General features: G+C 45.2%; 2 protein-coding genes across 4 annotated transcripts; both read right to left on the bottom strand.

The window, feature by feature from the left end:
- Positions 1-22,008: 22,008 nt before the first annotated feature.
- IL1R2 (interleukin 1 receptor type 2) lies at positions 22,009-57,760 on the bottom strand. Of its 3 annotated transcripts, none has more exons than XM_010386229.2 (9): positions 57,598-57,760; positions 41,824-41,951; positions 40,213-40,474; positions 34,105-34,285; positions 30,204-30,378; positions 27,841-27,903; positions 25,769-25,904; positions 24,188-24,330; positions 22,009-22,206 (listed from the first exon to the last, which is right to left on the bottom strand). In XM_010386229.2, exons 2-9 carry the CDS (start codon positions 41,888-41,890, stop codon positions 22,040-22,042), a joined length of 1,194 nt encoding a protein of 397 aa, XP_010384531.1. In that variant the 5' UTR covers positions 41,891-41,951; positions 57,598-57,760; the 3' UTR covers positions 22,009-22,039. The 3 variants fall into 3 exon arrangements, with proteins under 3 accessions (XP_010384531.1, XP_010384533.1, XP_030777529.1); XM_010386231.2 differs by having other exon boundaries at positions 57,613-57,746; XM_030921669.1 differs by having other exon boundaries at positions 57,576-57,652.
- A 1,925-nt stretch (positions 57,761-59,685) lies between these two features.
- Positions 59,686-61,828, bottom strand: LOC115894168. The gene is made up of 3 exons (XM_030920516.1): positions 61,679-61,828; positions 60,763-60,942; positions 59,686-59,744 (listed from the first exon to the last, which is right to left on the bottom strand). The coding sequence occupies exons 1-3, from the start codon at positions 61,806-61,808 to the stop codon at positions 59,686-59,688; spliced, it is 369 nt and encodes a 122-aa protein (XP_030776376.1). The 5' UTR covers positions 61,809-61,828.
- Between the last annotated feature and the right edge of the window lie 9,928 nt (positions 61,829-71,756).

The following is a 71,756-nucleotide window of genomic DNA, read 5'->3' as shown; positions in this document are numbered from 1 at the left end:
ATAATTAACAAATGGGCACTTTGGAATGAGAATGGTTTGAATGAGCCGACCCTTGGGAGTCTGAACATCTTTGATCACCAACAAAATTGCATTTCTGGCCTCAGTCCGATAAGACCCCAGTGGTTTCACTCACACTTGGCCTAAGTGAGGTATTTCCTGAGACACCATTAGGCCCTCCAGCATGTGTTGCCTCCCTCTTCCTGGGGCTCTTCAAACCACAGTCCTGGGATGACCTCACTTCCCAAGACTTCCACTAAGTTTTGACTTAGTGAGCCCATTGCAGCCATGGTATTGCAAAGTCCTTCCAGAACTAACCTCATTTTATCTGTTGGCCTCAACTGAATGTTAACAATAACCTCTATTTTTTTTTTTTTCTTTTTGAGACAAGGTCTCGCTCTTGTCACCTAGGCTGGCATGCAATGGCACGATCTTGGCTCACTGCAACCTCCTCCTCCTGGGTTCAAGCAATTCTCCTACCTTAGCCTCCCAAGTAGCTGGGATTACAGGTGCCTGCCACCATGCCTGGCTAATTTTTCTATTTTTCGTAGAGATGGGGTTTCACCACGTTGGCCAGGCTGGTCTTGAACTCCTGACCTCAGGTGATCCGCCCGCCTCAGCCTCCCAAAGTGTTGGGATTATAGGCATGAGCCACTGTGGCTGGCCAACAATAACCTCTAGCACATTAAATTCCTCCACTGAGAGAAGAAATCACAATCTATTTATTTAAGCTCCTTGGCTTTGGTAAAACATGAATATTTCCATCCTGGAAGTGTTTCCTGAAGGATACCAGCCAACTAGCCATCAACAGCAGCTTTCAAAGCACCGGCTGGTGTCAATGTCCAACAAGAGGACGGCTTCTGAAAACAAGGCCATTTGACAAGACATTTGGGAAGTGTTCGTGCATCCTGATCCAACAGGCTGCTGGCTTCCTTCGCTGTTGGCCCGTGTCCCAGTTTTGGGCTTGACTTAAAAAGATTGAAATAGTCCTACTCATCCACACACACCGAGGAAGACCTGTTGCAGCTGTTGGATCTACTGGAAGTGATGTACTGTCTCCCCTCCCCCATGTTAAGAGTCAGGGAGGGATGTATGAGTGATCTTTGACATCTGCGGGCTTGCTGCTGTCAAGATAGACCATCATCTTAGCTCTCAGTGGAACAGGCATTAGGGTCTGAAATGCCCTATGTAGGGGTCATAACCAACTTAACTATCTTAGATGGAAAATGGTTTTTAGATACAAAAACTTCCTGGAGTATTTCAGTCTTAAAATGAATCCTTATGAAGAGCTAGAACAGAAATTTTAAAGGCTCTAACTCAACTGCTTTGTTTTGCAAACCAGAAACAGGAAATTCAGCAATGTTAAGTGATGTACGTCTAAGATCACACAGTGATCTTTAATATAGCTAGAGAAACCCAGTCTAGTTACCTAAACAGAAAATGAACATATGCATTTGGTAAAACAAATTCAATGAAAAGTAGTACCATGCCTATCCCAGAACCCTTGTTCTCCTCCCCAGAGAGAGGCATACTTAGCATTCTTTTATGTGTCCTTTCAGAAATATTCAAGACTGATGTAGTTTCGGTGAATAAAGTATAAACTTCTCTTCCACAAATCACCCAGGACATGCGATCATTGTGGTTCTAGCCCCAGATCATCTCCACTTATAAAAGTTGACCCAAACACAAGCAGCTCTGTTTGTATCAGTCAGACTCTGCTGGGGCCCACACCCATTCTGCACATTTATTCATCCACCAGGTCTTTCATGGGTACTAGACACTCTCCCCAGTCATGCCTGTCTGCAGAACAAGGGTTCCAGCTGGCAGTACACATGCTGCCCATGTAAAATTGGCCTCAATGGGCTTACACAATAAAACCCTGAGTCCCAGCAGTCATGAAGGGCATTTAGTGATGTTGCCAGTCAGGGTGTGTCCTGGCATTCGATATTTCACCGAATTAGAGAAGATCCTTTTTTGCTTGGACACAATTCAGGAAATAATTTCCCCTGCCAAAAGGCATTGAAAATATCTCTCCCTTGATTGCAGCAAGCCCTCAAAAGCAAGATCCAGTGTCCTGGCACCGGGGAGAGTGCAGAGTCTGCAGCCACCGCCAGAAGACCTTGCTGGGTTCAGAGAGCAGCAGCCAGAGTTCCGCAGAGCTGGACAAGACACCATCCTCAGCCACTCACTGACAAACGCCGCACTAGCAACTGCCACCTCACCATTTAACTGGCTCCCAGACGATGAATGCAAACTGAGCTGTCTTAAGTTAAACTCGCCTCTTTCCATGGCCCGATGTGGGTGGGAGCTCTGCTCCTGGAAACTCACTTCATGCAATTAAAAAAATGCCAGCACTGATAACTCAAATAAATAACAACATGCATCCATGCCTTTACTACTATTTAACTCAAACCCAGCTTTTTCTTTTATTGTAACTTTTATTTTATCAAACCCAATTTAAAAGCAACCTAATAAATGTTTCTTTGGCAGGACTTTTCTGCCCAGGTTGGACATACTGAGGTTATCTTTTAAATCCAGTGACTTCTGTACTAAAGCCACATGCTTCATCTTTTTAAATATTTTCCTGTAGGAAACATATTCGTTTTCATTAATTTAAGAACCCTGACTATGAGATCACATTCAAAATTTAGGTCAGCTGCCTCAAAAATTTTCGCTGCTATTTGAAGTTACCAAAAAACAACAACAAGAACAACTTTTAATAATGAATGGGGGCAGGGCCATTTCCATGGCAACATCTGCTTTCCCTTGACCCGTCCCTTGATTTGTCCTTGCAGTTCATCACCTAAGGTGCCCTGCAGAACAGGGCCAATAAATGGTCATGTGACCTGAGGGTCCCAGGGAAATTCCCCCAAATCTACTTCAAGACCCTGCCATGCTGTCTAAAATTCCAACAGGAAGGAATTTCTCCTTTGAAGGCACCTGCATTAAGGTATTGCTCTCTACAATGGCAATCCTTGAACTTGATCCGCCAATAAAACAAAAAAAACTAGGCAAGAGTCAGAGCCCCCCGTTGTGGGATCTTACTCCCCAGGACTATTCAGATCTCAATTTAATGGGTGCAGTAAGCAATGCCACACCTTTTCCACAGGCTGTTGCCAGGATTAATAAGTTTAGTATTAACTACATGAAAGTGTGAGTTCATTTTTTTTTTTCCAGACTCTATAGGAAAGAAGAGAAGACCAAGAACTAGGAGGCCAGTGTTTCCAGAAGAGAGGATGCTCAACGACAAGGTGAAGTGGCCAGGAGGAAGCTTCGGATCCCTGTTTTGACTGCAATGGCTCAGAGAAGAGGCTGTGAGTCACTCAGTGGTGAGCATTTTCTCCAAGGTCACCCTCGGAAGGTTCAGGACGTTCCCAGGGACTTCTGAGCACAGGCTGCTATGATGCTTTCTCTCTGACTTCTCCTAGATCTCTGGCAAGACCTGCTCTTCCGTTTGTGCCACCTCTGAGGACAGTATGGTCCACAAGGTCACTCCCTGTTCTGAGTGTCAAGCCTCCCTGTCATATCTTTCACCTATCACCGGATGTGCCCTGCTTTTCCTGCTCCAGAAACTGCTGGGGCACACTGCATGTGCCACGGTGGTTTGCTGCACCTATCCATCCTCATCTAGATTTTAAGCCCCATATGCATTAGGTATTTGTCCTAATGTTCTCCCTCCCCTTCGCCCGCAACTCACCACCAACAGGCCCCAGTGTGTGATGTTCCCCTCCCTGTGTCCATGTGTTCTCATTGTTCAACTCCAACTTATGAGTGAGAACATGTGGTGTTTGCTTTTCTGTTCCTGTGTTAGTTTGCTGAGAGTGGTGGCTTCTAGTTTCATCCATGTCCTGGCAAAGGACATGAACTTATTCTTTTTCATGGCTGCATAGTATTCCATGGTGTGTATGTGCCACATTTTCTTTATCCAGCCTATCATTGATGGGCATTTGGGTTGGTTCCAAGTCTTTGCTATTGTAAATAGTGCTGCAATAAACATATGTGTGCATGTGTCTTTATCACAGAATGATTTCTATTCCCTTCAGTATACACCCAGTAATGGGATGGATGGATCAAATGGTATTTCTGGTTCTAGATACTTGAGGAATCACCATTCTGTCTTCCACAGTGGTTGAACTAATTGACACTTCCACCAACTGTGTAAAAGCGCTTCTACTTCTCCATGTTTACCCAATTTTCAAGTACCCAATACATTGTTATTAACTACAGTTGCCATGCTGTACAATAGATCTCCAGAACTTAATCCTCCTGTCTAACTGAAAAGTTGTATCTTTGGACCAAAGTCTTTCAACCCTCCCCAACCCCTGGTAATGACCATTCTGCCCTCTGCTGCTATGAATTCAACTTGGTTAGATTCCACGTGCAAGTGAGATCATGCAGTATTTGTCCTTGTGTACCTGGTTTATCTCATTTACCATAGTGTCCTCCAGATTCATTCATGTTGTCACAAAGAACAAAATTTATATAGCTGAATGGTACTCCATTGTGTACAATGCACCACATCTTCTTCACCCATTCATTCACTGTTGGACACTTAGGTTGGTTCTATATCTTGGCTATTATGAATAGTGTGGCAATAAACGGGGGGCGGGGTGCAGATATCTCTTCCACATACTCATTTTATTTCCTTTGAATATATACCCGGTAGTATGCTGGATTGTATGATAATTCTATCTATTTTTAATTTTTTTAATAAAAGTGACACCCCTAATTCCCTGAAGTGATTCCTTACTTATTAATCACGCATTGATTGACTCAGAGCTCACTTAAACCTTTGGGTGATTTAGTCTGCACCACCCCTTTGTGACTGACTTCCACACACTTCCTTAATGATATTTAAACAGCCATTTCACTTTCTTTGTCCCTGCCAACATCAAGGGATACCCTCCTTGTTCTAGTATGCTAAGTAAGTCTGATTTGAGTGCCCTCATGATTTTATATTCTTATCATGCCCACTCCTAACTTGCTGGAGGAAAAATCCCAGGTTTGGAGAAACCACCCTTGTCAAGAAGCCATCACCTCCCCTGAATTCAGGTCCTACTTCAAACATGCCCCAAGTCTAACCTGATGACTTCAAAATGTAGCCACGAGACGAGCAGACATTTAGCAGGTCTAGACAGGAAACCCGGAGACCAAAACCAACCATCAGGATAAATGACTACTTCTCCATGGCCTAAAATGAGGGAGCATGCAGGGAAACCTCGCCCTTGCAGGCGACTTGCAAGTCTTCCACGCAGTAAAATGGCAAGCTAGTAAAATGTTTAAAAGGTCTGACAAAGTAGTGGAGAGTAGGCAGGAATGATAGTTGTACTTCTCTGGAAGTATTCTGAGATTACAGTTTTCCCTTAAAATGACTTCCAGAAAGTCACCTTTACTATTTTGCGAGATAAAGATCTCCAATCTATCCATGACAGCCCTGAAAAGAAACCCAGGGGTCACTGTGACCATTTCCTGGCAGCATCCCTCCTGCATTGTCCCACCCTAGTGAAAGGGCAGCGCAGCCAGCTACTGTCAAGCCCGCATCCTGTGTTTACACAAAACCCAGCTTCAGTCACATTTGGAAAACTGCATAAACTTTGGGTTACCACATCTAAAAACAACACACCATTCAGCTAAAGGAAGTTCTCAGAAGCACAGTGATTTACTGGGAGATGTGTGCATGGTGTGGGATAAACACCAGACTGGAAGAGCTCCGGGAGAAGCCTGGCAAGGCCACTGGCCAGGCACCATGCGGTGGCCCTGGGGAGCCCTTTGCCTTCTCAACCTCTGTTTTCTCCAGGGTCAAAAGGACTTGATTAGGTGATGTTGGTAAAAGGACTTTTCATGACAGCTGGGATGTAGTGAGAGCTCAGAGAAGCCTCTGCTTCTTCTTAATGGGAGGCGTGCTATGGGAAAGTGGTCTAAAATGTTGAGGATTCCTCAGCCAGAAAAGATCAAGCTGCCGGGGGTATTAACATCATCAAAAACCCTAGGGAACTGGGAGAATGAGCCCATTCTCCCCAGCACCCTTGAGAAACCAGCCCAAACCCTCCTTCCCCCACCTCCAGACAGCAGTCCTGGCTTGGAGCAGCAAGCACACCCTGCGGCTATTCAGGACAAGACAGAGAGGCCACACCGCCAGAAGGGAGAGGACAGAAGCCTGGTCAGAGGCAGCCAACAGGGGGTCTTTGACAGCTTTCTCTTCCCCCCACCCGCAGCACCAACCAAAGCAGAAGTGTGAGCCCGGGGGAGACAAAGGGGGTGTGAAGTGGCCAACCTCCCACATCCACAAGCACACAGTAGTGAATCAAAAGAAAGAACTAAATCATGAGATTAAAACTTTAAGTGAACAAGAGCAAGTCTTATGGGAACACATGGACACAGGGAGGGGAGCATCACACACGGGGGTCTGTCAGGGGAGTGAGGAGTAAGGCGAAGGAAAGCATTAGGACAAATACCTAATGCATGCGGGGCTTAAAACCTAGATGAGGGTTGATAGGTGCAGTAAACCACCATGGCACATGTATACCTGTGTAACAAACCTGCATGTTCTGCCCATGTATCTCAGAACTTAAAATTTTGTTTAAAGTAAAATTTTAAAAAAATCAGAACTAGAACGCTCTAATAACCCAACCATTTTGAAAAGTTGTAAAAATAGACCAAAGACTTGGTAGAGTGGTCCCCCCATGCACCCAGTGGATAAGGGGCATATCCCTAGGAGACAGCTGACTGTGGTTACATGAAAAACAAAATCACAGCAAGGCTTTGTTCCCAAAGATGCCTCCTTTAGTGACAAAAAACTTTTTTGCCCAACACTACATATATGACTACACAAACTTATAGCTGAGGTCACAGGGAACTATCATAAGGGTGCCTGCAAGGCAAGTAAGCCGTGATCTTATCCTTGACATCTTTGTGACATGGACACCAATGCCTCCTTCTGAAACCCTCCTCCATCCTTGAGGTGAGCTCTGCAAACCATTCCCTTGCTTTCCAAGTCCACCTCTTTATTATTTTTTTATTTCAATAGTTTTGGGGGAACAGGTGGTTTTGGTTACATGGATAAGTTCTTTAGCAGTGATTTCTGAGATTTTGGTGCACCTGTCACCCGAGCAGTGTACACAGTACCCAATGTGTAGTCTTTTATCCCTCACCACCCTCCCACTCTTCCCCCTGATTCCCCAAAGTCTATTACATCATTCTTACGCCTTTCAAGCCTGCCTCTTTAACTGTGGCCATTCCCCCAAGATTTTGTTCTACTTTCTGCTATACTTTGTCTGAGAAAGCATACCCATGATTATTGCTTTACTTACCAACCCCATATGGAGAGCTCCTCACCGTAGGTGTGGCTTCTACTGCTTTGTATGCTTATGTTTATAGATGAATTCATAAGACTTGTGTCTGCAGCTTAAAATTCAATGACAAGAAGGGAGCATGCTTTTACCTATGTGGGCAGATTCTTCAGATGTATGATTCAAAATTCCAGGCATGGCTAACAAACAGAGAAAAAGAGCGAGTTTCCCAAACTTCTAATGATTGCTAAATGTGTCTATAACAGAACTTAGTCCAAACAGCTGAACTTCAATCTGACATTTCGGCCTACATTGAAGATGCTACATAGCCCTCTAAGAAGAGTAATACTGACATAGAAATAGAGAAAATAGAAATAGAAATAGAGGAAATAGAAAGTGGTGGGAATGTTCCAGTCCTCCATTCCTGGGCAACTAGCCCAGAACTTAGAGGTTTAGCATAAAAATATGTTATTTTACCTCACAATTTCGTAGGTCAGGAATTTGGACACGGCTCAGCTGAGTGGTTCATCCGTCCCATGTGGCATCAACAGAGCTGACTTGGTGGCACTGGGCTAAAAGATGGTCTGGTCTGGAGGGGCTCTCATACATCTGGCACCTTGGCAAGGATAGCTGGAAGGCTGGGTTCAGCTGAGACCCTCAACTGGAGCACTCAGCTGGGACCTCTCCAGCATGGCAGCCTCAGAGTAGTTGGATTCCTTCAGTGGTCCCTCAGAACTCCAAGAGCAAGTGTTCCATTCAAGAGTTCCAGTTGCAAGCTACAGGGATTCTCAGAAGTCTCAGAAAGTCACTTCTGTCTCATTCTATTGGTCAATCAAGTCACTAAGACCACCCCAGATTTAGGGAAAGAGGATTTAAACTCCATGTTTTAATGAAAGAGGTAGCAAAGAATTCATGGGCATCTTTAATCTACCACAGACTCTATTTTTATCCCTTTCACAATGTTACGCTTGGATTAAGTACTCACAGGGCCAGTTGGTTTGCTTTGTAGATCATGTCACATCATCTCTTCACTGCCCTCCAGTGACGTAATAAATCTTAGTACTGTAGCAGAATCAGAGGTTCAACATCACCTTTAGGGCTGGAAGAATTAATGAATGTTAGAAAAAATAGCACAGCAATATTGATATTAATATCCATTAGAATCATTATATTCTTGACAATTATGTTTTAATACATAGGGAAGAGGACAGCAAATTATGATGGCAAGAGTATGAACTTCGCAATCACAACCCACCTCAGTTCAAGTCCCTGCTCTGTCATTTACCAGCCGTGTAAATTTAACCAAAGGACTGAAATGTTCTGATCCTTGGCTTTAAAATGAGTACAATACCTGTAGTAGGTGCCTCAGGAACCCCTCACTCTTGAGCTATGCCCATTCCTTCATGAAAAAATTTGTGGGAGAACTTGTATGTACTTTTGAGAAAGTCCTGGTGGACATAAACTCCATTGACCATGACAGGTGACCTCCATAAGTCACCCTTAGCATGGTGTTTCCTTAATTGGAAACACCAATTAAGACTGGGAAGAGACTGGGCCAGTCTCCCTGCCCCCTCATCCTTGCTTCCTGGAATCACTTCCCCCATGAATTGACTGCATCCAAGTCTTTATCTCAGGATCTACCTCTGGGAGAACCAAAACCAATGGAATTCTTACCTTACAGAATTGTTCTCAGTGTAATATAAATTCTAAGCATAGAAAATGCCAGGCACAGAGCCTGGTACCTCATTGTCTCTCATTCATTCCCTGCCATTTTCATGGGTCCAGACCACTCACCTTTCCCCATACCTGGCCAGCCCTTTCCCCATACCTGGCCAGCCCTGCTCACTACCCAATCTGTTTCTCCTAAAAGGATCTCTCACCCTCCCCTGAGGTGTTGAAATCTCACCCACCCTTAAACATCCTTCTCTGACCTCCCTGGGTGGGGGAAATCCCCTGGTTATATCCACTTATAGTAAACACAGCTCTCTCCTTCCCTACACTTTCCACAGGTTTACATTTTATCAGGGTCATTATATTATCTTTGTCTGTCATCTTCATGAGACTTAAGCTCCCACAGGACAGGGGACATGTCGTTTTTCCTAGCCAAGAAAGGAAAAATTACTATTTGTTGAATGAATGAATGAACAAGATGTTCTTTCTCCTGTGATTTTGCACTGACCTTGTCCTCTTTCCTATTTGCCCTCCACCACTGACACACGTGGCCACCCTGAACATCACTTCTCCCCTCCTGTGTTCCCACAGCATATTGTGGTAACTCGCATTGACCACATTCTCCTCTGTGATTCAGTTTAGATTTTTTTGCTTATTTGGTTGTTTTTCTCTTTTTCTTTTGTTCTTTCTTCCTTCCTTCCTCCCTCTCTCTCCTTTCTTTCTTGCTCTCTTTTCTCCTTCCTTCTTCCTTTTTCCTTCCTTTCTTCCTCCCTCTCTGCTCTCATCTTTCTTTTTCTTTCTTTCTTTTTCTCCCTCTCTCTTTCTTTGTCCTCTCTCCCTCTCTCCTCTCTTCTCCTTCTTTCTTCCTTCCTTTCTTTCTGAGAGTCTCAGCATAAAAGCATAAATCATGTGCTCAACAGGAACTCAGGTATGTAAGTGTCAACCCACCCTGAGTCTTGTCTGAGCACTCCAGGACTGCTGTACTGCATGTAGAGCTGACATTTTGCCTTACCCCAGATTCACCTTCTTTCCAAAATCAGGGAGCACTGACTGCCCCTTAACCTTTAAAACAATATCCCTACTGGGAGAAGAAGTTGCCCCAAGATAAGGAAAGGCAGGTCTGGGAACCAGATCATGGATCCTTGTTGCAGAGCAGAGGTACACATCTGAAGGCTCATGTAGCATGGCCACCCTGCTGTCTTCGAAGCCAGCCCACAGAAGCATTTTGCTAGGTTCCTAGGAAACTGGGACTGTAATTGATGAAAACAGAAACCCTTTTAAAAAGTCTGCACTAATGTATAGTAGAAAATTGAGTGCTTAACACTGGGATGGCTCCCTTGGGGACAGAGAAGCCCATATGGCAATTCCAGTTGATGAAACATAAGCACAAGCCTTCAGGCGGCCCAGGGAAGGGCTTCCAGATACAGGTAAAAATGTGGCTGATGTTTCACTTTCCCTTCTGCCTGCCAGGAATATAGACACTATGTCTGACATTCCAACAATCATCTTGTGACCATGAGGAAAAGGCCAAACCAAAACAGGCACTGACCCTGACATCGTTGAGCTGCAGTCCTGTGATTATGTCATGCCCACTCATTCCACAAGAAAGAAAGGGAGGGAGAAAGAAAGAAAGGAGGGAAGAAGGGAAGAAAGGAAGAAAGGAAGAAAGAAAGAGAGAGAGAGAGACAGAGAGAGAGAGAGAGAGAGAGAGAGAGAGAAAGAAAGAAAGAAAGAAAGAAAGAAAGAAAGAAAGAAAGAAAGAAAGAAAGAAAGAAAAAAAGAAATCAGCGATGACACAAACAAATGAAAAAACATTCTATGCTCATGGATAAGAAGAATCAATATCGTTAAAATGCCCAAACTGCCCATGTAATTTATAGATTTAATGCTATGCCTATTAAACTGCCATTGACATTATTCACAGAACCAGAAAACACTATTTTAAAATTCATATGGAACCCAAAACAAAGCCTGAATAGCCAAAACAATCCTAAGCAAAAAGAACAAAGCTGGAGGCATCACACTTCCCAACTTCAAACTATACTACAGTGCTACAACAATCAAAACAGTATGGTACTGGTACAAAAACAGACACATAGACCAACTGAATAGAATAGAGCACCCAGAAATAAGACCTTACACCTACAACTATCTGATCTTTGACAAACCTGACAAAAACAAGCAATAGAGAAAGGACTCCCTATTCAATAAATGATGATGGAATAATGGCTAGCCATATGCAAATTAAAACTGGACTCCTTCCTTACACCATATACAAAAATTAACTCAAAATGGTTTAAAGAGTTAAATGTAAACCCCAAAACTATAAAAACACTGGAAGACAACCTAGGCAATACCATTCAGGATATAGACACGGGAAAACATTTTATGACAAAGATGCTAAAAGCAATTGCAACAAAAGCAAAAATTGACAAATTGCATCTAATTTAACTAAAGAGGTTCTGCACAGCAAAAGAAGCTATCAACAGAGTAAACACACAATCTATAGAATGGGGGAAAATTTTTGAAAACTATGCCTCTGACAGAGGTCTAATATCCAGCATCTATAAGGAACTTAAACAAATTTACAAGAAAAAAACCCATAAAAAGTGGACAAAGGACAAGAAAAGACACTTTTCTAAAGGAGATACACATGTAGTCACCAATCATATGAAAAAAGCTCAACATCACTGATTATTAGAGAAATGCAAACCAAAACCACAATGAGATACCATCTCACACAAGTCAGAATGGCTATTATTAAAAAGCAAAAAAACAAACAAACAAAAACAAACAGATCAGATGCTGGCGAGGTTGTGGAGAAAAAGGAATACTTATACACAGTTGGTGGGAGTGTAAATTAGTCCAACCATTGTGGAAGACTGTGTGGCAATTCCTCAAAGACCTAAGACAGAAATACCATTCAACCCAGTAACCCCATTACTGGGTACATTCGCAGAGGAATATAAATCATCCTATTATAAAGATACATGCACCCATTATGTTCATTGCAACACTATTCACAACAGCAAAGATAGGGAACCAACCTAAATATCCATCAATGATAGACTGAAGAAACTGTGGTACATTTACACCATGGAAAGCTATGCAACCATAAAAAAAGAACAAGATTATGTCCTTTGCAGGAACATGGATGGAGCTGGAGGCCGTTATCCTTAGCAAACTAATACAGGAACAAAAAACCAAATACTGCATGTTCTCACTTATAAGTGGGAGCTCAATGATGAGAACACATGAACACATAGAGGCGAACAACACACAACGGGGCCTATCAAACGATGGAGGATGGGAGGAGGAAGAGGATGAGGAAAAATAACTAATGGATACCAGCCTTAATACCTGGGTGATGAAATAATCTGTACAACAAACCCCCATGACCACAAGTTTACTCATGTAACAAACTTGCACATGTACCCCTGAATTTAAAATAAAAGTTTAAAAATCTGCTTTTAAGCAGGAAGAAATTGAGAAAATGCTGGGCTATTGGAGAAAAATTGTGATTTAGTTAAAAGTTTTGGTGTAGGTGTTGTCAGTTGGCATGAGAAAGTCAAGAAACTCATGCTCCCCCTAAGCCATCCCACCCTACCACCAGATTGTCTGTATTTTGGGGACTGGGGGGCAGAGAAAAGGGAAGCTGAAGGTAACCCCTTCATAAATTTTCTCCCTTGAAAGATTGACATTTCAAGTATGTTACAGGAAATTTTTAATTAAAGGGTTAAACGAAGGAGAGGAGAAATATATATACAAAATGTGCTGGCCAGACCATTAGAAGTCTTATCGGGATCCTTTGTTTCCAGGAGGTGTCTCAAATCAACCCAGCCTTTTGACTTTGAAGATACGTCTCCTGAGTTTCCCCAGGATGGACATTGCTGAGGATAAGCTGACTCAGAAAACCAAGACAGATCCAAGTGTTTGTCAAGAAAAATGCACTCAGCACTCTACATAATTCCCAAAGGACTTTCTTCTAAAAATATTTTTATTAGAGTCTGAAATAATTTAATCACAGGCTTGTATTTAGTCAGAGCTCACTAAGTACTCTGTACCCAACAGCGATATTCTTTCAGGCTTTTAAACAGGAAATTCTGAATCCAGAGAACAGAAAACACAGAACCGTGCCCATGATGACTTGGAAAAGTTACTCTCTGCTTACACCAAACTCCCAAGTGTCCCCTACTTCATTGGGAATACGTTAAGGTTGAAACTAAAGGGGAGAACTTGAGGGTCTTTTCCCAATGAGATAAAGGAGCTCAAGGCTGGAGTGCCATTGGCAGCAGGCAATCTTAAAGAGAAAGAAGACTAATATCTGAGCAGGAGGGAATGATTCCTGGGCTACTACTCAAATCTTCTCCTTAGATTACAGGGAAGACTTTCCTTGTTAGCTGTGAGAACATCCCACCCCCGACAGATACCAAGCACCACCATATCTCATCCATTCATTTATTTGACATGTCTTCGACATTGGGAAACCTATAGACCTTGGTTTTCCAAACAGCATCGATCAGGCTGGATTCCTCTGAGGGATCCAGGGGCACACACGGATAGTTAAACAGACCACTGGGGGAAAACACTGGGACATGAACATGCCAGGAAAAAGTACTGAACTACCTAGATGAACATGGAGGTGCGGGACAGGGACTTTGTCTTGCTTGTCTTTAAAATCAGAAACACAGGGTGTTTTGGTAAGTCGAAATTTACTGATTTTAAAGCTCCCACAAGGAAGACCCACATGAGACAAAAATTTAGAGGAGTATGCTAGGATAGAGCAATAAGTGAATGAATGAATTTCTGATACAAAATGCAAAGGGTCCAGAGTACCAGACCACAGGTGTTAGAAACAAAAGAAGTCAAACTGGGGGTTCCAGCCCATGCCACTCATTAGAAACACCCAGGACCCCAGTCACTTACAGCAGAGCCCCCGGGCATGGGTCCAGATACCAGTGGCCTTGTTGTTCCACCTCTCTAGATGATCCCAGTCTGCCGCTGAGGACCCACACTTAAGTCGTACACATTCACTTGAGGCATATCTCTCCACTTCCAAAAAATATCTATGCAACAGAAACACTGTACAGCATCTTGAACATTCAAAAGCCAAGGAAAAGAACTGCATACTGAGGAGGACACGGCAAGAAGGTCAACCTCACCCAGGGGTGGAAGCGCTGTGAGTGATCTGCCGAGGGTTATTTTGCACCTGGAGTGGGGCTGGGGAAGAGCCCGCTTCACAGAAAAGGTGCAGAGGCCTAGAAAGTTCCCTACCAGGAGGTCATGGTCCTTGTCGGCTTAAGGACAATGGAGTGGGGAAGCTCTGTCACTAAGACAGAAGCCAAATCATCATGAGATCATGGGCTCATGGGAAAAGCACAGTGAGAAGTTCCGAATGTGCTAGATGGGGAAGAAAGGCTCCAAAAAAGGCCTGGAGCCTGGGAGACCGGGAGCTACCTGTGAAGATTATTCAAGAAAGCCCAAATGCTGAGATAAGATGCACGGTGAAGTTCCACAGATGTGATAAAGATGGTACTGTCACTAACTCAAGCTGGAATAATTGGCCAAAGAGAGCTTACATTCCCAAGTCATGGGTTCTAGACTTAACCACAGAAATCGAGGTGCTCCCACTGACAGCAGGAGTAAGAATGTCCAGGAGGGCTTGTAGAACTAGGATACTAGGACACCCTGTGGCTCTAATCAGCAGAGGGATGCTGATGATACTGGACTGAGGTCCCCTTGCATCCCCCATTCTTCCCCCTGATATCTCCGAGCTGCTGCTGTGGTCACTGTCAGTACTTGGTATGGATTCCTGGGAGCAACATTTGTCCAGAAAACCTGCTCCAGGGACCAGAGAAAGGCTTGTCTTAAAATTCATTGCAGGTGGGGTCAAGGCTGTGCTGATCTTGTATAAATGCCTGGGACACATTAAAAGGGGACATGTGAGGTCAATGCAATGCCCTAAGGAGCCACACCCTTCCCCACAGAAGCCGTAAGACAGCCTTGACTGCAGTCCCCTCTCCTGGGTGGAGCAGCCTCTTTGCTGGGATAGAGCAAGAATGAATTGTGAAGAAACTCAGGCTTTAATTATAAAAATTTTGAGGCTTAGTATACATCCTTTTTGGATATTGCCAAGGCTACAAATACAAGACTACATTTCTATGCAGCACTAAGTTTTTGCTGCTAATGCTTGTAAGGTTTTATGGCAGTTGTTTTACCATGCTTCATAAAGGATATTTGGTATTCTTGACAAAATAAAATAAAATTGGGAGCATATTTATTTTGTTGGCTCTTTACTGTTGGCCACTTAATTTCCATGCAGAACTTCTGATGAGCTGTATGACAAGGCAGTATGTAACTGTGTTGTAGGACTTTGTCCTTAGTTCAGCTAACACCCAGGTTCTTGTCACATGGCCATGAGAGATTAGGCTTGCAGACACTTTGAAGGGTGAGAAAAATGGAATTTATTGTGCAAAAAGAGGGGGAAAAGAGAAACAGGGATCCTCTGCAAAGCCAGAGCGCTGCTACTGTCCCTCCCGCCTCACAGATGGAATCCCCGGTTCCACCCAGGAAGAGGAGGAGCCAGGTTCCTCCCCGCTGCAAATGGCTTGAACTTCCCAAGACTCCATCCCAGCGCTCAGGCCTGTTGGAGTTTTTCTGGCAACCCCTTTGCACTTGGCTGTCCCAATTGTATTAACCATGTGTTTCTGATGCTTTGATACGTGGGACCTTGTTTTGATACCTGGGCCCTTCCCAGGTTTAGCCAATTCCTAGAGATAGTAAACAACTTGCCTGCTTCTGCAGCGTGTTTTTCAAATGCAAATCAACCAATCCAGAGCCACACTCCAACCACCTCTTTTAAGGAACTCTCACCCTCAGGGTCACTACCCACGCCCAGTGAGGGACAGCCCATGCACCCCAGAGCCCGAGGAAACCATTCAAACCAGCCAATCCTAAGCCTGCCTACCCTGCCTCACCCACTCCTTCCCACAGAAACCATCAGAAAGGCTCTGCCCACAGCTTCCCCTCCCTCTCTCAGCCTCCTGACCGGCCCTAGTGCTTCCCCGGACACCCTCCCAACCGCCATGGTGTGGTGTGCCCCTCCTGCTGGGATCTGGGGGATACCACTGTCTTTTCAATGGTTGTTGTCTCCTGATCTGTTGGCCTCACCAAACGTGAATAATAAAGCCTATATTTGAAAACAGCAGTTTGGGGTGGGAAATATAACAAGGTGAACAGTCAGCCTGAGGTATATATAGCATGGCTTTGAGACTAATTTCATTCACAGACTGTTCTTAGCTGTTTCTGTGCTTTCTGGGGGCTAAATCCACATTGCCCCTGCAGTGGGCTCAGAAGGATCCAGGGACACACACACTTATTTCCTGGGAGAGCAGCCTCAGACCCAGCGGGCAGGACTGAACGCTGGACGCCTCACCTCCATCCAGTGGGACAGTGACGCTTTGATTGGTCACAGGCCATAGGCTAAGAGAGCAAAAAACCGGGAAATACTGTAGGAGAGAGGCACACTCAATTCCTACTTCTGATTCTTCCTTCCCTGTGAAGGAATCCTTATTACTGTCTCCCTGGTCCCCCAGATTCTAGATGTACCTTCTGCCAGTTTCAGGAGAGGAACTCTTCCTGGTAACTAGTCTGCCCCCAGGAAAGCAAATATTTGCTCTGCTCCTGACTGCAACCTTGACTCAGACCAGCCCCTGCTTGGCCAGTTGTTTTTCAGCTGTTGAATCCTGGGATTCAGTATTAAGAAGCCCATTGCTGCTGCACATCTAAACCACACTCTCTAGAACGTAATGTTTAAATTAGGCGAGCTTCAGTTTCCTTACCTCTAAAATGTGAATCATAATCTTTGCCTGGTGGATTTTTGTTTGTTTGTTTGTTTTTTGAGGATTCAATTGAGCAAAACATGTCAAATCTTGCACATTGTAGACATTTAAATGTTGGTTTCCCCTCCTTCATTCTTGCTTTATCTCTCCCACTTTTTTTTATCTAAAGCTTTCTCTCCCCTTGTCCTGGAAGCTGGCTGAGTAGCAGTTCCTGGCCCCTGAAGCTCAACCTCCACCAGGAGTCTGATAGCTGTAGTCTGGGCAGTTTCTGAAAAACCACTGGGCAGTGGGTTCTGGGAGTTCCTTTGTAGGAGGCTTTGTTTTGCTTTGCTTTTCTGAAGAAGAATGAGGAAGTGGGTTTTGCAGGCATGCCAGGGAGGAGGAGAATGTGCTGGTGCCTGAGCCCTGTGGGAGGGGGCTTCTAGCCCACCACCCCTGCTTAGAAAACTGGCTGAATCTATGAGCCAAGAAAGAAGGAGCTTCCAGGAGTGCACAAGCTGGCTCCAGCACCAAAGCTGGCAGAGGCTACAGCCCAGGTGGCGTCTCGATGGCTTCTCCACTGGTGGCAATGCCTTCTTGGAACCCAGTAGCAGTAACCAGTAGCCCTGAAGGGTGGCATGGGCAGAGATGCCAATGGGTGAGGACCGCAAGAACAGGAAAATAAACACAAAACACGAAGCACCTTTGTGTGTCCAAGTGAACTATTGGCAGGACGTCATGGAAAAAACCAATGAGAGTTGAGTGTAGAGACAGGAGCAGAGAAACTTAGCTGAGTCCTGCTGATTGGACCCATTTGCTCACACAGGCTGGAAAAGTCCAAGTAACACACACTGTATCCATTCTGCAGACACTTCTTAAATGCCTGTGCTGCAGCAAGACACACAGTGTCCGGTGCTGGGCTGCATCAAGGAACGAGAAGGCTCCTGCCTTGAGGAACTTACAAGAAACACACATCCCACCCTTTCTGTGGAAGAGTCCCTATATATTCCCATAGCATTGGAAATACTAGACAGATCACATTTATTTTTTAGTTCATAAATTATTCTTGGCTTCTGTTGTTGATGTCTGCTCTCATCCTTAGTTCTTGCAGAAGTGGCATTTATTACATAAGACGTGTGTTTTTCCTGTGGGCAGTGCATGGAAGTGTGAGGTTTCCAGACACTATTTACCATCCCCTCTCCCCAGCTTTTGTAGGGTTGGGAGTGAAAAAATTCACCTTCAGAATTTTTTCAGAAAGTTAAAACAGTAGAATCAACTTAAGATAGAGGAGATCGGCCACTTTAAGAAAAGAAACCACATTGTTTCATTTGCCCATCTGTGTGTTCAAAGTGGACTCAGGGACACAGAATTAGGTTAGTCATAATCCTTGGTTCAAGACACAGATTCTATATTGGTCCCTGAAGAGCTTGTTTTTTATCTGTTTGTTTAATAATAAAGTAAACAATCACAATCTACTACCTAACATGAGATCTAGAACTTAATGAAGCTTACGTTTGTCCTAACCCATCCCAACCCTGATGTAATCACTGTCCAAACACACACACACACATTTATATTTAAGAGCATTTATATGACAAAAACTACATTTTAACCGTGTGTGTGAATATATATGAAGATGCTTTCACATATTTGAGAGACAGCATATTAACTTTAGTTGTTTTCACTTTATATAAAAGGACATCATTCTAAAAAATGTTTCTGGAACCTATTCAATAATATATATCTAAGATACATCCATATTGTTCCATGTTGCTTTTTACTGCAGTGCATTTTATTACTTGTAAGAGCCACTCATTCTCTTGTCTAGCAGGTATTGAGTTGTTTCTACATTGTATTTTACTCTTTATTATGGAAGTTTTCAAACATATAGAAAAGTAGAGGGAATGATATAAGGAAGCAGGGTGCAGTCACCACCAGGGTCAGCAGTTAGCAACATTCGGCTAATCTTATTTCATGTATTCTCCAATCCACCACTGGATAATTTTGAAGCAAATCTCAGACATCACCCATAAAAAAATTAGCTTGCCTCTTAGATAATAACCTTTTTTTAATGTAGCAATACAAATGTCACACTTACTCCTTAATATTAGCATAAATCCACTACTCAAAATTTCCCCATTGTCTCGCATCTTTTCTACCTGCATGACCCTACACTTCTGAAATCGTGGAGGGGAGGAAATGCGTAACCTGTGAGGTCAAGGCAGAGTCTGAAAGCCGGTGGTGGTTCTCCTCCGGCTGCAGTCAGCTCCTTTTCTGGGTCATTGCTGAAGCAGCCAGAATCTAAAGCGGGGGACTCCAGAGAGCACTGGAGAAGTTGGAGGAAGGAAGAGAGATGCAAGCCATGTGGCCCCAAGCCTGAAGATAAAGAAAAGGCAGAAGCAGCCGAAGAACCCTGTGCAACACCCTCACCGAATCCTCCTTCTCAAACCTCACTCTTCTCTCCTTTCACAGTTAAAATCTAATAAGGTGTTCAAAGACCTTTGCCGGCCCCTCTGTACTTCTCCCTCCCTGAATGCTTAGAAAACAGAAGAAGAGAAGAGGACATGATAACAGGAAAATAGAAAAGTGAGGGTCAAAAACTGCTCAAAACCTCCTTCACCCAAACCAGGCATTGGCAAACTTTTCCTGTAAAGGACAAAATAGTAAATATTCTAGGTTTTGCCGTCTCAACTACTCAACTCTATCTTCAAAGAGCAAAAGTGGCCAAAGACAATCTGCAAACAAACAGGCAAGGCTGTTTCCTAATACCCTGAATCCACAGAAACAGAGAGCAGGCTACATTTGGCCCACAGGCTGTAGTTTGTCAGCACATAGTCTAAGTACAACAATTTTTATTTCTGTCTATTCCTCCTACATTTTTTATTATTAAACAGTTACTATAGTTGAAATAGAAAAATAGGAAAAATGGAAATATAAAATATAGCTAAGTAGCTAATTAATGTGATTATCCCCATTTTTCAGATAAGAAAATTGACGTACTGTGAGATTAAAGGATTTGCCCAGGATCACAGAGACACCACGTGGCAGTGCTTGAACTTGAACTCCCAAAGTCTATCTTCAAAGTCCAAGTTTTTAAGTTTTCTCCTTGTCTAGATGCAAAAAAATGTCAATATTGTAACCATAAAAATTGTACAAAACAATTTATAATGTTTGCTTAACACTGTAAATATTTGTCTCACAATTTTGATAATCTGTTCATTATAATATTAATCATTATAATTGATAGTTGCTGCATAATTTTTCATCGTCGGGGTAATAAGTTTCATTACATTATTTTATATCTCTAATGATTTTATTTTATTAAATTATTTCCTAAGCTGAATTCCCAGGAGTAGCATCATTGGGCATCTCTCAAACCTTGTTGTGATATGCTGGGGAAGAGAGTGCTAATTTGTGACAACTGCCAATTTCTGTGGTGTAAAGACTCCACAAAGGCCACCAATTTTAAGCTACCAACATGACATCACTGAACAGAGCCAAAAAGTGATGCACATCCTGGGCTCTTGCAAGAAGATGCAAGCTGGTCCAGCACCCAACTGACTTGGCTCATGTTGCCTTTCTTCTTCCCAGCACCAAATTATAAATTGAATTACGGGTGTGAGAGTGTTTCATAAAAACCTTTAAACACTTGATACTGTGTGAGTGCACCAGTATCTCAAATTTGCTCTGATTTACATCCCCTGGTTCTTACTGAAAGTGTCATTTTTCCATGAGTTCCTTTATGTGTGTCTCTTCTGCAATCCCCTACTCACGTTTTTTCATCTGTTAGGGTGACGATGCTACTATAGCCTGAATGTTTGTGTCCTCCCAAAATTCACATGCTGAAATCCTAACCTCCAATATAATGGTCTTAGGGGTTGTGGCTCTTGGGAGGTGATTCAGTGATGAGGGCTGCCATCCATCAGCCAGGAAGTGGGCCCTCACCAGACACCAAATCTGCTGGCATCTTGATCTTGGATTTCTCAACCTCCAAAACTGTGAGAAATAAATTTCTGTTGTTTACAAGCCACCCTAGTTATGGTATTTGGTTGTAGCAGCCCAAACAGACTAAGACACATTCCCTTTCTATGACTTTGAATAACTCTATACATGATAGTTATTCATTCCTTAAGCTTGTCTGACACAATTTCGTCTAAACCTTGCTTTTGTGATTTTATTGTGCAGAAATCATAATGTAATTAAGCCTCCTCTCCTTTACTCTTGCAAGTCTATTGGTAATGAACAAGAGAGAGTTCGTCCCATCTTCATTTCTTCTACAAATATTCATTAAATGCCTGCTTTGAGGCACTGGAAATACAGCTGGGATCAAAATAATCTCTCTGCCCTCATGGGTCTTCTATTTGGGTGGGAAACACAAATTGAATATCAACAAGCAAATCTATACTGGAAGGTCTGGTGGTGATAAAAGCTACCATGGTACAAAACAGGGTGAGGGGACGGAGAGGAAGGAAGGAGGCGCTGCTTTAGAAAGGCCTCCGGGAAGGTCACATTTGAACAGAGACCTGAAAGGTGGAGTCGCCAGCTGTGCTGAGTTTTGTTTTGTTTTACTTTTTAATTGAACTCATTTATCTATCTGGATTTTATTTTTGGTATATGATATGAAAGAGGGTCTGGTTACATTTTTTTCCATTTGTCTACAATTATCTCAATGCCCTTCCTTCTATTTTCAGACATGTTGTTACAAAGTTGGATCTAATGCTCGGTTCACTAATACTTTCCAATGTGTGTATTGTAAATTGCTGTTTTTTGGATAGCCCTTTCAAAAAAGTTCACCAATTCTTGCTGATTCTTCTGATTTTATCCTTTTTGGTCTCAAAATGAACAACTAGCTTCCTGAAAGGCAAACCATGTCTTAACCATCAGTGTATCTACAACACCTCCCATAGAGTCTAGTCAAAATAGACGCATAATATGTTTTTGTTGAATGAATGTCAAAACTCATGCAGATGTTTTCCACTCTCATGCAGGCCTCAGAGCACTTCATTCTGTTAAATAGGTCACAAGCAGCAGACAGCTACTCACACCCACTCAGAGGCACATCTACTCCTGTCACTGATTTTTAGAAAAAAACAAAACAAAAAACAGAATATAAGACTTCAGTCCTTTACTACAAAGCCACTATAAATATGGAGCCTTTGGTAAACAACTGAGGCAAAGAACAGAGACCCTCAAAAAGACACGGCCACTTCCATAAGAGAGGACATATGGAGTTTGTGTTTGAATTATTTCATTCTGTTTATTTTACTTGGGATAGGATTGAAAATCTTGATGACGAGGCCGTAGCACGGTCAGACCATCGGCTTTTCCAGTTCTGTGTTTGCACCGTCTGTGCATCCATATTCCCCCCAAAACCAAGAAGGCCAGTGCAAGTGGAGCCAGCACAATGCCCCAGGAGAACGTGGAGGAGGCTGTGGGAAGAACAGAGTCACATCAGGAGCTGAACAGTCTCTCACTGTACAAGAAGACAGGGCAATGCAGGTGTACAGGACAAGAACGAAATTGGAGTGTGTTTTTCTTGATAAATGTGCATTGATTTTCAGAAAGCACATCCCTCACAACAACATGGAGGATATTTGAGAATGATGTCTGTGGATTAGAGAAACAAGTGAGATAGGGCAAAATCTGTTAGAAACGTCATAGGGTAAGTGGGCAAGTGCTGAGGGTTAACTTTGTTCCGACAGTGGGACACTGTACGTTTAAGATGCTGCCTGTTTATGTCTCATTTGCCCAACTGTGACAGAGCCAGGAACAATCTGCCCTTTTCCAATGAGTATGGGTGTCATGAGGATCAAAGGAAGTAGCAAAGGAAAATAAATTTTGAATAATGGAGCTGTAGGGGCCAACATGATTGCTTGGGTCCAGATATTTTATGTTCTGCTCCTTGGCGTCTCTGTGTTATGAAAATACAGGAAGAGACTCTGAACAAAAAGTTAAAAAGCAAATATGAAAACAGAGTGTTATCAGACACACTGTTGATGAGACTGGAATCCTGCATTTTTAAGCTATTATTTACCACAATCTGTTTAGTCATCCAGGAATCGACATGACCTCAGCCTGTTGCTCCAGAGAATTCTCACATCTTAAAACCCCACAAAGATTAGAAGTAAGTTCCACTGTAATTTTCTGGGCAGCTGTTTGAATACACCTCTCAGTCCTGGTGAAAGACTTTCAGCCTGTGTTCCCTGGATCAGTCACGGCCAGCCACATGCAGTGACAAGGCTCATGTTATGGAAAATTTTAAAGGTTCCCAGCATGAGGGCCAGACAAACCACAGGTTCCTTTGGCTCACTAATCTGACCCCGAGAGGGAACATTCTGATTTTTGTGGGTAAATGTGTACAACCACCATCTCTCTCCCAGCCTGCTCATCTGGAAATGATCTGAAACGCCACCCTTCCCATGTGTGCCCTCATTCTCAAACTTCACTGTGAAAAGAGCTTGTTGAGTCACAGGCTGCAGCCTCTCCCTAGGAGAATTTGACAGGGTGGATCTGGAGTAAGTCCAGAGATCTGTGTTTGTAACCAGTGGCTCAGGTGAGCGTAAGGCTGGTGGTGCACAGCGCACAGTTGAAGGAAAGTTGCGTTGGGTGCCATTCTCTGCCCTGAGGCTGGAACGCATCATTAGCTTTCCGGTTTACACTGTGTCTGTCGCTGCCTCCCCAGCAAAACATGGAGACCTGGAGCAATTTGTATTTATGTTATTGCTGTATGATTGTCCAAGAGGCATCACTGAGATTTCAGATGGGAATCACTTTGGCTTGCCTGCCGTTAGTTTCAGGCTGTCAACAGAGACTACATTAAAGGCACCTCCCCTTCCTGTTCAACAATTAAACACTGATATGAAATCAGTTTAATCAAAAATGATAATGTGGGTTTTCCTCTTCTTCTTTTTGAATGTCCTTAAATGAACGCTGGGTTGATTTGGCTGTAACCTTGTACCTATTTCTGGTCATACAATGACTTTGACCCTAAAGCTGCCCTGAACCCTGGGTAGCTCCCAATTCTCAGCTCTTGGAGGATGAAATTTCTCATCTTCAGGATAAAGAACAATCCAGCCTCCTCTAGAGGCCATGCAAAGACAGGCGATCAGTGACCCAAGGCAGAGCCACATGCAGACAGAGTGTTTCGAAGTTTACTGTAGAACCATTTCATCTGCTTTTCAAACATCAGCTTGCTATTTAAATTTTTCATTTGAGTATAATCTCCCGAAGTTCATCCTCCACGCTACCAAAAATCTTTAAAAATTGGAGGTTTCTTTTCAGCTCTCCACTAGCAGCCAATGCGAGGGAATCTCTATGGAATCATTTGGAGAACAAGTAGCTTTGTCTAGTATTCATGGAACATTCAACATGTTATATTCTCCTGTAGTGCTCCCCAAAATACATACATACCTTCCTTGACTGTGGTGCGTAGTGTCTGAAAACCCAGGGTATTACGGACAACACATTTAAAATCCATGTTCAAATCCTCTCTTGTGACAGGATCAAAAATCAATGGCACTTCAATGTAGTTCTCATTATTTTCTGAATATTCCCTGAGTTAGAAAACATTCACTTAAATATGTTGTATCAAAGGCAAGCTTGTCTTTCACAATGTAGGCATCTAAACACTCTCCATTAGAAGCACCCATTGCGCTTTTATTGTTTTCAAGTTGCATAAATTAGGAGCTCTTGCCACCATACTTGTTACTCATTTGGGACAGTTTCTAAGCCTGTTCCTGAAGGCCTGAGCATCACTGAAGTTGGTGGTCACTGGTATCAAGCAGTTGTTACACTACAGGGTTAGATAATGGGGAAGTTCATCTTCTAAGTCCCTGAATGAACAACAACAAAAAACACAGTCGTGGGAACAGAAACGTCTACTTTGAGGAAACTTGAGTCCCTCACCATTAAATCACTTGCATACTGAAGGGCAGGGAGTTTCCAGGACTCCAGCCCTCAATGGTGCCATCTCTTCTCATCTCTACTGCTGACTCTCACTCTGGAAACCTGCAGACAGCCCAGGGGAATGGCTCAGGCCAGGAGAGCTGCCATTTATAGTGTTAGAGAAATTTGTAGACACCTCACTACTATCTGTTAGTATGAATAAAAACATGGATGAGTGGATCTACTGGGAATATTTTTCTTTTATTTGTAGGGGGAATATAGGTTCCTTTAAGTAAATGGATCGTATGAGTAAGCTGAGATGGGCATTTAGTTGTGGCCAGGTCTTTCGCAATGAGAACTTGCAAGCACATGATTGTGCTAACCACACATAGCTTTTATCCACTAAATTACATCCAGAAAGATCTTTTGTGATAAGTCTTTTTCAAAAAACACAACCATTTGGCAAGCAAAAGCTCAGGCTAATTCAAAGTATCAAAACTGTGATTTTAAAAATACCTTACAATTTGGAACGTTGAATGGTCTCCCTCATAGGCAACGAGTTCCCATTTACAAAAGGTCTGATTGTTCTAGTGTCAGAGTGAGAAAACATTTTCTAGAGATGACTGCTCGTGAGAACTGAATTCTTTCTTCCTTTTATTATCAACCTTCCTTAGAGAGTGTGGCAGCCCACAGCTCCCTGAGAAACAGAAGAGGCACTACAGATCCTGTGGCTGCGTCTTGGGGTCTTTTTAAGGGTTTATGAAAATGTTTGACAGTCAGGTTGCAGAGTGGAAAATGGAAAGGTATTAACTCCAAAATACTTTTTTAACTTGTAAAAATAAAAGGATCAATGTTTAATTAAACAGCTCCAAAATGCAACATCAATACCAGCATGTCAACTGCAACTCGACTTTTAAGTATTTACAGAGAAGGTTTGATTCTCAAGATGATTTTTAGCAAAACTCAATTTTTTAAATTCTAAACATCCAACAGTTTGGAATCACAAAAAGTTACTTTTAAAGTGGTATGTGGGTCATAGTGATAACTGTCTCCAAAAGGAAGAGTGAAACCCACAGAGGTCTCCACAGAAGACCCTGGCCCACTTACTGGCGCAGCCCCTCGGTCACGCGGCCTCCCGGGTAGGCGCTCTCAATGTGGGTGTCATTGGCCGTCCACCACAGCATGGTGGTTAAGGGCGTGCCGGTTCCCAGAAACACCTTACAGGGGATTGTCAGTCTTGACCCTGTGGACAGCAAGGCACAGCATGTCAACAGCAGAACCAGCACGTCTCATCCATCAGTAAATCTGAGCCCTGAGTCTCTCCTCGGCTTCTCAAACACCCCTCACCAGCCAATTCTTTCCTTAGTGGAAAATTTAGTTTTCTCAAATGATTCTGTTCACACAGAGCTTCACTGTTTACAAAGTGCCTCTGGTTCCTACAACTGGTCTTCATGGCAGGCGAAAACCAAGAGGCACCTGAAGTTAAATGGCTTCGCCAGGGCCCCTGCGCTCCCAGGGGGCATGCTAAATTCAAGCCAACTTCCTCCGCCACTCACTTCAGTTACCTCAGACAATCCAGATCAATGTGTGGATTCTTTCTCTTTGCCCGAGGCTGGTCTTGGCTCTAATGTTTCTCCTGGGAACCCTCCATTCCCAGATGACTCTGACTGGGGATCAACCCTTCTTAAAAACACTCTATTTTCTATAGATGGCGCCCTCTGCAGTTGTGCAGGGTGATGTAGTAGGCCCCCCTGCCTCAATCATAGGAAATTATTTTTCTTTTTCATTCACCAAAGAAGAGTAGAAGGAAAAGAAGAAGAAATCCTTCTCACTTGTTTTTTCCTCGTGGGTGATATGCCTCCCTGTGGTGTGTCTTTTAATGCACCTGGCCCCACCATGGCTTGAGAATGCCAGCCCTTCTCCATCCTATGCCACTCCTATGACCTTAAAAGATCTTCCTCAGCCATAACAACCTACTAATCAGTGTCACGTGGCCCCACCACCCATTCCAGTGCGTTCAAAGCAACTGATTGGGAACTGGGCCTGAGAACTTGGCTGGGAAGCCCCAGGGAGCCAGAACACTGGGGCTCCAGTAGGTATCACCCAGTGTGCCCACTGCCCCAGATTTCCAGGTGGTTGTTCCTAGAGCTGCAGCCATGGGGACTGCTCTGTGGCAGCGGCAACCCAAGTGCCAGCCAGCAGTCCCAGCAACTGCACAAAAGCCCGCCTCCTCTATGGCCTCCAATTCAAATTTAAAATTTAAACCAACACTAAACAAAAGGAAAAAGCAAATAAATTGTTTTTTAAAAGACTCTGCAGCCAGGGTTTCATAAATGAGTATCAGACCTACAAAAACATTACCCAGAAACAAACTCATAAAAGGGTGCAGGCTTTATAGGTACACAGACGTGAATCTGAACTCCTGCCTGACTCTGAGGGTGGCCCTTTGGCCTCCACTGAGCCACTGTGATGCCCTGGGTGGCTTTTTCCTTTTGGAAAATTGAGGAAATAAAACCTACAGGATCTATGTTGAGATTGAATGGGATCCCACTGAACATAGTAGATGCTCAATAAACATCAATTCCTCCCCACCACTAGCATCAGTAGGTTGTTAGTACAGTACACTTACGTACCCTCACTGGCCACTAGTGTGGACCTGTGCTGGCCAGGATGGACTGCACACATGGGGTGAAAAGCAGAAAGCCCCACTGGTCATTTTCATAGCACCATTCAAGCAGCCTACCAGCTCTTCTGGCAACAAGAAACTGACCACAGCTGAACCCACTTTACAAATGGAGTCTTAGAGAGAGGCAGAGCGCCAGCCAAGTTTTGGTGATGTGAATTATTTTAAATACACTGAGGGTGCTGGCTCTGCCTGGGGTTCGTGCTGTTCATCTTCTCATGCAGTTGATAACTGCTGCCAGAACATTCAGATTTTCACATTCATATTTTTACAGGTGGGCTTTGCATGAAGCAAAGTATACCTGTTTTCAGATTATGCCATTTCTAATGAAACTGGCCAAAGGGAAATATTCCCTCACATTTGTTATTCCAGCCTCACATACTGGAGTTCTAAGGTCTCCACCCAGGCACACTGCACCCAGATATGGTCAGCAGACACGAGGGTTCCAAGCCCCCTGCACCCCACAGGTGCATGGAATGGTCCTCGCGGGCCTTACCCAGAGAAGCCGATATGGTCTTGAGGGGGGAAATGATCACAGGAATGGTCTCCTCTTTTTTTTCTGAGAAAGATGTAAGGAAAAGAGATTCCATTAGGAAAGGCTTCATTTGATGCTGTGGTTCAAGTCATTGTTTGGCTAATCAACTAAGTTACCCTTTCCAGTACGGTCAGTCATTATGAGAGTCAGCCTTTGTCTGGCAAAGGAAACAGGCTCTCTACAAAATCGAGCATCCCTGGCCAATGACTTCCCAGCAGAGAGATTACTGGAAGAGGCCACAGCTAAACACACATTCCGCTGACAGGAGGTCTTTGGTCCTTGCTCTATGATAAACAATTAACCATTTCCCTCCCAGACTTCCTGAACACAATCTTAAGAGTCATGTTTACAAGGTCCACGAGATAGGATTTCCCCGAAACTCGATCTGACCTAAAATATCTTCTCCACCTCTCCAAAGTGCCTGCCACAAAATACTCAAGATTCAGTTTTCTAGAAAAGGCACAGGGCTCAAGAACCACCTATTTGGATGACTAGTGTGTAACCTGACCTCGGCCACAGAAGTCTTGCTAATTGAAGAGATAAACTCCTTAGCGAGGCAGAAGTGGATCTCCAAGGGATTAGAGCCAATGTAAAGAAACCAGGCAGCCGGGCGCGGAGGCTCACGCCTGTAATCCTAGCACTTTGGGAGGCCGAGGAGGGTGGATCACGAGGTCAGGAGTTCGAGACCAGCCTGACCAACATGGTGAAACCTCGTCTCTACTAAAAATACGAAAATTAGCCGGGCGTGGTGGCACACGCCTGTCATCCCAGCTACTCAGGAGGCTGAGGCAGAAGAATCGCTTGAACCTGGGAGGTAGAGGTTGAAGTGAGCCGAGATCATGCCACTGTACTCCAGCCTGAGTGACAGAGCGAAACTCCGCCTCAAAAATAAGCAAAACGGACACCTGGGGGGTGAGGGCTGTGAGCTGTCTCCACGACGGGTCTCATCATCCTCACTTTCACTAAACAGCATTTGAAATCCTGACATGAGTACACATTAGACAGCATGGCAGGACAGCCCGAGGGGCAGACGGCTTCTCGACCACGGCCAGACGCCTTTTCCTCCCCTCAGAGTCTCACGCTGCCCTGTGGAGCTGGGGCATCCAGGGAGAGAAAGAAGCCTCCAGGATCTCAGTGCTTCTTAGACTTGAGGGTCCCCAGCATCACCTGGGGGCTTGTGAGACACAGATGGTAGCCCCCAGACTCCAGTTTCAATCAGTAGGTCTGCACGGAACCCGAGATTTGCATGTCTGTTGAGTACCCAGGTGGTGCGGCCCTGCTGGCCACCCCTTGAGAGCCACTGAGGATCACAACACAGAAAGCATGTAGGGCGGCTGCCCCCTAGTGTTCCTGCGCAGTATCGCAGAGACGGGACCGTACCGGTCCAAGGAAACGCTGGGGAGGCCTCAGTCACTGGCTTGTCCAGGAACAAGGAGCTGATAGGAACGAATCCTTACAGGACGTTAAACAAACACAACCAGGACACTTCAGTCCGTGGAAGAACGCGGTGAAACTGAATCTCTGGATTCTCTGTGAGAAAGATATCTTTTCCCCTCACAGACCAATTATTTAAACTTGGTGTATCTCCAAAGCTCTCTGAAATCCCCTCAAAAGACCCCAGTTGTGTTCATTATTCAGTATAAAAAACAAAGAATTGTGGCCCACTCTCCAAGGCAAAGTCCAAGATTTACACATGGTTACACCTGGCTCCATGTCCAGCACACAGTTGGTACGGTGTAAATGTTGAACAAATGTGAAATAATAGCCAATACTGCTCAAAACACCATTTTCAAATGAAACTCATTTTAATCAATGGCAGCTCTGACTATTTGAAATATCACTATTAAGGGCAGCTAGATCCACCTTAGGGAAGACAAATAAAAAGCGATTTCCACTGGATATTCAAGGCATGGCCCTCTGGTTAGAATACCCAATAAAATCTAAGTATCCTAAAATTATACATAAAGTTATGGCATGTGGTGACCTCTAGCCCTATAGGTGCCAAGATTCACAGGACACTTTCCAAGGAGACCTTCCAAGGAAGCCACTGCTTGACTCTCTTGAGTGGTGTGTTTTAGCCTCCATCTTGCAACCCTGTGAACTGCCCAATTCATTCACCTTTCCTCAGATCAACACCCTGATTTATACCTTTCAAAGTATCACACACGTCTTATTAATCTGATGCTTCAGGAGACTTGATGGATCTGTTTTCCCTTATCCTTCATTTCAAAGACCTGCAAGGAATTGTACGTGCACCCTCATTTGTTCTCTGCATGCTTGTTATTGAACCAGGATAGATGGATGCCTCAATGGCAAGTACTTACTCTTGATGCGTAGCTCAATACTCCTAGTGATGTTGTATTGCTGGCCTTCATGGGCAAACGTCAGGACACAGCGGTAATAGCCCGCATCTTCCAGGGCCACATCATGTACCAGTAAATGAGTGGTCCCCCTCACACTTAGAAATTTCTCATTGTCTTTATCCAAAAGAAGAGAATCCTTAAGGGAAAATGTTTTTTTAAGTTGACATTATACCAATATACATCTCAAAGGCTATGAATTGCATCATCATTATCAACCAATGTTGGATTTGCAATCCAAGAATTGCCCTGGTATTTACTTTGCCAATTTGGTACTTTGGGCCTCCTTTTGACTTTATTATTAGGGGAGGGAATTTGCTAACATATAAAACCAATAAAATTGCTAGATTTGGTTAACTACAATAGTTAGAGCGTATCTGTCTAGGCCCAATGGGAGAAAAAAGAGACTAACTCTTCTTTGACAAAGTAAGTCATCTAAAATACAAATATGTTTATGTCCTGACTGCTACCTTCAGGCCTTAGGAAGTATCTCAGAAGAGCACTAAAAATAGTCACGATAAGCTGACCAACAATGCTCAGAAGAGATGACGTTGCAGTAATTACTTTAAAAAGCATTTCAATTTTGTGAGTCAGCAACAGAAAAAATTCTGTTATAAGAAAAACTAAATAGGGGAAACGAATCCACACTTTTTATATGGACACAAGGTTCTCTGGGGTCTCTGTAGAACAAAATCCTCAAGATCAAGGCCTCCAGGAAACAGAAAGAGCTGAACGGAATTTCTAAAAACACCCTAATGAGCACACAATGTTCTCGGGGACATCGCTTTCAAAATCTTGCTTAGTCAAAGTTTGCAACAGTCAAATATAACCTTGTGTCACTTCAGAGTCCTACTCTGAATGAGAACACAGATAAAATGGAAATTGTCACATGGCTCGTGGAGTACGACTTTAAAACATATTTAATTAAAAGGAGATATTTCATTGATCTAAGTATGAGTAGTCCAATATGAAAAATGCCAAATAGGACCCAGCACCACAGTCGTTCCAGTGGTGTATGGGAATTGGCCTCCTGGGTTTGAGTTTTGACTTCACCATCTACTACTGGCTGTATGATCTTGGGAACATCCTTATGGGTCCTTATCTGTAAAAAAGGGGGATATTTACAGTTCCTAATTCACTGGGTTGCATGTAAGGGAGTTTAGAACAGGCTTGGATATAATACATGCTCAGTAATATGTAGATTATTATGAAGTGAAAAAAGATTACTAAGCATCACCATAACATCTTTGTCCATGCACATTTATTGAGCACCATTTATATGTCAAGCACTGCACTGGGTGCTTCATACACATTATTCCATTTAATCTTTGAAACAATCCCAGGTGGTGAAAGTTATTAATTGCCACTTTACAGAGGAAACAGGTACGAGAGGTGGAGTCACTCTGCCAAAGCTGCACAACAGATCAGAAAAGGAACAGAGTTTCAAACCCAGACCCATTGACGCCAGAGCCTATGCTCTTTCCTCTCCCGGTTAAACCTTTCATTTGTCCTCTTTATGCTTTTTCCAAACCAAAAGAGAATGCATTCTAGGCTGGGCTTGATGGCTCGCACCTATAATCTCAGCACTTTGGGAAGCCGAGGTGGGAGGACTACTTGAACCCAGGAGTTCGAGACCAGCCTAGCCAACATGGTGAGACCCTATCTCTATTAAAAAGAGAGAGAATGCATTCTAGAGCTCAGCCAGCTTATTCATAGGTGCTGGCTACTTTTCTCTACTTTGAGAAAATCATTTCAAAGTTTCTAATATTAAATCAATATCCTATATAGAGATCCTGTAGTTACAATACCAGTCAACCACTTAACCTGTTGTCGATTAAAGAGTTAATTCCCATTAATGGTTAAGCCAAAAACTGTACTTTTCAGTATCAATCTAGGGTCTCTATCAGGAGTTGACCAACGTTTTCAGGAAAGGGCCAGATAGGAAGTATTTTGGACCTTGGAGTCTGCAGGGTCTCCATCACAGCTAAGCCGTAATTCCCATTAATGGTTAAGCCAATAACTGTACTTATCAGTATCAATCTAGGGTCTCTATCAGGAGTTGACCAGCATTTTCAGGAAAGGGCCAGATGGGAAGTATTTTGGACCTTGGAGTCTGCAGGGTCTCCATCACAGCTAAGCCGTGCAAAAGTAGCTACAGACAGTACCTAGATAAGAGGATGTGGCTGTGTCCAGTGAGACTTAATTTAATGACCCTGAAATTTAAATTTTATGTGGTTTTCACGTCATAAAATATCCTTCTTTTCCTTTTTTTCCAACATTTAAAAAAGCGATAACTATCCTTGGCTTGTGAGCCATTCAAATCCAGGAGACAACTTGATTCCAGGGCCTAGCCATAGTTTTCCAACCCCTGGTCTACATAAGCAATAGCTGATGGCAAGATCTGATGTTCTCACTAGGAGCAATGAGCACATCAAATAACATCTATTCAACCAGACAAGGGAGCAAATTGTGTCCATATTTACTCCCTTAACAAAAAAGTTTGTTATCATGTGCTTTTTTTTTTTTTTGAGTTGGAATCTCGCTCTGTGTCCCAGGCTGGAGTGCAATGGCACAATCTTGGCTCACTGCAACCTCCACCTCCAGGGTTCAAGCGATTCTCCTGCCTCAGCCTCCCAAGTTGCCAGGATTACTGGCACCCACCACCACGCCCGGCTAATTTTTGTATTTTTAGTAGAGATGGGGTTTCAACATGTTGGCCAGCCTGGTCTCGAACTCCTGACCTCAGGTGATCTACCTGCCTCAGCCTGCCAAAATGCTGGGATTACAGGTGTGAGCCACCGTGCCCAGCCGTCATGTGCTTTTTAAAAAAACTCCTTTAATATGTCTACAAAATTATTATGTAACCTTTTTTCTACATTTTTATAGACAAATTACAGTAAAAAGTTATTTCCTTCAGCTGTTATGTACTCTGTCTTCACAAATCACTATTTCAAGCACCTTTACCCAACCCATATAAGGACTAATAAAACATATTAATTATGGCCCTTTTAAATTCTTTACAATACAGTCATCCTTCAGTTTCTTTGGGGGATCAATTTCAGGAAACATCCCCCACAGGTGCCAAAACGCAGATGCTTAAGTGGTTTATATAAAATGGTGTCATCTGTGCATATAACCTACAGACATCCTCCCATACTTTAAGTCATCTCTAGATTACTAGTAGATTACTAATACAATATAAATGCCATATATAAATACAGTCATGTGTCGCTTAACAATGGGGATAATTCTGAGAAACAAGTTAAGTGATTTCTTTGTTGTGTGAACGTCATAGGGAGTACTCGCACAGGCCTAGAGGGTAGAGCCTCCTACACACCTAGGTGACAAGATTCAGCCTGTTGCTCCTGGGTGACAAACCTGCACAGCATGTTACTGTCCTGAATATTGTAGGCAATTGGAGCACAGTGGTCAGTTTTTGTATATATAAACATGCCTAAACATAGAAAGGGCCATGTTTTGCACTATGATGTTGAGATAGCTATGACGTCACTAGGCAATAGAAATTTTTCAGCTCCATTGTAATCTTACAAGACCACCATTGTACATGCAGCCCATTGTTGACTGAAACATTGTCATGCAGCACGTGACTGTAGTTGATGCACTGTATTGGTTTCTTATTTGTATTATTTGTATTGTATTGTTATTTTATTTGTTGATTTGTTTATACTTTCAATCCGAGGTTGGTTGACTCCCAGGATGTGGAACTCACAGATATGAATGGCAAACCATATGTGTGTTTGTGTGTGTGCACTGTCTTCAGAAAATCGATATTTTATGTCTTTCCTATATGGTTAATAAAAAAAGAAAACACATTTTAGTAAAATGGTATTTTTTAAAGCTGTACCTTGTACCATTGAATCTTCACGTCAGTTTTGTCACGGGTGAATTCACTCAGGTCAGGGCACACTAATACCCCAGAGGTTGACAAGGTTAAAATTTGTGGGTATGAGATGAACGGCAGGGAAGCATCTGTATTCTCAAAAACTCTGAGCTCAATGGACACTTTGTCACAGTAAGAGGCATTTCTGATTTAAAAGGAGAAAAAGAGATAAATAGGAAGGCAAAATAAAAGTAAACTAAATGAAATTAGGCATCATTTCCCCAATTCTATTAAAACCTGCATCTGCATTTTCCAGATTAGTACAGATTGTTTCCTGATGTAAGATGGTTCAACTTAGGATTTTTTGACTTTACAATGCTGCAACACATTAAGCATTCAATAGAAACCCTATTTCAGTACAGTATTCAATAAATCACATGAGATATTCAACACTTTATTACAAAATAGGTTTTGTGTTAGATGACTTTGCCCAGCAGTAGGCTAATATAAGCGTTCTCAGCCCATTTAAGGAAGGCTAGGCTAAGTTGTGATGCTTGGTAAGTTAAGTGCATCAAGTACATTTCTGACAACACTATTTCCAACTTACAATGGGTTTATTGATATTTACGCCATTGTAAGTCGAGGAAAATCTATATTGCAATACTTCCGTCCTTGATCTTTTTGAACCCTTGGGGGGCAAAAAGTGTCATAACATAATTGTACAGAAAAAACATGTTCTGTGTTTTTCACAAAGGTCTGTCTACAAGCCCAATTCTAATGCCACCAAGGTTCATCAAGAAATCCCCAAGTCCCCTTCAAAAGGGCTTATGCCTTCCAGGTTCTGGAGCTCCTTGAGCCCAGTCCCCGCATACTCCAACTTCATGATCCAGGAAACCATATCCACATGGAGAAATTGTTTCCCAAGAACTGCTGTTTCCGTAAAAAGGAATATTTCTTTTGCTCCTTGGGGGAATGATTTATCAACTGAAGTCTAGTTTTAGAAAACTGCTGGAAACTTAGTATAAGACCCATAAAAGATTTTTGTAATACTGCATGGGGAAATTAACTTGGTAAGTTTGCTTTATTATTCTTATCATTATTATTATTTTACTAGCCTAATCATTATTTTAATGCCATAATTCTATCAAGACCTTAGAGCTGGAAAATGGGGAGAGGAAAAACCTTTCTGGAAACTTGGGGAAAATGGATAGAGGACAGAAAACAGTAATTAAAACTACTTTTTAAGTAGAAAAATATACAAATATAATTATCTCAGCTAAATTTCTGGCTACCTGAGACACATGAGACTTTGACATAGAAAATGAGGATGTCTTACATATAGGGGTAAAAATTAGTTGCACAGCAAAATCTAAACCATCCATATCCGAACAAGTAACAAAATGTAAAAAAAAAAACAAAAAGTGAAAGAAATGTGTTAAAAGCTTACCACTTGAAAGTAAAAAGAATTAATTTAAATATATGAGGCCAATATGTGTATTATATTTAGCTTAAAAAAGGAAAATAGATGAACAAATATTATATTTTATGCATAAAGAAATACAGAATGTTAACTCTCACCTTGAAAAATGCATAATCTCACTGCATGTTGAATAAAGGCAGCTGAGGACAAATCTAAAGACCAGGGCCTACTTGAATAACAGTCACACAGCAGGTAGCCTACAGGGAGTAGATGTAGGCCAGGCCCTGTGCTGTGAACTTTGCACATGTTATTTCATTTATAGTCCAGCCCCCATGAAGTAGGAATTACTATTACATCATTTTTATATGAAAAAACTAGGTGTACAGAAATTAAGTGGGCTATACAGCCACAAAGAGGTCAAACCAAAATGGGAAGCCCAGCAAGGCTCTGGGAAAACCCATAAATCAGAGCACTATCTTCAGAAACCAAGCTTAGTAGACATATTGAAAGTCACAACGCTGTTCACATTATTGATCTGGTAATTCCCCTTGAGCAAGAAACTTCATGAAAATAACTCAAAAGAAAGAGAAGGGTGGGGGGCAATTTGATCACCACTTGCACTCCCCATGTAGTGTGGCACCCCCATGGCAAAAGTATGACAGTCATTAGTAGTGTTGCTCACCAAAGAGACCCAGTTCTCCCCATTCTGAGCACATGGGGTACCACATGTCCTCATCCCCACTATAGGTGGGTGCAGTTATATGGCTCTTCCCAGCTCACGAGTTGTATGTGTGACCCTTCTACATGAAAGTTGTAACGGCCATGAGAGACCCTCCAAAGCAGGCTTCCTTCTGCTCTAGCAACCAAACAACAACATTTGAAATAGTAACTGTGACTGCTCCTTCAGCCTGAGTCCCTGAGTGTGTGCAAACCCACAGTAGACCTGTTAAATAAGCCGTTGTTATTTTAAGCCACTGAGATTTGGGAGCTGTTGGTTACAACAGCATACTGTAAAAGAGTCTGCCTACTCTTTCTTTTTCTTTTCCTTCTCTTTCTTCCTTCCTTCCTTTCTTCCTTCCTTCCTTTCTTCCTTCCTTTTTTTTTTTTTTTTTTTGCTGTGATACAAAGTAAGGTGTTTATTTGCAGAACACCAAGCAAGGAGGCCCAGGCAGCAACTGCTCAAATCCTGACCTCTCTGATGGCTTGCATTCTTGCCTACTCTGACTCACCATGTGGGTTCTAGTTCACAAGATCTTAAACAATCATGGAAACAGGGCAGTCTCTTGCCTCGTGACTATCAATGCTAAAGAGTATTATGGCAACTGCTGGTGATTCTCACTCGATTAGAACCCCAGTCTTACAGTTGACAAAGAGTATTAGAGGTCAGCCAGGTAAACCTTCCCATGATGCAAAGAAAGTTTGACACATACTGGGATTTCCCCTGACCCCTCAATCTCTGCTCTTTTTTTTCCTACAAAAATTGATCGTAAAAACAAACTTTAGGACAAACACGACTCAGCTCACATCTCCCTGATTTTTGCACAGTCTCACTTTCAGTAGTCATGAGGATTGCCTTTTGGGAAGGACAGGGAATTCTTATGTATATATTGACCACCTTCCATGGCACGTCCCACACTACCTCCTTCACATGCTGTGATCTCATATAACCCTCTCAACAAACTTCTTTACAGGGGAGAAAACTAACACCCATAAAAGTCAAGTGATAAGCCCAAGGTCCCACCAGATAGGAAGTGAGAGAGCTAAGATTCCCATCTGTCTTTCTGACTTCAGGTTTCATGTTTTCTTACTACACTGTGAAGTTTTCCTAGTAGTGCTCATTAGAGAAAATTAGAATTTTTACTGTGAAAAAGAAAGAAGAAACATGCATTTATAACTATTGCAAAACCAGACATCCACATTTTCCTAGCATAAGAATAGGAGATGATTTGCCTGTTTTTTAGGCAAGGTTCAATTGCTTATAGTTGGGGCTAAGCATATGGATGGTAGTGTCAAGCTGGGTTTGATTTGAAAAGATTCTCAATTTCACACACACACGCACATGCGCACACACACACATAGAGGGCACCCTCCACCTCATATCTCCTCCCACAGCCCACATCCCCTGCCACACACACACCCAGCCTAGGACTGAGGCTGATGTGACCTGAAATTTTTTCCATTCACCAGTAATTCCTTTGTGCTAAGAACGTCACTTCTCTGGTTCTTTTTCTAAATATACATATTCCTGGATACAGTTCTTCTTAAGTCAAATGAGTTCATGAAATCTGGAGACTCTGAAGCCAGCTGGTGGAAGGAGCAAGCAGAGCCTCTGGAGGAACAGAAGCAGCAGCTGAAGAGAGAGGCCAAAACACTAGTTCCCAATCAAGCCGAGGGTTGTCTTAGTTCAGAAGAACGAAGCCAAGAAACTTTTTAAGATCACCAACACTAGGCCTAAAACTTCAACCATCAAGAAGCAGTAGGACATGTCAAGACCATTCAATGGGGAAAGGACAGTCTTTTCAGCAAATAGTACTGGAGAAACTGGATATCCACATGCAAAACAATGAAACTGGACCCTTACCTAACACCATATACAAAAATTAACTCAAAATGGATCAAAAAACAAAACACGGCCAGGCGTGGTGGCTCGCGCCTGTAATCCCAGCACTTTGGGAGGTCAAGGCGGGCGGATCACGAGGTCAGGAGATCGAGACCATCCTGGCTAACACGGTGAAACTCTATCTCTACTAAAAATACAAAAAATTAGCCAGGCATGGTGGTGGGCACCTGTAGTCCCAGCTATGCGGGAGGCTGAGGCAGAACGGCGTGAACCCAGGAGACAGAGCTTGCAGTGAGCCAAGATCACGCCACTGCACTCCAGCCTGGGTGACAGAGCGAGAATCCGTCTCAAAAAAACAACAACAACTGACAAACAAAAAAAAAACCTTAAGATCTAAAACTATAAAATTATTAGAAGAAAACAAAGGAGAAAATCTTCATGACATTGGATTGGGCAATGATTTCTTAACACTAAAAGAACAGGCAATAAAAGAAAAAAAAATAGATAAACTGAACTTGATCAAAATTAAAACCTTTTGTGTAACAAATGACACTATGAACAGAGTGAACATGCAACCTAGACAACAGGAGAAAATATTTCTAAATATATGTCTTATAAGGCAAGGGGTTAATAACCAGGAAATGTAAAGAACTCCTACAACTCAACAACAACAGCAAAATTCAGTTTTTAAAGTGGGCAAAGGACTTGAGTAGACATCTCCAGAGAAGATGCACAGATGGTTAATAAGCACATAAAAAGATGCTCAGCATCACTAATCATTAGGAAGATGGAAATCAAAGCCACAATGAGAGACCCCTTCATATCCATTAGGATGATTATTATCAAAAATAACAGAAAATAACAGGTGTTGGTGAGTACGTAGAGAAATTGAGTTTGGGCACTGTTGGTGGGAATGAAAAATGGTACAGCCACTATGGAAAACAGTATGGTAGTTCCTCAAAATTAAATATAGAATTAACAGATGATCCAGTAGTTCCTCTTTGGGGTCTATACCCAGAAGAACTGAAAGCAGAGATTCGAACAGATATCTTCACATCCATGTTCTTGTTGGATTCACAATAGCTGAAAGGAGGAAGCAAGCCAAGTGTCCCTGGATGGATAAATAGATAACAAAATGTGGTACATACATAAAACGGAATAATAATATTCCACCTCATAAAGGAAGGAAACTCTGACTCATGCTACAATATGAACGAACCTTGAAAACATTATGCTAAGTGAAACAATTCAGTCACAGAAAGACTGATTCCACTTAAAGGATTTAAACGAGGTACCTAGAGTAGTCAAAATTACAGAGTCAGAGAGCAGAATGGTGGTTGCCTGAGGCTGGAGCGACAGGGAAAGGGGAGTTATTGTTTAATGGGTTCAGAGTTTCAGTTTGTGAGGATGAAAAAGTCCTAGAGATGGATAGTGGTGATGGTCCCCTGATCTGTACACTAAAAAATGTTTAAGATGATAAATTTTTTGTTATGTGTATTTTTCTACAGTTAAAGGGGAAGAAAGCAACTGGGCAAAGAGGGAGGAGGACTGGACCCAGGGTCAGGAGACTTGGGCTCCAGAGTCAGCTCTACCACATACCACCTGGGGAACTTTCCAAGCCAGCTTGGTTCCCTCATCCTTACAACGAGCAGTTGGACTAATTTAATCCTAAGGTCTTACCCAGCTCTAAAATCCTATTCAGAGTAAAATCCTATTCTATGTCTATTTCTTGGTTCCTTACCATGAGCTTCAACAGTGAACAACATAGACCAAGTCCCTGCCCTCACAGAGTTTGCATTCTAATGGGGTAGATGAACATTAAATACGGTAACACACACAAATGTGTCAGATGGGAGAATTCTATCCCAAGGAAACTACAGCAGGGTAAGGAGAGAGTGACAGAGGGAAGGGTCAGCTAAAATGGCTAGGGACGTTGTCTCCAAAGAGGTGGCATTTGAGCAAAGACTAAACGGAGAGAGAATGAGCCTGTAGGGTTGTGGAGGTATGTCAGGAACAGCAAGGGGGATGCAATGTGGATTCACTGGATTTGTATTTTGTACACTGGATTCTGAGATCCAGATCATGACTGAAGACCCTCACAAGCCTCCATCCTGCCAGGATCCCCTCCCCAGCACTGCACAGAGAGGCTTACCTAGTAGTGCAGACGTAGGTGCCAGAGTCCTCCTGCAATGCTGGCAGAAGCCACAGAACACCATCCTGGGCCCACATCCGTGTCTCTTCTCCTGGGACCATCCTAGCAGAGTCATTTTTATGCCATGTCAGGTTGATGTGGGGGCTGACAGAGGCCCACAACCGGTAGGGCACCTGGGGGCACCTCAGGGCCACAGGCTCCCCTTCCAGCCTGAACTCCCGCTTGTAATGCCTCCCACGAAACCGGCAGCTTCTGGCAGCCCCTGAAGGACAGAGAGCCCATGGTCAGGCTTTGGGTCCAAAACTTGCTCAGACCGTAAAACCTCTCTGGACCCAGGACAGATCCTGATTCTGGCAGGGAGACCTGGAGCACATTAGAGGAAAATGTCATTTGTCCCTAACAAAATGACCTACACCCTGGGGTACTATCAAACTCCCTCCCTACCCCATTATTATGCTTTCAAAATTTCCAAATAACAAGTTCAGTGCTACTATCCGTTCCAACTTACATTTGTGAAGAAAGTTAAATCAGGTTTCTATGGTGACAAAAAATTAAAGATTAAAAACTATGGCCATATTTTTCACTTGCTGACTTCTCATCATTAAAAGTAGATCTGAGCTGAGTTCAGACGGTAAAAGCTTAGTTCTGGCGTATTGTGTGGTTAAACTCCAAAGGCAACTTTGTTAAGGGCAAACACTTCACTTCTTCAGTTTGCTCTTTGACAAGCACATTCGCACTGTGCTTTTCTTTTTTCTTTTTTTTTTAATTTTTCCTTTTTTATTTTATTTATTATTATTATTGTTTGAGACAGGGTCTCACTCTGTTGCCCTGCTGGAGTGGAGTGATGCAGTCTCCACTCACTGCAGCCTCAACCTCCCTGGGCTCAAGCACTCCTGTCGCCTCAGCCTCTGGAGTAGCCGGGACTACAGGAACTCACCACCACGCCCAAGTAATTTTCTTTTTTTTTTTCTTTTCTTTCTTTTTTTTTTTTTTTTTTGAGACGGCGTCTCGCTCTGTCGCCCAGGCTGGAGTGCAATGGCGCGATCTCCGCTCACTGCAAGCTCTGCCGCTTCCCGGGTTCACGCCATTCTCCTCCCTCAGCCCCCCGAGAAGCTGGGACGCCCGGCTAATTTTCTTGTATTTTTTACTAGAGACGAGGTTTCACCGTGTTTACGAGGATGGTCTCGATATCCTGAGCTCGCGACCCGCCTGCCTCGGCCTCCCAAAGTGCTGGGATTACAGGCGTGAGCCACCGTACCCCGCCTGTTTTTTTTTTTGTTTTGTTTTTTTAATGTGGAGACGTGGGTCTCTCTGTATTGCCCAGACTGGTCTCAAACTCCTGGGCTCAAGCAATCCACCCGCCTAGGGCTCTCAAGGACTAAGATTACAGCCGGGCGCCACCGAGCTCGGCCCACACTTTGCTTTCTGACAAAAAAAACTTCGCTAGATAACAGCTTTCCCCAGAGAAGCCGCAGTTCTGACAAAAAACTTCACTAGATAACAGCTTTCCCCAGAGAAGCCGCAGTTCTGACAAAAAACTTCACCAGATAACAGCTTTCCCCAGGGAAGCTGCAGGCAAGTCTTTTTGCATCTGAAGGCTTTACTTCTTACCTGTGTGCGCCGCAGGCTGAAGGGTGAAGGCAGAAACTCCCATTACCAACACGTACAACCGGAACATGGCTCCTGACAACTTCCGGAAGACACAGGAAGTGGAGGACTGCGGCCCAGCACTACGTGGCCTAAGGGAGGAAACAAGAGGTGTCACCAGGAAACAAGAACCCTGCAGAGAGGATCCCTTGAAGATGTGGTAGGAGCGGGGTCTGGAGGCTTCACGGGATGATAGGAACCGTTTTGCCTACTCTGTTTAAGAAGAAAATTCAAAATTTTTGGATTTGTTTCTCTGCAGCTATATTCACTGAACATGTCTAAAGTCAAATCCCTGTAGCACCCAGAGGCGTGCTTGGCAGAGGGGTTCCACCCCCTAAGCTGTTGTCTCTGCAGAGACCTGCCTTAGCCATTCCTGCCCCTTGGCCAGAGATGCTGTTTCCTCAGCTAAGGCCACTGCCCATGCCCTCTCTGCTCAGACTTCACTTTCTTGGTGAGGTCTCCCTCACCTCCCTGTCTAAAATTGCACCACATTTAATCCCAATACTCGGTGTTTTCCTTTTCTTCCCTGTCATTCTCTACGGCATTCATCATCAGCCTTGTCTCCCCTCTCCGGAATTCAGGCTCCACGGATGGAAGGACTGTGAAAAGACAATAAAGACTTGGGACCCCCAGTTCACTCTGCCAAAAGGAAAAACTTAAGCTGAAAGCTGAGTCCTACAAGAAGCTGCTTTTCCTTCTGTTCCTAAGCAGACAGCTACTGGTAAAAGGTTTTAAAAACTCTCCACAGGTAGCCACTCTGTGTTCACCTCATGTAAAGAGCAGATTTACTGAGTACAAGGGGAATGTAACTGACTATTCCCTACCTGTTTCTTTTCCCTTGCAACATGTGGATTCAGTAATGACCACACCCTCCCTCTCTCCCCTCCAGCCTGCTTTTCAATAGGGGAAAACCTTTACATATTGAAGCCCTCCAAATCATCTTTGGAGAAAGGCACAGACCACAGACTGTTTTTTCTATGATTCCATGTTTTTTCTCCTGGGGATTGTCCTTAACCTTGGCAAAATAAGCTTCTAAATTATTAAGACTGTTGGATACTTTTTGATTGACGGAACCCTGCTTTATCTTATTCATAGTTATATCCCTAACTCCCATTTTTTGAATGAATGAATGAATGAATGAATGAATGAGTGAATGGATCACTGGAAGCCCAAGGGTCCTCGTATTTCACTTGTCAGAGAATTTTCCCTATATCCCCTATGGATTAGCTCCTATTTTACATACAATTCTGACTTGCGCGAGGGATTCGATGTCCTGCTAACACCCTGGTCTACAGCATCCCAGGGAGAAAAGCAACATGAAATCCAACACAGAAATAGCTTATACGAGTTTATGAAGCACTCCTCCCCCAGTCCCCCCAAAGACTGAAATGTCAGATGCCCTCCTTGTCTCCCTGAGGACCTTCTCACACTAACACAAGTGTCCCGTGTCTGCTAACCACGGCCACAACGACGCTGCTTAACAAACCAACGACCCCAGAACTGAATGGTGTGAAACAACGGTCATTCACTCTTGCTCACAAGTCTGTGGGAAAGATGGCAGTTGGTTAACCTAAACTAGGCTGGGTTAGGCCTGGCTCTGAGCTGCAGATGGGGTCCGAGTCTGCTCTGTGGGTGTCTCATCCTCCTTGGACCAGTAAGCTTCCTGGGAGATGATCCTCTTTGGGGATGGCGAAAATGGAAACAATGCAGCCAAAAGCACACACCAGGCCACACGGGGAACTAGCTCACTCCTGTTGGCCCACATTCCGTTCACCACAGCAAGTCAACGCCCCACCCAGTCATCAGCAGGGCGGGAAGTGGGAGTGGTCATGCCAGCTGCCATACTTGACTCTTCTGGCTCCACAAGGATGGTGACAACCTTGGGGCAGAGCCCTGATCTTGCTCACAACCCTCATGGCCCACACACCAGAACATACCGGGGAATGTTTATGACTGAAAGTCCTCCCACGGCAGGAGTTGTGAACGAATCCAGGGGAAAAATTCCCAGCCACATTTTCCTTGAGTTGTTCCCTGCTCCTGGCACAGATATCTCTGGAAATGACTTGCAGTAAACCCAGGGTGGCATTGAGGAACCGACCCTCGCACTCCAGAAACCCTCCCTCGTGAGTGGGGAACCCTGAGTCCAAAGACTCAGAGTTACAGTCTGAGCTCCCCGTTCTGGTAACCTGAGATATTCCCCTTAGCTCTGTATCTCGCCTGGAGCTTTCTCGCTTAAACTCTCTGTTTCCACACAATACTATTCTTCACAAGTTTCTGAAGCACAAATAGTTCCTGTGACTTTACCCCTCACCACACTGTCAGGTTTGCCAGATGAAGGTCACATAAACATCCACCAAGCTGCTGTGTCCTCCTTAGACATGCATTAGCTTCTCACATCCCCAACTATACTGGTCCAAGCCAGACTCCCTAGTGCTCCAGTAAGGACATGAAAGAAGTAGGAATTAAATACACTGTAGCTAACCAATACCACGTATCAGGATAAGTAAATGAAGTCAAAGTTGGTGTTGTAGGGACTAGTGTAATAGCAACAGCTATTGTACCAAATATTGAATATTCGTTCTTGTATTTTATCCCCACAAAGTGAGTATCATGCTGATTTTACAGAGGATGTATTATAAGAGTTCAAAGAGGCCTGGCCGAGATCTTACAGCTAGTAAGCAGACGTTGAAATTTAACCCCAGCACTGGTGATTCCAAAGCCCTTGCTCTTTGAAAATGCACCTTCTATGACAGATGTTGCTAGTTTCTTCTCCCAATATCTGTCATCCCTGCATCCCCAATAATAGAACCCCCAAATCTTACCTGGGCACATGGCCCTCTAGACACAAAGACATTTCCCATCATCCTTTGCAACATGAAGTGACCATGTGACAAAATGTGGGTCAATGAGATGTGAGTGGAAGTGTCATGTGATCCCCCCGGGAGGTCTCCACTGATCTTCCTTCCTCCTGCTCAGTGTGGATATGGTGGCTGGATTGTGGTCACCATCGTGAACTACAAGGTACAGACCACTCACTGAATGCAATAGGGCAGTAAGAGAGGAACCTGAGTCCTTGGTGGCTTCATGAAGCCGGCCACCACCCTGGACTACCTTTTTTATGTGTCCAGGCTTTCTGTCACGCACACCGAGCCTATTCCCAATGTATTCTTTTTCCAGAGTTTATAAAAAGATCCCAGGGGAAGGAGCCCTGCCAGGTACTGTTAGGCATTGTGTTCTCACAGTCTTCTTTCTGATACTCAACTATTTCAAGGAAACAGTTTCTGCTGGTTGACTCTAAAAGTCACTTTGACTCAAAGTCAGGAGCTGACGTGCAGCCTCCCCTCGGATGAAAGCACCCCACTATGCTCACGTTCTCTCAGGTTCAGGCTTATGGTAATTATGGGAGGGTTTGTAACCATGTTTAAAATTACTTTGACACCAGAAAGTCAGGCTGTGCCATTCAGGATCAGTCAGTAGCTAACGCTTCACAGAGCTATGGAGCTGAAGAGTCTTCGAGAAATCTAATGAAGTCTCTCCTTTCTATAGGTAAAGTGAGTTTCAAGTTAACTCTCTTCTTCAAATCATATGGCTGGTGGCTGAGAAGAAGTAGTTCAACAAGGACCCTGTTCCAATGGAATGAATCCTAAATGCTGTCCTCCTCCAGTAACTGCCAGCCCCATGCACCCCCACCCCCATCTCTAGCCAAGGGAATTGTCTTGGTTTCTCTCCCTGGACTCGGGCAAAAGAGCTGCTTTACCGTGACTTCTTCAGGAAGTGGCTGCAGAAAAGTAAACCACAAACACATAGTAGTGACAGTTTTCAACAATCAAAACCTCAGTAAAAGGTTGGAACCAAAATTGCTGTAGTGTGGGAAACAGTAAATTTTTGGCAGGCCCAGAGGGGAAAACAAATTATTTTTGCAGAAATTTGCAGCAAAACACTACTCTCCTAGCCTACTTTCTTTAAATGAGTTTTTAAATCACAGACAACTTACATTTCTGCTGGAATCTGAGTTGACCTTCTTACTGGAAGAAAGAGATTTCAAGGGCAACTCCTTCCAAGTATTTGAGTTAGAATTCTATCTTTTTTTTTTTTTTTTTTTTTTTTTTTTTGTCAAGTAACCATGTTTCACCACATTCAACATGAGAAAACAGAGGCGTATGATGAAAAGCAGGACCAGGCATAAGAAAAAGACAAAAATGTGTGAAGTGTGAAAGGAAGGTAAAAGAATGCTGGAAGGTAGAAAGAGCTGATGGCACAGCCCTGAGTTGGACAGGTGGTACAGCACGCACTGAGGCCCAGGTAACCATTACCTGCCTTTGATTCCCAGCTGTCTGCAGCTTCCGGTCATAGACAGTACATATAGCCTAAAAGGATGTAAGTGTTTACTCCACTTAAGTTTTTAAAATTACAAAAAGACTGAAAAGTTGAAAGCATACTATGACAAATGCAAGTATATATTTCACTAGATTCGCTGTTGCTGACATTTTGCTGCATTCGCTTTATTCTCATTCTCTCTCCCTCTTTTTCTCTCTCTATATACACACAGGCACATAGACATAGACATAGACATAGAGATAGACATAGACATAGACCCAGACACAGACCGAGACCGAGACGGAGACATAGACACAGACACAAACACAGACCTAGACCTAGACCTAGACCTAGACCTAGACCTAGACCCAGACACAGACCAAGACATAGACCTAGACCTAGACCTAGACCTAGACCTAGACCTAGACACAGACCTAGACCCATACACAGACACAAACACAGACCGAGACATAGACACAGACATAGACGCAGACGCAGACGCAGACGCAGACGCAGACACAGACCTAGACCTAGACCTAGACCCAGACACAGACACAGATACAGACACAAACCAAGACATAGATATAGACATAGACATAGACTTAGACACAGACCTAGACACAGACACAGACACAGACCTAGACATAGACATAGACATAGACATAGACATAGACATAGACATAGACATGAACACAGACCTAGACACAGACACAGACACAGACCAAGACATAGACATAGACATAGACATAGAGATAGACATAGACATAGACCCAGACACAGACCGAGACCGAGACGGAGACATAGACACAGACACAAACACAGACACAGACACAGACACAGACACAGACCTAGACCTAGACCTAGACCTAGACCCAGACACAGACCAAGACATAGACCTAGACCTAGACCTAGACCTCGACCTAGACACAGACCTAGACCCATACACAGACACAAACACAGACCGAGACATAGACATAGACGCAGACGCAGACGCAGATGCAGACGCAGACACAGACCTAGACCCAGACACAGACACAGACACAGATACAGACACAGACCGAGACATAGATATATACGTAGACATAGACTTAGACACAGACCTAGACACAGACACAGACACAGACCTAGACATAGACATAGACATAGACATAGACATAGACATAGACATAGACATGAACACAGACCTAGACACAGACACAGACACAGACCAAGACATAGACATAGACATAGACCTAGACCTAGACCTAGACACAGACACAGACCTAGACCCATACACAGACAGACACAGACCTAGACCTAGACCCAGACCCAGACACAGCCACAGCCACAGACACAGACGTAGATACAGACACAGACACCAACACAGCCACAGACACAGACACGGCCACAGACAAAGACACCAACACAGCCACAGACACAGACATGGCCACGGCCACAGACACAGACACAGACACAGACACAGACACAGACACAGACACATAGACATATTTTCTCCTGAACACCTGAAAGTTGCAGACATCATCAAACTTCACCTCTAAATACTTCAGAATACGTGCAGGAATATATTTTTTAACAGAACCTAGTAAGTAAACGATAGATCCAGAAAAGAATTTTCAAGGATGTAGAAGGAGTAACAATTTTATTTGATAATATATTTGAATATATCTGGACTGAATTCACCTAGAAGATTAAACTCTTCTTTATTTCTATCATTATCTTGTTCCCAGAAGTTTTCAGGCAACTGTCTCATCTCTGAGTCAGGTGGCACAGTCATTCAAAGAACAAAATCACGGTGGCAGGTGCTGAATGTTAATGAAGTCACATAGCTATCAGGCCTTACACCTATCACTGAGTCACCTGTAGTGTGTAAAATGAATTCCTAAGAGCCCAAACATGTTTTATGAATGTCGTATAAATTCTTCGAAACCCATGAGGAAATAAATATTTACATCAAAATTAAACCTGGAAATTTTTTATAAATTCAAAGGTGAAACAATATAAAATGTATTTTTTAACTAAGTCCTAGGAAATCACAGAATTTTAAGAGGGAAGACTTTCTAGACTCAGATACAGAGAAATACATGACCAGGTTTCAGGCAGCTTTTATTGAAAAATGTGCTGGCTCAAAACAAAAACCTAGATGAGTTGTCCAGAAACTATTTTGGTTCTATAGGAAGGAAAAAAGCTAGACAAGGAATCAGCCTCCGAGCAGCAGGCTGAGACTGTTCCTGGTCTGCATAGCTGTGTCAGAATGACACCTGCTGATGTCCTGGACACTAATCTCCCATCCCTGGTGGGACCTGGTGAGACAGATTGCTTCCTGGAGGCCACACTGCAGGGACACCCATCTTTGGCAGAATAGGGCATTGACTCACACTGGGCTGAATCTCAGAGGAGTAAATTGGCAGAAACTGATACAAACGGTTCCACCAAGGCATAGGCACTCTCTTTATACTGTCTGCCAGCAAACATCCCTTTTTGCTAAAACCACCACTGAAGTATCTCTTAATCAGTGGTTCTTGGGACAGAAGTTGGTCAAGTTCAGTCAACCAACCCAACTCATGTTTTCACTCATTCAGATCCTGTATCAACATTCCATTCCCCATGAGCCTGGGTCATTCCAAGCCCCCAGCAGGCTGGACCATCAACCAACACTTGCTTCACCTGCCTCCTGCATTAAACCCTGTGCAGGGTGACACCCAGCAAGACCACTCCTCTAGCCTGGAACAGTCACCATCCTTCTCCAAAATGACTGAGGAGGAAGCTCTACCTGTGAGGCCCTGGGCATCTGCAGGGCAAACCCACAGGCTTCAAATTCTCCCAGCCTGGTATTTGTGTAAGAGGAATGCACTGCTCTGTACAACTCCAGAGGACAAAACTCATAAGTGAGTCCGGTAGAGCCCAGCATCCCCATTATAAACACTCAGCAATGGAAATAGACTTGGATAATTAAGTCACTTGCCCAAGGCCACAGAGCTAAGGAACGACAAAGTAGGATGTAAACCTGAGTCCACACAATCCTTGGTTTTGGCACTCATTCTCTGCTCTGTAAAAGCATTAACACCTAGAGCTAGAGGGGTCTCCAGAAGCCATTAAGTCTATCTGCCCACCCAAACAGTCTTCTGAAACCCAGCGTCCTCTATAGAAGACAAGCTTACCTCATCACAAGATGCACACTGCCACTCTTGGGAAGTATCCACAATTAGAAAAGTCTGTCATTTTGGATCCCAAATTTGCCTCCCTCTAAACTTCATTTATTAGTCATATTCTACACTTTGGGGAGGCTCCGAATAAGTCTGTCCACACATTCCAGTAACCTTGAGAGTTAGGAAGTGTGTACAGAGCACAGTGTACCTGGACAGAGAAGTGGGAATACTGCCTTCCTTCCTGCCAGCAGCAGTGTGGTGGGCAGCTTAGATTACCTGTGTGAGGCTCAGTCTCCTCATCTGTGAAATGAGCATACCCTGGTGTTCACTACAGGAGAATTAGATGTCACACCATATGTAACGAGCTCAGCAATGCTGCAAGAAGAAAGTGCTCAACGAGCAGTAGCTCTCGTCAGTGTTTTACAGAAGCAGAGCCAGGTACTTAGGGAGGTAAGGAGCTTGCTCAAGGACACAGGTGGCAGATGCGATGAGAAATCAGCACTTCCACCATCTGCATTCTGCCAAACTCCTGCTAAGGGACCATTCCACAACCCAGCCTGAGAACTCATCCGTATTGCAGTTGGTAACTTAGCTAACACCAGTTACTATACTAGAAATGTGTGCAATTTTACCTAATGGAATCCATAAGCCCAAATGCATAGATCCATATTATAGAACATGTAAGTGTTCCATAAATATTTAATTTATAAAATACACAATATAAATGTGTGCTTAACATATAAGCACAAAATTCTAAGTACGTACACATGCATACACACATATACATCTTCAAGACTGCCAGGAATTCTAAGGTTTTTATCTTAGTGACAGCATATGCAACCGGAGGTTGGAACTGGGCTCCTGTCTTCATTCTACCATTAACTAACTATGTGATCTTAGGCAACCACAGAGTCATTTGCTCAATCTCTCAAGTCACAGTTTCTTCACCTCTAAAATACAAAAGTTGGGCTAGTGAGACCTCCTAGGTCTCTTGCAGGTCTAAAACCCTGGAACTGTAAGTCAATCTGGATTTGAGCTTAGGCCTCCTCAGTCCTAGATACAGCTTTAGTTTCTAAAGCATCAAGTCATAGCAGACAACCACTGAACCCAGTCAACTCTCTTGCTGAAGGCCCCATGGCCACCAACGGCAGAGCCGCAACTCGGGGCTTCTGAGGTCTCCTGGGAACTGGACTTCCAGCTCTGCTGGGCTACCTGCTGGGTAAAGTTAATTAGTAACTGGACACTCTGGTATTAGAGCAGGGGTTGGTTGTGAACAGACATACACCCTTAAAACAAATTTTGCTTTCTGCCTTATAATCTGAGTGTGGGAAACACCTAAAATACTTGAGTAATCAGTCATCCAGAAAACCTGCCCATCTAAAATACGACAAAGACAGAAGAAACAAGGACAGGACGACCTGAGTAGGGGAAAGACAGCCAATCAGATCCTGGCACAAAGGCATGTAGCATATTCTACTCACAGAAGCAGCTTTGAAGTCTTCCTTCAGAAGCTCTTTCTGTTTATTTGTATATGCGTGGCTAGTTTTTAAGAGCAGCAGATTGTACTTTCCAGAGGTGACCACAACAATATCTCCCATCCCACATGGTCTTCTAGAATGTGACCGTGCCACTCTGCCACCAAGAGGTGGAGTCTAACTCACCTCCCTTGAATGTGGGCTGGCCTGTAACTTGGTGTAACCAATACAATGCCACAGAAGTGGTGCTGTGTGAACTCTGGAACTAGATCACAAAAATCCATGCAGCTTCCACCTGGTTTCCATGGGGTGCTTGCTTCTGCCTGGCTTCCATGGAAAGCCAGCCACCATGAAGACAGTCCAACTCCCTGAGACCACCTGGTTAGGGAGGCCACATGAAGGGCATTGGTTGACAATCCCAGCTATGCCCAGCCTCCCAGGAACCCTGCAAAGGCACCAGCCATGTGAGTGAAGCCATCGTGGACCCTCCAGATGAGTCCATTCACCAGCTGAGCACTACTGTTTGAACTCAATCAGACACGTGGAGCAGAAGAATCGCCTAGTTGAGCCCTCAAATTTGTAACATACAGAAACTTGGAGTTATCATAAAATCGTTGTCATTTTTAAGCCAGTAAGTTTTGGGATCATTTTTCATGCAGCAACAGGTGAACAGAATGTTCAGTCAAAAGCAGATTCCAGATGGCAAATTGGAAAGAGGGAGAAGGCTGGGAGAAGAAAACACACACTGGAAAAAGCAGCAGCTGATTGCCCAACGACAGAGGAGACAGAAAAACCGTTAAGGCAGATGCAAGAACCAAAGCACACAGCCATTTGGGGATTTTAAGTACAGACACCAGCAGTCCCTTCCATGTTACTGTGCCTTATTGAGTATATCAGGATGTTAAAGCACAAAATAACTGATGCTCCTAATGATTTCCTTGAATCACAAAGAATAGTTTAAATTTTGTTCAAACCCCTCTTTCTCTAGGATGGGACAGTACATGCAACACAGACACAATGAAGGTAATATTGCAATTACCTCCCAATGTGTTTTCCTCCTTGCTACTCTGGATTCTTCTGCCACTACGGCCCCAGGAAAGGGAGAGAGCAAAGTCCTCCTCAGAAGGAGGGAAGGAAGTGAATATGATACAGGGGAAGTTCCTTCCTGGTAGGAAGTGTCAGTAGAAGAAAAAGACCCTTTGGGCTCCTGGGCAAAAGGAGGGAAGGTACAAGAGGAATCAGACAGGCAGTCTTGCTTCTTATTCTGGGTTTGAAACCTGAGGGCAAAGGGACAAAAGGTAAAAGAGAGAGGGAGGCTGGACGCAGAGGAATTTTTGCTCTGCTTCCAAGTTGCGTCTCTGGAGGAATCCTACCTTGGTGAAGTAAGGGACACTAAAGAAGAATGGAAATAATCGTGTGGCTGTTAGGTAAAGGGGTGCTTCACTGATGGGAGAGATTCAGACCTTCCCCTGCACTCCCAGGAGAGAATGGAAGGTGAACTGAGATCTGGGTTGAGATGGGGCTGCCGTGATGAAAGACAAGATGACCTATAGCCATGGCTTCAGGGTATTCAGTCAGTAAGGAGCAGGGAGGCCAAGTAGGGGAAGACTGCCCTACCTCTTGGTAGATAACCACTTCCCCAAGACCCTGAGCTCTCCACCCTCTGCTACCTTGGCTTTCCTGGTGCTCCTCTGAGCTATTCAGGTGCGGCAACAGGTGCTGTAGCATCTTTTCTAATGGGCTGGTACTCATGCCCTGCTGGTTGCTAAACATTTTAAGTATCACCTGGACAGTCTAAGCCACAGAAGAAACAAGGTCATGGCCAAGATGCAGAGAACCTGTGGAGCCAGTGAGAGGCACAGCGGGGTGACCTTGGACAGAGCACTGGCTCTGATGACTGAGGCACCAGACCTCGGGTTTTCCCAGTCACAGACGCCAGCAGTAGATTCCACAGGACGCCTCGTGACCAGGAAGGTCCAGGGACATCTCCACAGAAGCCAGTGCAGACCCCAGTTCAGCACATGTGGATCAGCTGCCCACCACTCCCTGGGGACACAATGTCCCCGTCTTCTCAGGCTTCTTCCTGGCCTGGCTAGAGGAAGGTGCTGGTGAGAAACTGGAAGAGTGAACATCTACCCAAAAGAAATGAAATGAATGCAAGAGAGGTAGATTTGGACCAACTCAGACAGCAATACATGTAGCAGCAGGCTTAATTCCCTGCCCTAGTGCGAAAGGGCCTTCAGAGCCAAATGAGATTCGTACTGGCAAAGCTGTAAAGGTACTTTTTTTGGCATCTATTGGTAGCGAGTAGATATAGTACAGCAGTATATATTTTTTATATATATTTTATATATATATATATATACTGGGTCTGAGTATATACATTATATATATACTGATTATAATATATATATAAAATCTATATATACATATATATACTCACTACTATATATATATTTTTATATATGTATATATTAGAAATATTTTCTTCCAAAGTTGTTAAGATGTCAAAACAGATGGGATTTTCTTTGTATGCTTTGAAAGACCATCTTCTACTTGCTGGAAAATGTGTCCACCTTGTCCTCTGAGGGGCACCAAGGGCGGCAACTGTCCCAAGCCCTGTGTCCAGGGTGTCCGAGTGACAAGAAGTCAGCCACTCTCCCAAAAAAAAAAAAAAAAGACCGAAAACACCAAGGGATTTTTATCTCTACTGCGTGGGAAAGCCTATCACCCTCACCACAAGCAAACCTGATCTTCAACTCGCAGATAGCCCAGACTTGCTGGGTTTCCGCAGACCAGACCCAAAAAGCCCCGCAGGAAACCTTTCACTTGCCCTGGAGCTGTGGGCAAGTGTTCCATTTGCATTCTTAGCCCCTCCGGCTCCTCTCAGCTGTCAGATGCCCGACCAGCTCGCTCCTTGGTGGTGAGAGCAGCTCTGTGAAGCTTGGTGAGCCGAAATCCTGCGTCCCTCCCTCCTACCCTAACTGAGCTAACTGGGTAATCCTACGTGGTGGGTACACTCATGTTCACTACTATTCACCTTGAAGTCGGGCGGGGCACATGACTGGGAAAAACAAGTGCCGATTCCAGACCTGTGCATTTCACAGCTGGTGCTCTGCTGCCAGCCTCTCTCGTGCACGGTGCACGCTGAGCCCTTGTTCATCCCTGCTGCCAGCACGGCACAGTCAAGCCATCCGGGCAGCAGGCCGGGGTCTACCCGCATCCATCGATCCACTCACTTGCTCCTGCTATGCCTGCTTCCACTTCTGATAAATAGGAATAATCTCCACTCCCCAGCACTTGTGTCAAAACAATGGGAGTCCCACTACTGGTTTCCGTAAATTCTGTTTTAACAAAGACCTGCGTCCCCGAGTGGCTCTGATGAGTCGTCACAGTCCAACTCAGTTAACCCATGATGATGCTGTAGCACGAGCAAGAAATCAGCTCGTGTTGTATGAAGCTACTGAAGTCATTGCCACAGTACACCTTGGAGGTCAGGCACCACGATCAAAGTGAGGGATCAGGACCTTGTATTCATTTTCTATTGTCAGGTAACACACTAGCACAGACTCAGCCACTTAAAACAACCGCATTCGTAGCTCACATTGCTGTAGGTCAGATGTCTCTGCTCAGGGTCCCACCAGACTGAAATCAAGGTACCCTTTGGCCTGTGCTCCTTCCAGGAGCACGGGTTCCTGTTCCGAGCTCACGGGGCTGTTATGACTGCAGGACTGGGCCCCCACTTTCTCCCTGGATAAGGCCACTCTTGGCTCCTGGATGCCACCCATGCTTCCTGCCCTGAGGCCCTCTCTACACCAGGACAGTTTGTTTCTTCAAGGCCAACGGAAAGAACATCTGCTGCTGCTTCGAGTCTCTGACCCCTTGACCCTGACCTCCTGATCCTCTTTTAAATAGCTCACCTGATTATGTCTGCCCACCCAGCACATGTGATCTTTTTTATTAACTTCAAATCAACTGATTGAGAACCTAAATTACTTCCACAGAATTCCTTCACCCTTGCCACATAAAGTAACTTAACCACGGCAGTGATGTTCCATCTATTGGCTTATCCCACAAGGAGGGAATTATACAAGGGCATGGATCAGCCAGAATCATCTTAGAATTCTGCCTACCACAGACATTCAAGAAAACATTCTGACGAATATTAGCTCTAGAAAATTTAGGATCCACCCAAAACTTTACACTAACTTCTTCCTTGCCCCCAAATAAGAAGACCTCTTCCTCGACTTTCTGAATCCTTTCTACTCAAAGTGTGGCCCATGGACCGGCAGGACGAACACGATTTGTGAAAAATTCAGACCAAGAGAATCAGAATCAGCCGCATATTCACAAGGCCCTCAGTCGAATATTCACAAGGCCCTCAGGAGATGTGAAAGCCCCATCTCAAAAGGCCCTTGTCCTGAAATAGCTCCCGCACAGGCTTGGCCCTGGACACGTCTCCTAAGGAAGGGGTTCTCAAATTGTGGTCCCCTGGCACTGGCACCAGCATCACCTGGGCACTTATTAGAAATGCAGATTCTCAGGTCGCCAGCCAGGACTTACTGAGTCACACATCCAGCCCTCTGCATTTTCATAAGCCCACCAGTGATTCTGACGCAGGCTCAGGTTTGAGAACCACCGGGCAAAGGCACTGTCGTGATCGAGGGTCTCCCCTATGGAAAGCTGTGATCAAAACACAGGAAAGCAATCCGAGTCTGCTCTGCTTCAGTCATGCTGCTGCCAGAGGCCAACCCTGCTCTCCTGGGGGAGGGGAGGAGGGCTCGGGGTCTGCGGATGTTCTGGATCCCTCAGCTCTAATTGTCAAACAGGCTTTGGAGGTCAGGGTGGGAGTGGGGATGGAGAAGGGAACCCCTACTGGCAGGGCCGGGTAGGGGACTCCCAGGCCAACTGAAGACCTCTGGAGAGAGGATAGCTGCCCTGAAACATTCAGCCGAGCTTCCTTCTTGCCTTTTAGGGTAACCAAGTGCCAAAGTACAATCCAAATGGACCAACTTCTAAATGAGGTTAGAAAAAGGCGCTCTCCTGTGCCTGTGCATGTGGTAATACCAAATGAGCAGGTGGGCAGGAAGCCCACTGGCCTCAGGAGGGCAAAGCTGATGAAATGGGCATGGAAAAGGTGAGTGTGCAGTAGGTGGGATGGAGTGCAGAAAGGAGACCAGCAGCCCCCACTGCAGCCATGCAGCGCTGGGAGGCTCCAGGAAGGCCTGGACACTTGGCTGCCTCTGCTCACACAAGAGACAACTCAGGGCAACGTGGGGTCTTGACCAAGATCTTCGAGCAGAGTTGTGGGTGGGGGTAGAGGGATCCTGAAGGGCTCTAAGAAGAGCAAAGGCCCCCAAAAGGGAATGGGATTAAAGAGAAGGAGCTTCAAACGGCAAGAGCAAACTGTGTGCCAGGATTTAAGAGAGACAGAGAGAGGAACAGAGATAGAGAGAAACAGAGACAGAGAGATAGACAAAAGTGGAGACAGAAAGAGAGAAACAGAGACACAGAGAGAGAAACAGACAGACAGAGAGAAACAAAGACAGAGACGGAGAGAGAGAGATCTAGGAGTCAGGACACCTGAGTCTGTTTCTGTTGGAGCCTCAGGCAACTTTCCTGATTTCTCCAGAACTCTGGTGTCTGATCCGGGCGACTTTCCTCGCCCATGACCTTCTTCCCCCATGTGAGGGTGACATTAAGGCCTGAGTGCTTGATACTACTTGAATTCATTTACTGTACTCCTCATCACCCTCGACCTTACTATTTGCAGGCGGAAATGGAGACCCTGAGCAGGTGAGCTGTCACGCAGCTTGTCCAGGCAAGCTGGACTCTGAACCCAGGCCAGTTCGCCTGTGGGAACACACTGCAGCCCTAACCACACTCTACTACCTCTCCCCAGAAAACCACCCGAGAGCCAGGCATTAGAGAATCCACAGTGACTTTAGCATATCAAGCTTTTCACACCAGAAAATCTCATGAGACTTCTGAGGAAGAAAGCCCTCCATTCAGTGCACATCCCACATGCAGCCTTGCGCAGTGGAAAATGGTCTCCGTGGTCCGCTATCTTGCGTTGGATTCCACTGCAATTTTCCTTGTGACCTAGAATCATGGACGGTCCTTAGAAACCCCCTGATCCAGCCCCTTTTTTGACAGAGAAAAACTGAGGCGCAGAAAGGTCAAGTAATGCTTCCAGCCACCTTCACACAGGTGAAGAAGGTCATGGAGAAGGAAGGTCACCTGGATCAGGTTCCTGAGGTCTGGAGAAATCGGGAGAGTCTCCTGAGGCTCCACCAGAAATGGACTCAGGTGTCCCAACTCCCAGATTTCTCTCTGTCTCTGTCTGTCATTCTGTCTCTGTCTCTCTCTCTGTCTCTGTGTTTCTCTCTGTCTTTCTCTCTCTGTCTCTATCTCTCTCCCTCTGTCTCGGACTCTGTCTGTCTGCCTTTCTCTGTCTCTCCCCATCCCTGTCTCTCTCTCTCTGTCTCTCTGCCTCTCTCTATCTCTGTCTCTCTGTCTCTGTCTTTCTTTGTCTCTCTCTGCCTCTCTCTGTCTCTCTGCCTCTCTCTGTCTTTGTCTCTCTGCCTCTGTCTCTCTCTGTCTCTCTGCCTCTCTCTGTCTCTGTTTCTCTGCCTCTGTCTCTCTGCCTGTCTCTCTGTCTCTCTCTGTCTCTTCTCTCTGCCTTTCCCCCTCTGCCTCTCTCTCTGCCTCTCTCTGCCTTTCCCTCTCTCTCTGCCTCTCTCTCTCTCCCTCTCTCTCTCTCTCAAAAGCCTCTTACCTGCAGCTCTGCATTCTCTCACCTTGTTGCTGCTCACCTGGGAAAGGCTGCCAGGCCAGACTTTCACCTCCAGCGGGAGCTCAGCAGTCAAGCAGGGATTTATACCCTCTTGGGAGCTGGGATTTCCTAACCGGGTGGTGTCACCCGCTCACACTGGGTGGCAGTGGACACACCTTTTCCTCCTCACGGGGAGCACCCCCAGGCTGCAGTGCTGGGTCTGAGTACACGATCACCCAGATGGGGAAGTGGCCAAGGAAACTCCGCATAAGTTTCCCTATTTTTCTGTGACTCGCTAAAAATTACGTACTTCCAGCCGAGGAGGTGGTTTTAAAGTGATGGGCGTTTTGCCCAACTGTGGCCCCATTAAAGAGAAAAAGACGCTTTTGATCTTTAGCCAGGGGAGGAGTTGGTTTTCCATCCGAGGAACCCTTTTAGTATCTAAGAAAGATTAAGTTTTGTTTTGTTTTGTTTTGTTTTCAGAGTCCTGTATGATTTTTAACTGTTAAATTAAGGAGGAGGTTGTTATCTCATTCCTTATTCTAGATTGTGGAGTTTGCAGAACTGAATAGTTTGTCTTCTGAAAGTGGGAATCCAGCACCAAGTCTTGTCTATACAAAACCAATGTCTCCTAAACCCCCTAACCAGCCCAAAGGTGCTGTTGGTTGCTCCTCTCTCCCACCCAAGTCGCCTCCGTGGAGTTAGAAAGGACGAAGCGCAGGCAGGGTGCACCTGGCTTGCTCAGAGCCGGCAGATCCCCTGCAAGCCTCACAGGTAACAGAACCAATTTCGGTCCTGCCTCACACACTCTCCACCCACAGACTCCCATCCACACTGGCTGCCCTGATGGGACTTTGGAGAACTCATGGTCCTGGGCCTTCCTTGATATGAACAGGAGGCCAAATGGGAGCATAATACCTTGGCCACAGCCTCCCTGGAAAGCTAGGCTCCAGGGCTGGAATTCTCCATCGTCCCCCGCGACCTCTCACCTACGCACTCACTCGTGTTGCATCGTTTAGGAAGAGGTGTAATTTGGAATCACCCTGTTGGTGGTTGGAAAGGAAGAACGCTTTTCAAAATGTACATTAAAACCCATGGCATTAACCTTCCTAACACTGTCTGCCTAATTTATGCAGATCTTCATTTTCTTACAGGTGAAGAGGTAGGTATAGAAACTCCTTTGGAGAAATCTTAGGGAATTCATAGCCAAAACAAATGGCTAAATCAGAAGGGCCCATGGGCCCTAGTTTTATCTTTTTGCTAAAAAAGGAAGGTAACTCTCAAAAGTCAAATCTCAACTGGTTAAAGAAAATCTTAGAAAAATACAATATGAGAGCTAGGTAGAAACGTAGAGATGCTCAAATCTGTCCTCCAGTTTAAAAAGAAGAGAAAACTGACACCCAGACATTTGGGGATGGGGAGCGAGGTGAGTAAGCTATATTGATTTAATGGTGTATATAACTTCACAATGGGTGGATTCTTAGGGAAACTGTATGGAAACTGCATGGAGTTTGTTGAGCAAAAGGTAAACGTTACATTATATCATGTTTATTCTTTTTAAGGACCATTAGAGATGAAATATCTGGGTTTTTTCCTTTATTTTGACATGGTAAGATTGAAGAATAAAGCATAAATTTTGAGTCAAGCCTAGTAGGTTACAAACGTGGGAATTCATTCCAGTAGGAAAATCTCACCCAAATACCATCATCATCTCAGGATAGAGAACACACCAATAATTGAACCTTTCTCTCCACCCTTGCTCTGTGCTCAGCTAAACACATCACTCCCAGCTGATCTGCCTCAATTAGGATTTGGTTCATTAAATAACACAGGAAGCCCACAGCTTAATTCAGCCAAAGAGAGGAAGCAAAACCATGCAATCTGCCCTTGGCCATGCTGGAGTTAACTGCTGATCTTGTGATCTATAAGGAGGAATTTACATAACCTCTCTTCTTTCTATGGGAAAACTTGATCACAGAGTCACAAGAATTGCTTAAATAGTCTTTTCAAGAACTAATGCTCAGACCCAACAGACACCAAAGAGTAAGTCCCCAGGCCTGCCGGAAGGCTCATGGAGTCATGGCTACTTTACCCTCCACCCCCGCTTCATGGCCTACGCTGCACTGTCTCTACCACCAATAGCACATTTGAATGGCTCGATTTCTCCACCAACTGATGGGAAACCCACAAAGCACAGAATGTTCTGTAGCATCGTGAAATCCTCTGAGGTTTGAGGTGAAAGTCACCCAGGATGTTTATTGCAAAGATTGAAGCAATGATTCCTCATTTTTTAGACCCAGGAGGCCTTTCCAAAGTCTGATCTGGTTCAGAGATTAGCAGAATCCTCTGAAAACCCTTGTGGCAAAGTTCCAACCCCTCTCCCTTCCTTGTAATGTACAAGCCACAGGGTGGGGAAGGTGAGAAGGGAGAGGGAGGCTATGTCATGTATTACGACAGGGAATATGTGTCCCCAGTTTTTATGGGACACCCTCAATTCCAAATACTCTGTCATATTATCCCCATAAACTCACTCATTGTCAGATCAGAGAGCCTTAATTTGGATTCAAGAAAATATGGTCATCAAAACCATAGGATAAATTTAGCAATCAGAATCCATAAAATTAAAAATTCTGACCAGGCACAGTCCTAGCACTTCGGGAGACTGGGACAGGAAGATTGGCCATGAGTTCCAGACCAGCCTGGACAACAAAGTCAAATCTCCCGTCTCTACAAAAAAAAAAAAAAAAAAAAAATTTTTAATTAGCCAGGTGTGGTGGGGCATGCCTGTAGTCCCAGCTCCTTGGAAAGCTGAGGCAGGAGAATGGCTTGAGCCTAGGAGTTTGAGGCTACAGTGAGCCATGATTGTACCACTGCATTTCAGCCTGGATGACAGAGCAAGACCCTGGCTCAAAAAAAAAAAAAAAAAAAAAAATTTCTAAAGGCTGTCCTGGTCAACTGAACAATAACAGAAAAAAAACTCTGTGTCTTAATCCCATTTCCCATGTAAGGTAACATGTTGTTCACGGCTTCCAGGGATTAGAATGTGGACATCTAATGAATGGCTCCACTTTTCAGCTCACCACAAGCTCAAAGATTCTTTCCAGTCTTCACAGTTTGTGCTTTACAATTCTAAACAGAAGCATAAAAAAAAGACTGCATAATTTTTGGAACACCTCAATTCCTTTCATACCTAGGCTAAGAATGTCTAGAAAGCACAGACAAAGTATGCACAGAGCTTTAGAGGTCTGCAGGAGAGATTTTATTTTGCTGTTCATAATCAGAGAAAATCGAGTCTTCATTGCTGAAGTGCTTTTTGGTTCCAGGATTTCTTTCTGCTTCTTTCTCCCACCTTGGGTTTCCATGAGAGACACTGGGAAAGGTGAGAATTCCAGGACACCACCCATAACACGAACAGCCCTTGCCCACTTTCCCTGCAACCCCCCTCCCACGAGACCCAGACCATGCATGAGAGGGCAGCTGGAACCTGGCCCCCTCCAGAGCCTGCTCTCCCTCCACGGGCACCCAGGTCCCATGCAGTACCTGGCCTGGAGCACTCCACCCTCCTGCTCTTCCATCCACACAACCAAGCCTTCCCCCTGCCTGCGGGCTCAGGAAGCTCCAGGCAGGCCCCTCCTGCTCTGACCAGAGGCCCGCTGTCTCCCTTGCAGGAGGTGGAAGCCCCTACTCCCTGTCTTGCCCTTCTGCCCCATGGGCCCAGGAAGTTCATTGCAAGGACTGAAGCAATGATTCTTCGTTCTTTAGACCCTGGAGACCTAAAACCTGTCTCTGTCTGAGAGAGAAACCCTGGAAGTCGGCCTCCCAGGGCGTGGATAAGCCATTCACTGAGGTGGACAGTGAAAAAACTTCTTGTTCCTCATGATGGAAATCTGATTTTCATTCTGCATCAGAGAGCAGCGCAATGCTTATTCATCCAGCTATTATTTGCACTGCTGAGAACCAGCTCAAGTGTCCCCACACCAAGAATAGGCAGATTGGCTTTTCTTGCCAATAGTCCCAGTTGCTTTCTGATCTGGTCCAAACTGACAGACAAGACCCCAAATCATGGCACTCTCACAGACACAGTCAAGTCAGCCTTTGTTACGCACCTGGGGGCTGAAAGAGGCTGCCGTTCACCACAGCTGACGCTGTGCTTCCATCTCTGCATGTCACAGGCAGCTCCAATCTGAAGCCATGGGAGCTGCAACTGCTGTGGAACCTGCAGTCTAGAGGACTCATCGCTGAGATCTGAAGGTCGATTCAGTCCCACCAGGCTCAGCAGAAGAGATGGCGAGCAGACTCTCAGACAGCAGCTATTGGATCCCAACCAATACCTAACACCTGAGCCAACCCTCAGCTACCCACCTTGCAGCAAACACCCCAGCCCATCCTCCACATCACCCTTCCCTCATCTCACCTACCCCAACCCACCAGCCCCACCAGCTATTCTAACCAATAACCCACTGGATCTTCTCAGCTCCTGTTAGAGATAAAATATTCAAATAGCTGGTTAATTGAATTGACTTTAGACTCATAATGAAGGTGGTAAAAAAAACAAAAAACAAAAGCGGTGAGGTCTCTTCCTTAGGACTCCCAGCTGTGTGTAGGTGCACGCGTGTGTTTAGGGGTGTGTGTGTGTTAATGAGTTGCTATCTTTCATTCTGGCTCCCCAAGAGCCACATCCAGCCTCCCTCAATGACTGCCTAAGCAATAATGACTGCTTCTGGCTAGCCCCTGCCAGGACCACCAGCAGGTAAGAAGACAGACCCCAACTACCACCATTTTGAAGTTCTAAGTATATTAAACATTAAAAACCTATGCCAAAATAGAGCAACAGACACTAGACTTTGTTCTAAAAGTTTGCATTTAGAAAATAAATGCTTTACAATCAAACAAACCTCACATGCACAACTCACTTGGAGATAAAACCTCAGCATCACCATCCACACACAGCCTTTGTAACTGTCACAGAAATGGTTTTTCTGGCCACCCTCACTCACACTGCACAACCCTCAACCACCCACCCTCTTTTTTTTTTTAACTTTTATTTTTTAGAGACAGAGTCTCCCTCTGTCATCCAGCTGGAATGCAGTGTGGCTCAATCGTAGTTCACTGCAACCTTGAACTTCTGGACTCAAGCCATCCTCTCACCTCAGCCTCAGGAGTAGTTAAGATTACAGGCATGCACCACAACACCCAGCTAATTTTAAAAAATTATTTATAGAAATGGAGTCTTGCTGTGCTGCCCAGGCTGGTCTCCAACTCCTAGGCTCAAGTGATTCTCCTCTACCTCAGCCTCCCAAAGTGCTGAGATTACAAGCATGAGCCACTATTCCCAGCAAGCTGCTTTATGATATCCCTAGCTTCCATATCATCTTCCAGCTTCCAGAAAATTGTTTCACTGAATCTTGAGACCTGCTCTGCTTTCTAATAGTCTCTCAGTAACATAGGACATCTTGCTAGGCTTAGCTAACATCTGAGCCCCACGCTTCTGAAGAGCAGTGATGGTGCTTGAATTGGCCTGCAGGGTCCAAGTGTACCCATTGCCTTCTCAGTGTGTATTTTATTACAGAAAATAACCCCCTTGCACAAACCCCACCTGCATGTCCTCCTGTGCCAGCCGGGCTGTCAGGCACGCAGACTCCATGCAGGACCTGACTTTGACTTGTCATCTTCAAAACACTCTTCTCCCCCAGGACAGGCAATCAGGGCAGGCTTTGACAGCTGGGATGATGGCCTTGGCTGAAGTCAACCAGGAAGGGGAATCCACGCTCCTCCACGTCCTGTCACGGGCTGGCACTCCAGCTTTCATCGGAAATGACATTCCGTGTGGTCACCACGTCATCCCACTTTATCCAGCACTACCGAAGCAATTGCCTTTGCCAACCGCCCTAGCCCACGGAGACACACTGCTACAGCCAGCCTTGGTCCCCAAATCATAATGGAGGGACACCCAGAGAGGAAAAGGAAGGTGGGGAGGCCCCTCAGCTGGCATGGGAGAGGCTGGCTGAGCTTAGAGACAAGGAGCAGTTACACACTAACGCATATTTACAGAGACTTTAAATGGATCTCCAGGGAACACCATTTCAATCTCCACCCAGCTCCGAGCCAACAATTTCCCGTTTCTTTGTAAACTACCCTGTATTAACGCAGTCTTTTACTTTGTGTATTCTAGTGCTTTGATATTTGGTGCCTTGCTGACCCTAGAAGGACTGCCACACCCAGGCCTAGCCCACTCCTTGAGACAGTAACCAACTGGCCCACATGCACGCTTCCCAAAGCAACCAGCCCTGAGCCCACCCACCCCACTGACCACTCCAGGAATCAGGCTCTCACCTTCTGGGCCTCTGTCTATCTACCCTAATCACCCAGGCCAGGTACCAGATAACTGGAGCTCACTGAAGACATTCACACGAACCAATCCTTAGCCTGCTTCCTCCACCGCACCTGTGCCTTTCAGCAGAAATACCATAAAAGCAGCTTCCCTCCATCTGCCCTCTCGCCAGCCCTGCAGCCTCCCCGCATGCCCCTCCTGGCGCACCCCTTCCGCCTGGGAACTGTATGGCAGTCTTTTCAACGGCAGGCACCCCTGACCTGCTAGTCTTGCCACACCTAAATCATAATGATACCTGTGTTACAGTCACCTTTCCCTGACTCAGGGGAATGTTTGCACCCCAGGGACTGGCCCCGGAGATCGACTTATCATATTCTTTTTTGATTTTTTTTTTTTTAAGAATTTGGAGTTCTGTCCCAGAAGGAGACAAGTTGGCCTCTGTGAGGACCTACACTTCTAAGATGTAGACTCAAGTGCTGAGGGATCACCTTGTCCCCTCTGGTACCCAGAGGGGCCAAAAGGGTCACAGTTCAGAGAGAAAAGAATGAGGGAGACATGCAGAGAGAGGCAGGAGTGAGCTTGGCGCCAGCCCACGGCCGCTCCGTTCTGCTCTAGGGCCTCCCCGAATGGTGGCATTCCTAGCCCTGGGCCCCCATCCCTTGAGACCACATCTGGTCACTTCCAGGGCCACATGTCAGGTCCAGGAGGCTCTGGTGTCCTCTTTGATGCTTTTAGTTTGCCATTTGGGTGGTCATCTGCCTCTCAAGTAGAACCCCTTGTGAAGCATTCCAGTCTCCTTTGGGCTGAGAAAAGTAATTTAAATTTTTTTTTCTGCATCCTGCCAGGGATCGCCCAGACCTCAGCGAAGGGCAAGGCAGCACAGGGAGAAAAGCAAGTGCCCCAGGTTGAGAAAAGAATGGCAGAGACAGGAAGCAGCAAATACCCTGGATCAGGGAGTGAGGGACCGATTACCTGATTGAGCTCCTACAGCAGCGGTTCTCATAGCACTGCCCAGACCCCAGCAGCAGCACATCCTGGGCCCCACCCCAGGCTACTGGATCAGAGGCTAAAGATGGGACCCACCAACCTACAGTGAACAAGCCCCCCAGACGATTCTGATGTGCAGAGAAGCGTGGGAAGCTCTACTCAGATGGTTCTCAACTCTGGCTGTACAAGAGGATGACCCCAGGAAGCCTGCATCCCACCTTCACACCAAAAAAGACCAAGCCGGTCAGTACTTTTTAAGCTCCTACGTGATTCTAATGTGCTGCCTGCCAGGTTAGAGGGCTATACCACCCATGTTCTCCATTGTTATGTCTTTGGCTCCTGCAGAGAGAAAAAGCAAGTAAGTGAGAACCTTCCAAGGTGGACTCACAGAGGACAGTCAATAAAGACAGTGGTGTAGCCCAGGCTGCCGAGCTAGGTGAGAAGGGGCCTTATAGGACAGGGGTGCTTCCAGCGTCTGATCCTCAGTGTCTAATCAGAGCAACCAGTGGTCTCAGACTCTGGTTCACACTCACCCAGCTCACAAAAGACCGTGCTCTGCTCCAGCATCTTCGCCCATTCTTTCACTCATTCATTTATTCATTCATTTTGCTAATATGCTTTCAAGCACCTGCTCCAAGCCCAGCATTGTTCTAGGCTCTAAGGATTTCCATGTCAGTGGAGGAAAGTGGCAATAATATAAAGACATAAACAAATAAATGACTTCATTATAACCGGAAAGACGTATTGTAAGCAATACTCAGGCAGGTCCTCTGCACTGGACAGTTCCCTCCACAAGGTAGAGCCATTCCAATGTAATTTCTTGCTGGATTCCGTCTGGGCGGTTGGCATTATCTGTTGTCACTCATTCTGCAACATCGCCCGTGGGTTTGTAAGTCTTGATCTGACCACACTCAGGCAGTACAAGTAGGGGCACCAATACTATTTTGGAAATAGAACTAGGATGAAATTTATTCTGATGCCATCTATATGAAAAAGGGTTGCTAAGTACAAAAACACCAACAAAATTATAGACAGTACAATCGCATACTTAAGAAAATCAATCGTGTACCATAAAGCGATGATGCATTGATAACAGATCATACTTATTTGTTTCAGGCGTCTCTATTCAGAACACTCTGTTAGCCTGAATCCATTTCCAGAATGCACTTGACAGACTTCCAGCTGCTTTTTAAACAGATACATTCCGTGCTCATTCAAGCTGATCTGCTTCTCAAAGCAGTGAATGAAAATCAAATAAGGCACCGTGTGAGTCAGCACAGGCTGCGTCTAACAAAGTACCTTAGGCAGGATGGCTTAGAAACAACAGGAACCTGGAATTTATTTCTCACAGTTCTGGAGGCTGGAAGTCGAGATCAGGTGCCAGCATGGGGTTCTGGGTGGGGGTGGGCGGGGCCTCTTCCTGGTCGCTAATGACCGTCTTCTCCCTGTGTCCTCACTGGATGAAAAGGTGAGGGAGCGCTCTGGGGTCTCTTTTATAAGTTCACTAATCATTCGTGAAGGCCTCACCCTCATGACCTAATTACCTCCCAAAGACCCCACCTTCTAGTAGAAGAACCTCGGAGGTGAGGATTTCAACAAATGAATTTTTACTCTTGAGGGAAACCGACATTCAGTTCACAGCAGGCAGTAAAAGGTATCTTACCTGAATCACGGGTTCATGCCTTGCCTTCCAGCCGCTGAATGAGGAAGAGCAAATCCCTCCCCTGAGGCTCCAAGGAAAGAGCCCCAACCCCACCAAAGCCCTTAGGAGGGGAAATGAACGGCCAACCATCCTGGCTACGCTCCCAACAACCAAGGTCACCAAGAAGACCAACCAGTGATCTGATGTTCAGATCACTCCTGGGCCTGGTGTCAGAGAAGTCAGCCCCAGGAAGGAGTGGTGAAGAATTTCACCCCCAGACTTCCTTACAGTCCTGGTTGGGGATTGGGGAGGAAGCCACCAGGCTCTTCGGGATTCTGTGGGCCTAGCCATTAATTCTCAGGGGGATCTTAGAGCCCCATGAGCTTCCCTGCCCGGTGCTCTGGCTGCTCTGGCCCTTAAGGCAGAAGACGCCAGCCAGTCCCACCCTCACCAGCCCAGAGGAGCTGTCCAAGTTTTGTGGCTGTCTTGGGCCAAATACTCCTGGAACTAAGCATAATATTAGCTGGGGCTTGGGAGTGTCTAGTTAGACAGTCGTGTTTTGTTCTTGTGCTTATAAATCCACAGATGATCTGCATAGCAAGAGCCTCGGGCCACTCCTGGGCACCATCTACATTTGTAAATGAGGAAGCCAATGGTGGGGCTTCATCCATGTTAAATATCAAGGGCTGACTATGTATTTGAACTTCAATGGCAAATCTTTGAAAGAACATATGGAGAAATCGTTTTCCAGAACAAGCTCCCTGCCTTCTGGCTGTGCCTGGTGTCCTCCAGCTGCACAGGGCCAGGCCATGCTGTGTCACGCTGGTCTCAGGGGAGGCCTATCTTGGAGCTGTGTCTGGGTCCAGGTTGACTCGGGTTCTCAATCCATCTTTGAAACCTTTAGCAAATGCCTTAACCTCCCCAAACCTGCATTTCTGCTACTGTGACAAGAGGACTGTGCTAGCAGCAGCGCCCATGCCCACAGCATTGATGGAGTGCTGACTCTGTCCCGCACACTGTACTCACATATCGGCTGATTGGGTCATCCCAACAACCCCAAGAGGCAAGCGTTACGGTGTATTAGCAGTCCTACTTTACAGGTAAAGAGACTGAGGTATTGAGACATGAAATAACTTCTCAAAGGTGACACCATGTTATGATGAGTTGAATTTTGTCCCTTCAAAACAGACATGCTGGAGTCCTAAGCCCCAGTATCTCAGAGTGTGACTTAGTTGGAGATAGGGTCTCTATAGGGGTAATCGAATCAAAATAAAGTTATTAGCATAGGCCCTAATCCAACATGACTGGTGTCCTTATAAAAAGGAAAAATGGGGGCAGAGAGGCAGACATGCAGGGAGGGATGATGATGCGAAGACACACAGGGAGGAGACGGCCTCACGCCTAGAGTGATGGGGAGGCCAGGGATCACCAGCAGCAGCAGAAACTGTAAGAGATAATGAAGGATCTCCGCCTAGAGCTGTCAGAGAGAGCCTGGCCCTGCCAACACCTTGACGTCAGACTTGTAGTCTCAAGAACTGTGAGACAGTACATTTCTGTGCTTCTAAACCACTGACTTGGTGGCACTTTGTCATGATGACCCTAGAAAACCAATACACACAAGTAGCTTGTGTTGGATCCCAGGCTCCCCATGCAGGCTGGCTGTGAGGAGAGGCTGCCAGCACAGCACACATGTTCCCATGTGGTGGTAGCAATGGCAGTGGTGATGGCAGTGAGCTAAGAACTGCAAAGATGGAATAGGCACCATCCACATTCTTGGAAGACTAAAATAGACCAAAAAAGATGGCAAACATCTCTAACAAGACTGAAACATCCCCTAACTCCCCAGCAAGTAGCAACAGGACAGTTCAGGCAAGAATGTCATGTACCCTGGAGAGAGGGGATGGTTTTGTTTATTACTTTCTTTTTACAGCCAATAGTTCACTCTGAGGGGTTGAGCCTGTTTCCTTCCATCAAGCAGTGAATGGTTCTGGCTGCTCCTGCCAAGCGGAATGAGGCCAGAGCCAAACGCCTCCCAGGTGAGGCAGGTGAGAAGCCTCTTGCAAATAGGCCCCTCCCCGAGCCTGGGCAGCACAGAGTCAATGCAGGGGCCCAGATCTGGCAGGCCCACCCCATCTCAGGGTGCTGGGTGCTGGATGAAAGTGCAGCCCCTCACCTGCTTTAAGAGTAGAGTGCATTGTTGATCTACACCCTAAAAATAGGGGCCCCAGCGAGCAAGAGTGCGAACAAACTGCACGAAGTGGTATCGGTCACTACTTCAGTCCAGCTTCAAAACCGTTTCTTAGTTCTTTGTTCCATCTTTGTTCATGGATTTCAAGTGTAATGTGAATACGACTCTGTCCTAGTTGGTCGCTGGGCACGGGCTTCACCTCTTTGCGCCTCAGTTTTCTCCTCTGTACAAGGGAGACAGGAATACTATCTATCTAGGATTGTTTTAGGATTAAAGCAACATTTAGTAAAGGCTGGGCACAGAGGAGAGCACTCATTAAGTGTCAGCAACTGTGACAAAACCAACATGTGGGTCGATGAGTGCGCTAGATGGGAAGATGTGGTCTGAAGCATAATGACTCGAGGTACCGAGAAAGACTTAGTATAAGGTGGATTCCACCTGGAGATAGTAAGGACCGGCCCTGCTCCCAGTCTTCGCTGCACAGCTATTGGCTCCCACCCGTGTGCACAGCCCCACCCGAGGTGCTGATCCCAGCCTATTTTGGTCAGAGGGAATCTAGGGAGCCCCAGGCAACTGGCTCAGGGTCTCGTCAGCCTCGCCAGGCCACGCTGACCTTGTTCCTGCCAAGCCCCACACCCAGGTCAGGCTGAGACATGCAGGGACTGCCTTCCTGGCTCTGCATAGGCATCCAGGGCCAGGCACCCAGTCAAAGGCCAGGAAACTGGTCCTGGTGCCTGGGAGGTAGAGACATCCGTGGAGTTGCTGTGAGGGGCTGAGGGAAGTGGCATGGGCAGATGGGAGCAGGAGGGATGTGGCATTCGGCGAAGTGGGTCCCATCCTCCTTTCCAGAGACATCCCTGGGTGCCTGCCCTTGTGGGGCTGGTGCCTGGCCTGGCCATATAGGACAGACCCCTAAGGAAGCAGAGAGTCCCCACAGACCCCAGGTTCTGATGACTGAGCTCTTGATGTCTTCTTTACGATCAGCTCCCTGTGCATCCCGGTTCCCATGAAAGGAGAGATAGGGAGCTGTTGTTTACGAAGCTCGCTGTATGCTCCAAGCACTGGACGAGCATCATCCTGTTTAATGCCCCGGCCCTCCATGCAGTGAGCAATATTAGCTCATTGACCAAGGTGACAAGGAAACTGAGAGTCAAAAAGGCTAAGTCACGCAGCCGGTGAAAGACAGAGCCCAGGGCTCCTGGGTCAGACTGTTCCCTGCTCACAGATCTGCTCCCCTATCCTGCCAGGCAGGCCCTCAGTCCAACTCCAGACTCCCTGCTGCCTGAAGTTGGCTGAGCCTGTGCCTCCTGACCTTCTTCAGGACCTCCTCCAGTAGCTGGGGGGCTTGGGCTCATCTCTGAGTGACACCTCTTCCCCAGCTCGGCCAGTTCTGTGTTCCTCAGTGTCCTGTTTCTTGCAAGGGTGAACTTTGGGAACGGGTTGCTCAGGCTGGGCAGATGGAGCAGAGAAGTCTAAGTGACAGGCTCCTGAGAATCTGTGGGCTGCAGGTGGCGGCTGGGCAACAGGGTTGTGAACACGGCAATAGGCTCTAGCACACACCAGCAAGACCAAGTCTCTGGTCTGTGCAAGGTCAGGAATTCAAAACAGCCCCTTTTGAGTTGACAGCACTTCTCATCTTCCTAGTGAAGCTCTTGGCCACAGGAGCTTCCCTGAATGAGCCCAGTGACTCACCGGGCAGTGTGAGCAGGGTCACACCAGAACTTGTCCAGTCCAGTGGGGAGAGAGGTCTTTGGTGGTCGTCTTCGTAGTCATAGTCAGGGCATCGCTCTTGTGGCTACAGGATCCTGGGCTGTCACTGTCCACCATCTGGCCTGTCCACTGACCACAGGCCAGACCTTCAGTCCAAGCCCTCATCCTGCACATGCCCACCCCGCTTCACTCCAGCTGCCAGCCTCCATGCAGGCTGGTCCCACTGTCTCCCTCTCTCAGGAGGGCCCCTTCCTCTTCAGATGGCGCCCCGTCCAGGTTAACCCCTCAGGGGGCCTGCACTCCCAAACCAAGCCACCTGGAAACATTGGCCTTGAAATGCAAATGCTATTGGCCTTGGAGCAAGGAAGCCAGGACTTGAACCCAAAGGTCTGCTGTCCTCCTCTTCAGAGGGAAAGGGGGGCATTCTTGTGTTTGTTCTTTCGGGATCTTCCTAGTGCCCTGAGAATCAGATGGAAAGTGGGATCTCAATAGATTTTCCTGCAGAAAACAGTTGGACTGGCATGGGGACTTTAGCTCCCAGCCCAGGGCCTCCAGGGAAGGAGGTCAGCAGAGTGGGGATGCTGGACCTGCACAGCCCCACCACAGCCAGTGCCCACAGCGGGAGGAGGGGAGGCAATACAACTGGACAGGAGACTAAAGCCTCACCTTCCAGAAGGGAGTTTCTGGAGACCCCTGAATATGGACCTTTCCCCACTGTGCCTTCCTCCAGTGATGGGTGGCAAGCAGTCATCTTGGCCTTAAGGGCAGGTAGTCAGGACTGGATTTGGTCCGTACTGGGGATCAAATCCTACCCCAAATCTCCAACCAGGCCTTCTTTGTTCAGAGTTACCTCCCTCCACTGTTTACATCTGGGCCCTTCCAAGATGGTGAGAGAAGGAGGCCCCCCAAAAGTGATGGGGCAGAGCAGGCAAAGGCAGCTCCCTGGCCTCCCTGGCACCCACCCTTGGAAGGACTTTCCCTTCTCTTCCTGCCCCCTTCATGGGCCCTGATCTCTTAGGTGGAGAAGGGCAGGTCTCAGCTGTCCAGTCCCCAGGAGGACCAGGGTTCTTCTTCCAGGGGTTCTTAACCTGGCTGCACCAGCTCATCAACTAGGGAGCGTTTAAGAATCCTGATGTCCAGGCCCCACCATATACATTCTAATTTCAGAGTTCTGAAGTTGACCTGAGCATCAGGATTTTTTAAATATATTTAACAGGTACAAGTGCAGTTTTGTTACATGCATACGTTGCCTAGTGGTGAAGTCTAGGCTTTTAGAGTAGCCATCACCTGAATAGTGTATGTTGTGCCCATTAAGTAATTTCTCAT

The sequence above is a fragment of the Rhinopithecus roxellana genome, chromosome 17, assembly GCF_007565055.1.
Source record: "Rhinopithecus roxellana isolate Shanxi Qingling chromosome 17, ASM756505v1, whole genome shotgun sequence".
NCBI classification, from domain to species: Eukaryota; Metazoa; Chordata; class Mammalia; order Primates; family Cercopithecidae; genus Rhinopithecus; species Rhinopithecus roxellana.
The sequence above is the reverse complement of the archived record's forward strand: the minus strand, read 5'-3'. Positions and strand labels throughout refer to the sequence as shown.

What these genes read in the sequence shown, in the direction of transcription:
- IL1R2 (XM_030921669.1), bottom strand. An exon ending in GACCATATCGGCTTCTCTGG is followed by an intron (nt 25,905 to 27,840) that starts GTAAGGCCCGCG and finishes TGCTGTCCACAG; the next exon opens with GGTCAAGACTGACAATCCCC. An exon ending in ACGCACCACAGTCAAGGAAG is followed by an intron (nt 22,207 to 24,187) that starts GTATGTATGTAT and finishes TTCTTCCCACAG; the next exon opens with CCTCCTCCACGTTCTCCTGG.
- LOC115894168 (XM_030920516.1), bottom strand. Translation starts at nt 61,808, where the DNA reads ATGAGTCCTCTAGACTGCAGGTTCCACAGCAGTTGCAGCTCCCATGGC. An exon ending in CAGCCTCTTTCAGCCCCCAG is followed by an intron (nt 60,943 to 61,678) that starts GTGCGTAACAAA and finishes CACCTTTCCCAG; the next exon opens with TGTCTCTCATGGAAACCCAA. An exon ending in TCTAGACATTCTTAGCCTAG is followed by an intron (nt 59,745 to 60,762) that starts GTATGAAAGGAA and finishes GTTTCCCATCAG; the next exon opens with TTGGTGGAGAAATCGAGCCA.